Here is a 71,761-nt window from a genome sequence, read left to right on the forward strand (position 1 = left end):
TTAGCCTAACCCTACTAGCAATGAGAATGAAAAAGTGTGCAACTTTCAGGCGAGGGGCATGTAGAAGCATGGGGAGACGGTTGGAAATACGCGGAATTACGCGAAGGCGCGAGCGTGTTTTGGTTTCTACGCAGTTTTTGCACTCACACAATTACACATGTGTGAATGTGTGCGTTCACTTTCAGCCTGCGCGCTCAGTTTGGTTTTCTCGCAGCGGCATGCGGGTATCGGTGTCTCGCTCGCACTAGTGCAGCGAGTGTTCCTCTGTTCGCTCCCTTTCTTGCCACCACACAAAATTGTCAGTTCAGGTCAAGCGTTCGCCGAGAAAGGCCGCGCACGTTTTAGCCTAACCCTACTAGCAATGAGAATGAAAAAGTGTGCGACTTTCAGGCGAGGGGCATGTAGAAGCATGGGGAGACGGTTGGAAATACGCGGAATTACGCGGAGGCGCGAGCGTGTTTTGGTATCTACACAGTTTTTGCACTCACACAATTACACATGTGTGTATATGTGCGTTCACTTTCAGCCTGCGCGCTCAGTTTGGTTTTCTCGCTGCGGCATGCGGGTATCGGTGTCTCGCTCGCACTAGTGCAGCGAGTGTTCCTTTGTTCGCTCCCTTTCTTGCCACCACACGAAATCGTCAGTTCAGCTCAAGCGTTCACCGAGAAAGGCCGCGCGCGTTTTAGCCTAACCCTACTAGCAATGAGAATGAAAAAGTGTGCAACTTTCAGGCGAGGGGCATGTAGAAGCATGGGGAGACGGTTGGAAATACGCGGAATTACGCGGAGGCGCGAGCGTGTTTTGGTATCTACACAGTTTTTGCACTCACACAATTACACATGTGTGAATGTGTGCGTTCACTTTCAGCCTGCGCGCTCAGTTTGGTTTTCTCGCAGCGGCATGCGGGTATCGGTGTCTCGCTCGCACTAGTGCAGCGAGTGTTCCTCTGTTCGCTCCCTTTCTTGCCACCACACAAAATTGTCAGTTCAGGTCAAGCGTTCGCCGAGAAAGGCCGCGCACGTTTTAGCCTAACCCTACTAGCAATGAGAATGAAAAAGTGTGCGACTTTCAGGCGAGGGGCATGTAGAAGCATGGGGAGACGGTTGGAAATACGCGGAATTACGCGGAGGCGCGAGCGTGTTTTGGTATCTACACAGTTTTTGCACTCACACAATTACACATGTGTGTATATGTGCGTTCACTTTCAGCCTGCGCGCTCAGTTTGGTTTTCTCGCTGCGGCATGCGGGTATCGGTGTCTCGCTCGCACTAGTGCAGCGAGTGTTCCTTTGTTCGCTCCCTTTCTTGCCACCACACGAAATCGTCAGTTCAGCTCAAGCGTTCACCGAGAAAGGCCGCGCGCGTTTTAGCCTAACCCTACTAGCAATGAGAATGAAAAAGTGTGCAACTTTCAGGCGAGGAGCATGTAGAAGCATGGGGAGACGGTTGGAAATAAGCGGAATTACGCGGAGGCGCGAGCGTGTTTTGGTTTCTACACAGTTTTTGCACTCACACAATTACACATGTGTGAATGTGTGCGTTCACTTTCAGCCTGCGCGCTCAGTTTGGTTTTCTCGCAGCGGCATGCGGGTATTGGTGTCTCGCTCGCACTAGTGCAGCGAGTGTTCCTCTGTGCGCTCCCTTTCTTGCCACCACACGAAATCGTCAGTTCAGCTCAAGCGTTCGCCGAGAAAGGCCGCGCGCGTGTTAGCCTAAGTCCCGGGCGATCGAAGTTTCGCTAAGTGTTGAAGTGTTGTGCACATTGAAATGAAGCTGCGCTTTTCTTTCACCATTTATCTTAAATGTGTGATTTGCGCTGCTTTATTTCAATGTTTTTTTTGCTGTATTGAACATCAACAACGGGATCCACGCAGTTAGACGGCTATTTCAAATACGACGATTTTTTTTTATATATTGAATGTGTGTGGTTTGAAGCAATATTGTGTGAAGCAATGGATTTAAATGTGCTTTTATTTGCAATAAAAGTGATAAAATGTAAACCAAGTTTGATGTGTTCATGTTTTTGTGTTGATTCGGGTGCACCAAGTCCGAATGAAGGGAAGCGCACAGCGCGCTACGAAAGAAACGAGCGGGAGGGGGTGTCAGTCCAGCGCAGCGCAATTCGCTGGAATCAAGTGGGAGGGGGTACACTGGTGGACATAAAAATAGGAACTTTTTTCTGTGGCCGAAAGACATAGTTCTTGTCAGAAATATTTGGTAGCCCTGAAAAGGACTGTTTAGGTGGTTGTTGGGAGGAGGTGTTGCGGTGTTCCACAGAGCGAAAACACATTCTAACGGTCAATGTGGTGACCGTTATTCGCTATCACTTCCTGACAGCGTTTGGCCATATCGCCGATGAGCTTACGGCATTCGCTACTGGGTATGTTTTCCCACATAACCTCGCAGCGTGTCCATAAATCATCGGCTGAACGTGCTGGCTGGTTCTTAAGCTGACGCTTGAGAGTTGACCACAGATTTTCAATCGGGTTGAGGTCAGGACTCAAGGCAGGCCACGGTAGAACTTGCACATCCTGGTTTGCCAAATAACATTTAACTGTTCGCGATGTGTGCTTAGAGTCGTTATCATGCTGAAAGATGTAATGCTCTTCGTCTCCGAATTTTTGTCGGGCGTATGGCAACATCTTACGACTAAGTATTTTTCTATACCCTTCCGAGTTCAGTGTCCCGTTGATACGGAACAAAGGACCCGGGCCGTGCCAGGAGAAGCAACCCCACACCATTACGTGGCCGCCTCCGTGACTTCGGGTTTTTATCGTATTTTTCGGAAGATACGCCTGATAAGGAAGGCGCCAGACGTATTTAATGCCGTCCGAACCATCCAGATTGATTCTGGACTCATCCGAAAAAATGATTTTGCTCCACCAAAAGATGGATGCAGCTAAATGTTCTTCGGCAAACCGAATGCGCGCTTCTACGTGGTGCGGCAGCAGCTTACGAACCTTCCGCGGTCTCCGGGCACAGAACCCAGCGGCGTGTAAACGGCGAGACACCGTTTTCGCCGAAACTTGCAAACCAAGCTCCTGCTTGATTTGAGCGCAAGTTTTGAAAGGGTCCGCCCTGATTATCTCAACAATCTGCGCGTCAACGTCGGCCGTTGTTTTTCGCGGACGACCTGTCGATTTACCCGTAGCCTCGCTACGAATGGCGTTGTCCATAAACGTCCGCGAACGGCCGAACGCCTTGCAGATTGTCTTGATCGGCACGTTCTCACGATATAGCCCCTGAATGTGTTTTCGCTCCTCTGGTGTGCAGTGTTTTCCGCGAGCCATGATGATTTTGTGGAATTTTTAAATAGCAACCTTTCACCTTGACCACTGATGGAAGACTGAAGCGCAACACGGTTTGGCTCTCCTTTTATACTGCCGCAAAACGCTGCCGGCACTCAAAACTCAGGATAAGTAGCGCACCAAAAATGAGAGTATAAAAGGCAAAATTCGGCTATTGCAAATTCAGTACGCCTCGAACTGTTGGCGATGACACACCTAGTGAACGCAAAAAAAAAAACACACAATTTTTTTTTCCTATTTTTATGTCCACCAGAGTACCAATTCAGCGCAGCGCAAGCCGAAAGAAACGGGGAGGAAGGGGTATGATGAAACAGCGCGAGCGAGCGTTCTTTACAGCGAGAGCGCCTCGTGTATTTTAAAGGCAGGCAAGAGAGCGCATTCTCTCCGTGGTAGCGCTCCATCCGCCATTTTTAATTCTCAGCCCAAAACAACGGACTTTGGATCCGAGCTTGGGCCGGGCCCCCACCGCGTGTTTCCACCTACCCCTCGCCTGAAAATTTCGTTCTCTTTGTCTGTCGACGACCCGACGAAGTGTTGTACCGATAGGTTGACGAGAAAATACTATGGGGTAAGTGCCGCGTTAGGGTCATCGTGCTTAGGTAGGAGAGGAAAGGAACGCGTCACGGCTTGGATCAGGTGTAGACCGAGTGAAGTGATTGTTTCTTGGCGGTCTTCGCTGCTGAATTCCAAAATCCGTAGAAAGGTAGTGATGTGTGTTGTACCCAGCGCTAAATGCGGCTTCGGTTAGTGTAATCTGTAACGACAAAGGATAGCAATTCGCCGCGGAACGTATCAAAAAGCTCATGAAGCTCCCTTGCAGCACTTTCGTGGTGTGCTGATAGCCCGTGTTGCTGGCGTGCACCTTATGTGCTGGCAAATCGTGATTCACATTTTTGGCCATCAACATATCACTATCCAGCTCGTACTGGGTTGATATGGACGCAAACGTCTCACGCTCCAGCATGATCGAATCGGTAGCTCATGAAAACAGGCCGGGTTGCACCGTCCAATAATGCGCTTGTAGGATGCACCCTACTATGTGCATGGCTAATGTCCACTACTGCAGTGTGAGACAATACTTTTTCGGGAGTTTGTCTTTGAGCTGTATTGTCACTTCTTTGTGTGCTTGCCGTGTGATCGTTAGTGTGTTGTGTGTGTGTCACCGGAGCATTTTGCGCAGCTGGCTTGATCGCAGTGGAAAATGCTGTATGTGTAACACGCGGGAATATTTTGCGCAGCTGACGTCGGTGCAGTGGAAAATGTACTGGTGTTTTGTGCTTTCCACGCAGGAGCATTTGGCGCAGCTGGCGTTGGTGCAGTAGCAAATGTTATTAGCGATTATCGCGAGAATCCGTAAAATGAAGAAACCAGATCCGTCGTTATCCTGGTCACGGCACCAATGTTCGATATTACGATTTCGGATAATCTTTTCTTTCGTGTTTCGGTGTAACTTTTCTAGCGTTCGATATTTACCGGCGGTTGTGGCTTGTTCAGTTGCAAAATTAGAAAAGAGTTTATTTCTAGAACTACACTTATACTTATAAACTAATCGCCCGAGCCGAAAGCTCAAAGCTCAACGAAACGATCTTCGTATCTCGTTAAACACGACAAATGACAGAGCTTCGTGTCTGTGTCTCAACACTACCTATTCTAAATCTAACAGCTTACATATAACAATTATGATCTTACTTTCAAATGTATGTAAAAGAGGACTGAAATAAATTGTATTACCCTGATCTAAACTAACTGCCATTAGCTTGCATTCAATATCTTTTAATTCTATCCTGACTATTTCCTGTGATAAATCTTCTACCCTAGCTGTAAAATTATAAAATATCGCCGAGCTACATGGTTGACTAAAAGTTGGTTGTTTCTCCTATAAGAGTCGTCCTTCTATGAAATATGAACCTTTTGGGGGTTAATCTTTCGCGATGGGTTTCGGACGGTCGTTTTATGGTGATGCTCTAACTCTTTATGGTTTAGTGGTTGAGATCTTACTGACTATATTTTATTTCCTACTTCATGCTCCTTCGTCATTCGGCTCTAGCCTTATGCTAGTAAAGTGGTGTGTGTCTTGATGATGTTTATAAATAGGGATCGAGAGGCCACTGTATCACTTCCCCCTTCCTTTAAATTTTCCGTGGACGGAAAATATTTCTACCGTAACGCGTTTGGTGTATCGGTTTTCTGTCGGTTACTGTATCCTTCTGAGGATATGAAACGTTATCTGGTACGCTCGTTTGATTTGTCGCGCTCACATAAACAGGCTTTAAACGATCTATAGAAATTGTCGCTTTTTTCCTTTTACTTCGAGTGTGTAGGTTTTTTTGTCCTTTGCTATTACCACGATTCACGTAAGCCTCTTTCTTTGTATTGTGATCCGAAGTTTGTATGTGTTGTAACTTACGCATGATCGTTCTCAGGTTGTTTACAAATTCGGGCGTTGCGTTGGTAATCTGCCTACTATAATCGAAAAACTCTCCTGGTAGTTGTAAACTAGTACCGTAGGTTAGTTCGGCAACGCCCGCTACAACCTGATGACTTTTCTGCAGTACAATACCTTACTATCTGATCCTCCTGTGTTAAAAACCATCCATTTCTATTGCCCTTTCTTAACATAAATTTTGGTTTGACTAACAAAATTACCTCATCTTTTTTTTACTTTTAGTGATGGATAAACTGTATCATTCTTTTTCTTTGCATCTGCTGCCTCTAATTGTATTAGTTCTTTTAATCTACACACTATGTTCGAGCAGCTACGCGAATCGTGCAGATTTGAACTGCGGATCGGATCACATCCGTGCCCGTTCATGTACACATCTCTATCGATCTTCAATTAATAAATAGAGGGCGAAAAGGCTTTTTCTCTCTCTTCATCACCAGCAATTTCTTACAACGGCTTCGGTAATTATTAGCAGCAAAAACCAAAGAAAGAAAAGGAAACTTTATCCGAAAATTATTCGCGACGAAACATTGGTGCCGTGACCAGGATTGTGCCGATATCCTGAATATTCGCAATTTTTTCGATAAAGTGCTAAACACCTTTGCCTTTCACTGCCCGACCGTTACACTGCACTTTACACTACACTCGCGCACACGATAATCGCAGTTTTAGTAAGATGCCAGCTCAACCGCTTATTTTGTCGTCGAGACGAACGATTTTGATTTCCATTTTGGCCCGTTACGAAGAGTTTCTTCAAAACTACCAGCCCGATAGGGATTCTATCGAGGTGGAAACTCGTATGGCCAAATTTGACCAAATATGCAAGGATTTGGAGAGCCTTCAACAGCAGCTGGAGGACAGTGCAACCTTTGCTGAAGAGATGACACACAATGCCGCCCTTAGGGAGGATTTTGAACGGCGCTTGATTCGCGTTCAATCGGTATTGAAAGCGAAATATAGAGAAATTCCGCGCAGCGAAGTGTCGCAGCAAGGAGCCGGTAGGAACCCGCTACAAGGCATAAAACTGCCCACCATCGCTCTGCCGGAGTTTGACGGCGATTATATGCAATGGCTGACCTTTAGGGATACCTTTGAGTGTTTGATTCACGATAATGTTGATTTGCCGCCAATACAAAAATTCCATTATCTACGCGCAGCCCTAAAAGGTGAAGCAGCGCAAGTGATCGAGGCCATTACAATAAGCGCCTCCAGCTATGAATTAGCTTGGAAAACACTCGCTGAGCGATATTCGAATGAATATCTACTGAAAAAACGCCACTTACAAGCGATGTTCGGCATCACACCAGCGAAGAGGGAAAGTGCGACAACCCTGCACCAGTTAGTGGACGAGTTCGAGCGTCACAAAAAAACTTTAAATCACTTGGGAGAGAAAACTGACGGCTGGAGTAGCATATTAGAGCATTTACTTTGCACAAAATTGCCCTCTAACACATTACGCGATTGGGAAGAATTTGCTTCGACCAATGACAATCCGAGCTACGATTCGTTGATTGCCTTTTTGCACCGCCGTATGCGCGTACTCGAGACGCTATTAGTAAACAAACCCGAACCATCACCTATAGAAGCACCGATACCACCAAGACGCACAATTTTTCCGCGCACTGCTAGTTTTGCTACCACTGACCGCGATGTTAATAAATGCCCCTTGTGCAATATGCCGCACACCATAACAAAATGACAGCGATTTAATGCCATGAATCCGGCCCAGCGGTACCGTAAGGTACTTGATGCCCGCTTGTGTTTGAATTGTCTGCGAGACAATCACCGTGCCCGCGATTGCTCGTCACAGTACAAGTGTCGTCATTGCAACTTGGCGCATCACACAATGATTCACACTGAAAGCACTCCCAGCACATCTTCCACTACGTTTCCAATGCTAGCTGCGCAAGATGAACCTTCACACACAACACACGCCACTGATGTTGTGGCTAGCACGGCTAGCACGGCTAGCATACAACGCAGCTACGCAGCAGCAATAAAACAATCACCTTCACAAATATTATTACAAACTGCACTTCTAAATGTAACCGATGCACACGGCATCCTGCATCCTGTGCGTGCACTCTTAGACAGCGCATCACAGCCCAATTTGATGAGCAATCGCCTTGCTCAGAGGTTGGCTTTGAAAGGTAGCACGGTTAACATAACCCTCAAAGGAGCAGGACTATCCACCAGAACGGTGAGGAGGTCGGTTCGAGCTCAAATTGCTTCACGTGTTGAACACTTTGACTTGGATGTCGATTTTCTGGTCGATGTCGATCGCTGATCTGCCGGCGCATGATGTTTCCACTCGCGGCTGGAACATTCTTTCGGAATTTGTTTTGGCTGACCCGCAGTTCGATAAATCAGCCCCGATTGATCTCATCCTTGGTGCCCGTCATTACGCTTCCTTCTTTACGAACGTAAAATCGCACAAGCTTGCTCCAAACCTTCCAACTATGCTGAACAGCGTGTTTGGGTGGGTCATGATTGGTCCCACCTCTCCTCAGAATCCTGCATCTCCGACCGATTGCACCGCCGCGTCCACAATCGTCTGCATGGCATCCCTGGAGGAGTCTCTCGAACGCTTTTGGAAGCTGGAAGAGTTAAGCGTCAATGATTCGTACTCACCTGATGAGCGGCGATGCGAAACATTGTATAAAGAAACCACTCAGCGTGACGAGTCGGGTCGCTATATTGTACGATTGCCCAAGCAGACCGACTTCACGGAAAAGCTTGGCCTGTCTAAAACTACCGCTTTGAGACGCTTCGAGCTGCTGGAGAGGAGGCTAGAACGCAACCCACAGCTCAAGGAAGACTATCATGCCTTCATGAAGGAGTATTTGGAGCTGGGGCACATGTCGCTCATGAACAAAAATAGTGGGGATGAACAGGCGTACTACCTACCGCACCATCCCGTATTTAAAGCCTCCAGTACCACCACGAAAGTAAGGGTCGTGTTCGACGGATCTGCAGAAACAAGCACCGATTATTCCTTGAATGACATTCTATGTGTTGGTCCAATCGTGCAGGACGAGCTGCTTGATATTGTGTTGCGATTCCGCACCTACCAAATAGCACTTGTGGGAGATATAGCTAAAATGTACCGACAAATATTGCTGCATTCTGATGATCGTCGATTGGTGCGCATATTCTTTCGATTTTCGCCGCAAGCTCCGATCCAAGTATATGAGCTCAACACCGTTACATACGGACTAGCACCTTCCTCGTTTCTGGCTACACGCACACTTATCCAACTAGCAGATGATGAAGGGACTGAGTATGCGCTTGCACCTGCAGCCCTGAAACGAAACTTTTACGTGGACGACTTCATTGGTAGTGCCAATAACGTACGCGTAAGTTGTTTAGCTGCGTAAGGAGTTATCAGCACTACTTGCCAAAGGTGGGTTTGAGCTGCGCAAGAGGACATTAAACAATCTGAGCGTTCTCTCCGGCTTAAGCACCGAGCATATCGGCACACACTCATCGCTGCATTTTGTACCCAACGAGACGGTGAAATCACTCGGCATCTCTTGGAAGCCTGAATCGGATGAGCTGTGTTTCGAATCCAACACTGAGGCTAATGAAACCACGTCGACTAAGCGATCTATTTTGTCGGGCATTGCCAAAATGTACGATCCGCTCGGATTGATAGCACCGGTGATCGTGCGTGCTAAGATGCTGATGCAGGAGCTATGGCTACTCAAATCCGGCTGGGATGAACCTGTTCCTAATCACATCTGTAAAAAATGGAAGGCGATTCAGAGCGACTGGAAAACGTTATCCGAGTACAGGACTAACCGTTACGCTCTCTTACCAGATGCAACAGTAGAATTTCACACATTTACCGATGCTTCGGAGGCCGCCTACGGAGCATGTGTCTACGCTCGTTGTGAAAACGCGGCGGGAGAAGTCCGCATCAGCCTATTAGCTTCGAAGTCTCGAGTGGCACCACTGAAGCGCGTCACGTTGCCGAGGCTTGAACTAAGCGCAGCTGTCCTGGGCGCCCATCTGCATTATCGCGTCAAGGAGGCAATGCAGATCGTGTGCGCCGAATCGTTTTTCTGGTCCGACTCAACAGTGACGCTAAAATGGATTGCGTCACCTCCCAACTCCTGGAAGACGTTCGTGGCATCGGATCACATCCGTGCCCGTTCATGTACACATCTCTATCGATCTTCAATTAATAAATAGAGGGCGAAAAGGCTTTTTCTCTCTCTTCATCACCAGCAATTTCTTACAACGGCTTCGGTAATTATTAGCAGCAAAAACCAAAGAAAGAAAAGGAAACTTTATCCGAAAATTATTCGCGACGAAACACACTATCTGGTTTAAAGTTCTATGTCCTGTTCTAGCTAAGTTTTTCATAAAGCCTAGCTTGTCCTCAATACGATAAGTTGATAAAAATGGAAGAGGCCCGAAATTTTCAACATCTGCTGCTACATGTAGTAAATTATGAACGTAAATTGTTAAATGTGTTCGACTATAAACTGTGCTATATTTTAATACAAATTGTTCGAGCAACTGGCCAGCATATATCCTATCAAATAATCTTGAAGAGAATAAATTTACCGCAATGAAAAAAAGTTCATGGTGCTCATAGGCTACATCTGATATTCTGTTTTTTAACAAAGGTATGCTAACGTGATATAAAAATACTGACAATTCGGACCCCTTCCAAAACCCTAAATATTTTAATGACCCAGGCTTACGATGTATCTCTGACGGGTATTCGATCCTGACTAAAATATTTGAAATTTCTTACTGCTTCTGTTTTGACCACTTCGGAAAAGGGTGTAAAGCACCAGTTGTAAAACCTTTAAGTATTTTTTTTTCTATTCCTAGTGCGAACAAGTGAAAGTCATCGGTTATCGTTGTTTGTGTTACAATGTCTACTTCATCTATATTTAATAATGGCGTGTAATATTTTTGGCGTTTTACGTAGTCTCCGTTTCTAAATTCTTTGTCGGTCCGATCTTCAGCTGTTCCTTCATAAATTGTTTTGGTTCCGTCATGGATGCCAACTATTTTGCACTTTATATATGCTTCCAGCCCAGAAGGATACGTTACTCCCAAAAATATATAATAAATTTGCTGTTACTCTCTGCTTCCGTTTGAAAATTCTCATTTCGTACAATTAAGTTACTTATTGTATAATTCTTACTGTTGCGACAAACGCATCGGTGGCTAGCTGGGTCACCGTAACTAGAACGGCTAGACTACGACAGGTGGCGCTAACAGTACGACGTATACAGTTCTCGGAAGGATCGTGGCGATTTAGCATCCGTGAAGCTGGATAATCCGTGGTGATCGTGGTGCCGTCGTCCGAAAGCCGTTGACCCCATTCGTACGCTAAAGCCGCTAAGAGACCAGTGAATTTTTTAACACTTGTAAATTGCGAAATAAACGGTGTTTAAGAAAACTAGTGAACGCGAGTTTTGTGCGAATCCTTTCGGTAGAATCGACGGTTACTTGACGTAACATTTTAAAAAATTCATTTTCTCGCTAATTGGATTATTCGCTTATTTCGTTACCGAATAAACCCACATGCTACGTGACGAAATGGTGGGTGAAATGAAAAGTACCAGCGCGTGTGGTACATGCGGTGAAAAGGCGATGGTAGATGTGGTAAAATGTAGTGACTGCGGCCAAGCGTTCCACTTTGATTGTGTCGAGGAAGACGAGACGGTTCTAGACCGGGAGTGGTACTGTGAACCTTGCTGCAACAAAGATTTTCCGCCGGCTGAAGAACCGCGAGATATTGAACTAGAGCATCGCGAGGTAGATCCTCCACTCGCCAACCCTTCGACCAGCCGTATTCCGCAACCTACTGTGGAAAGACGGGAGGTATATCCTCCGTTAGTAGACGGAAGAGATGGCTCAGCTGTTTCGACGCCTCATGGCAGCCGAGACTCCCGTGGTAAGAAAACGCGATCGTGAACCGCCAAGCGTGCCGCACACTCTGGAAGAGAAGCTAAACGAGGTGGTTAAGAACATCACAGCGCTTCTCCACCCCGGGGAACGAGCCAATAGTTCCCCTCGTCTCAGCTCTACGGCGTATTCAGATGAGATATACGAACTGAGCCAAAGTCAGGTGTCTGCACGCCACGTGGTAAAAAGTGAGCTGCCTCAATTCTCGGGTGAATACGAAGACTGGTTAACTTTCATTTCAACCTACGAGGATACAACGCAGATGTGCGGGTTCTCTCCCAGAGAAAACATAATCCGGTTGAAGCAAGCCTTGAAAGGAAAAGCGCTGAAGGCGGTGCAATGCCGCTTGAGACGCGCCGAAGATCTTCCAGAAGCCATCGAGACACTCAGGGAAACGTTTGGAAGACCGGAAATGGTCATATATTCCCTTCTCGACCAGATCCGCCATTCACGACCGCCGAAGGAAGATCGCCTCGATAGCATTGTAGATTTTGCCCTGTCCGTAGAAGAAATCTGCGCCACCGTCAGGAACACCGACGTCGAACGACGCTATGACGGACCGGTGCTACAAGAGTTAGTGGGATTGCTTCCCCCCTCAATGAAACTAGATTGGGGAAAGCACTGTTTAACGTTAAAACACAAATCTCTGGAAGAGTTTGGGAAATATATTATTATTATTATTATTTGTTAATCTTCAACGGGCCGTATGGCCTAATTAAGATGTAACAGTTCAATAAAAAAAAAATACATAGCAAAAACAAGATTTGCATCGCAATTCACTGCGGCCACGGCAAAAGCAATCCGAGACAGTGTTGAAGACAGCCGACATGCGGAACATAGGGTCTGACCGACAAGCACTGGAACGGGGTTGAGCGAGCCGTAGAGTTTCTCTAGACCTAAGTGTTCGGGATGGTGCATAGATATCGACTCGATGCAACAATGGCGATGAGTCGATAAAGCCATTTAGCAATCCAGCGATGAAAGAACACTGTGCATTGCGTCTTCTAACCGAAAGAGGTTCAAGGCCTAGAAGACGGCACCGCGCAGCATACGGAGGAAGATTATTGCGATCCTGCCAGGGAAGTAGGCGTAGGGCATATCTCGTGAGCTTACGTTGAATCGCCTCAAGTCGAGCAATTGAAGAAGCGGTAGTTGGGCTCCAGACTACGCACGAATATTCCAGAACCGAACGAACGATACAGTTGTACACAGCTTTGATGCACATGGGGTTGCGGAACTCATTAGTTGTCCGGATAACCACGCCAAGTAATTGATTTCCACTGGCTACAACGTCATCGATATGCTGTTTAAAGTTCAAACTAGAGTCAAGCAGAACGCCCAGGTCTTTGGCATGATTCTGTCGATTAACTGCAGTGCCGTCCATGAAGTAGGTCCCAGTCACTGGGCTCCTGCATCGACTAAAAGACACACAGTAGCATTTCTCGATGCAGATAGTCAGTCCATTACGCTTGCACCACGAACAGAAAATTTCGATGCAGTCTTGCAGGAATGTACAATCACCTGTGTTGTTAATAGGCGCAAAAATTTTTGCGTCGTCGGCAAACAGACTGATACTGTCGGGAGGTAAAGCGAGGGTAACATCGTTGATAAACAATATGAAGAGAAGCGGGCCAATGTTGCTTCCTTGTGGCACACCCGAGCTGCTGACTATTTCTTTGGACATGTGCTTATCAATTTTCACGATGTATGTGCGATTAATTAGGTACGACTTAAGCCACTGTACGAGCGGGCTGGGAACTCCTAGCTTATCGAGTTTAGCGAGAAGAATTGCGTGCGGAAGAGAGTCGAATGCTGCTTTTAGATCGGTATAAATTGCATCGACTTGAGCTCCGGCATCAATTTGACTAGTGCAATAGGTTACAAATTCAACCAGGTTCGTGGTAGTCGACTTTTTTGGCACGAATCCATGTTGATACGGGCTTAGGTAGCTGCGGCATGCATGTAGCAGATTTTTGTATATCACTAGTTCGAACACCTTGGCAATGGCCCCGGTAGTTGATGGCATCTGTCCTGTCGCCCTGTTTGTAAATAGGAACCATCCAAGATTTCCTCCATGCTTTGGGAAAGTAGCCATTGGCTAGCGATGCATTGAACAATTTTGCAAGGATAGGTGCTACTGTCGTTTGACAGCGTTTCAGCACGGTAGAAGGAATTCCGTCGGGTCCAGGAGCGAAGGAAGGCTTTAGTTGCGCTAGGGCAGATAAAACGATCTCACTGTCGATGAAAAGAGTGCTCATGTTAATTGCTCCAGCCGGAGTGTTGACGAGAGCAGCATCAATGGTATCGGTATCATTCATGGCCGGTGAAAAGCAATCTGCGAAGCGATCCGCGAAGAGATTGCACATTTCATTAGTGTTGGCACTTGTTGCTCCTTTGTACGTAATGGATTTCCGTGTATGCGTGGATTTTGTTTTGCTGTTGTAGAAGCGCCAAAAAAGAGTCAGGCCACCTGCAGAGGTTACGTTGAATTTTACTCAAATATCTGCGATATCGAAACCTGTTATAGCTGCAGTATAAAGAGTGCGTGTCAAAGTAGATCGAGCGAGATCTTTGGCAGCGGCGCGTTTGGTAGTGACGATAAGCAGCTCTTTTTACACGTTTGAGTCGTTTGAGTGTGCGGTCCGCCCAGGGGGGGTTAGGTTTAGGACGCTGAACTGGGACGCATACAACAAAGGCTTGCAGCATGAAGGACGAGAATGGACATACTGCTTCGTCAAGTGAAATAAAATTGGAACAATGAAAGCTATTGTTAAACATTGATATCATGTCGTTCAGTTTCACATAGTGAGCTTTAGCAAAGTTATAACGATAAAATGCGGTTGTCGTCGAGTTTTGTCGAGTCGTCGAATTGCGTCGGGTCGACGAGTTAATACGTATATTGAAGTCTAACGCCGGATGGTAGGAGTCAAGAGGTACAAGCGGAACAACACTTGAAAAGACAGGCGAACACAATTTAGCTGCAGCATTGTTAGCGTAGAGCAGGTCAAGCATGCGTCCGTGCGAATTATTGATGTGATTCAGTTGCACTAATCCGTTAAATTTAAATCCATCCACAAAGGTGTTGTTGGCCAGTGAGCACGCAGTTGGTTCATAGTGCGTGATTGATGAGTATGCTGGCGAGGACGAAGGATCAGCTGTGGACCAGCTTATGCTAGGCTGATTGAAATCTCCAATAACAAACAGCAGATCCGAAGGCTTCAGTGTGAGAGTCAAGCCGCTGATACAATCATGTAGAGAGCGAAGGGTCGATATCTCGGAGCTAAGCTGCGGTGGAATGTACACTACCATGACGTACAGATGTGCGTTATTGCAGGCGACGCGCACACAAATATACTCGAGAGAACGATCACGGGATGGTAATTCTATCGACTCGTATGCGTTAGAAACGGCTAGCAAAACACCACCACCGCGAGAGCTAGAGCCGCTGAGAGAGCGATCACAGCGGTAAACAGAGAAGTTGTTGTTGAAGAGAAGAGCAGATGGAATGTTGTCAACAAGCCAAGTTTCCGTGAGTGCGATGAGATCGAAGTCAGCCTCCGATACAGCTAAGTGAAATTCTTTTGTTTTAGTACGCAAACCTCTAACGTTTTAATAATAGCAGCTAAAATACTCAGCGGTAGCGTTGTCATTGTGGCGGTTGGATAAAGCGGGTAAACGGTAAGTCAATTGAGCTGCGTTGTCAGAGCATGAGGCTTGGCGTGTTTGTTGCGTGCAATGAGCGGAACTTCGTCTAGTTGAGAAAAAAGCGATCGATTGTAGACTGGTGTAGGTGCGGAGATGAAGCACGGTGGTTTTGGGGCGGTCCAGAAACAAGTGTTGAGTTGGGTGCTTCCAAGGTATCATTCACCGGGGGGTGACACTGTTGTGATGATGTTGTTTCAGGATCAGGTGGAGTAGACGTGCGTGCGGCTAAACGGTGAGTCGTTGTTGGTGTGCGTGTGGTGTAGCGGTGTTCAGTACTAGTAGCTGGTGTGCGTGTAGTAAAGCGGTTTCGGGTGGCTATAGGAGATGAGGTTTGGTGGTCGTGTTGACGGGATTGAAAAAACTCACGTACACCGATACCGACGGGCCAGGTGGATGGTGTGAGTGCCGCATCTCGAAGGATAGCCGGGACCCTCACTTTGAATGAAAGCCAATTCATGCTGTCCACACTAACCCCTCTTCTCAGCAGGCAATACGCTATAACGTCATCGGTGGCTAAGCGACGCTTTACAGAAGCGACCACTTGTTCCACAGTGACGGCCGTTGATGATTAAGAATGCGGATGATTAAGAATGCCTGCCTACATGTCATCGCTCCAGTGCGTAATTAACGTCAACGCAATCCTCGACACGTCAACGTACACGCTGCAACAGAAAAGATAACGAATTTCGACCAGCCTGAATCATCTACATACATAAGGTGTGCCTGCGATAACCACTGCAACAGCCTGATGAATTGTGACGAATACCGACACATGTCGGTCACGCAGCGGTGGAACCTTATTCGAACCAGACGACTGTGCAGGAGCTGCTTGAAATCTCATCGAAGTGAGTGTCACGAGTCGCGTCCCTGTGGAGTTGACGGTTGCCAGTTTCGACATCATGCATCTCTACATCAAACCGGTTCCACAAGTAACTCAGGCAAGTATCGTAGCAATTTTCACTCGACCGATAACCTAAACGTTTTGCTGAGATACATTCCAGTAACGCTGTACGGACGAGGAAAGGTCGTGGAAACGCTTGCATGCCTGGACGAAGGCTCATCAGTTACCCTGATGGAACAAGGCCTGCTACAGGAACTAGGCCTAAATGGATCCCCACAACCGCTCTGCCTCTCATGGACCGGGGGTCAACAACGTGAAGAAAATGACTCGGTGACTTTAGCCATAGATGTATCCGGTACAGCACAATATGCACCACGTTTCGAGATGGCTTCAGTAAGAACGGTACGAAGCCTAGGTCTCCCGGGTCAACGTGAAATGATGGAGTCATTATCGTCCAAGTATCGCCACTTACGAGGTCTTCCTATAAGCTCATATAGTGATACAGCTCCTAAGCTACTCATAGGGATCGACAATTATCGTCTGACACGACCTTTGAAGGCCATAGAAAGAGAACCCTTTGAACCAGTCGCCACCAAAACACGTTTAGGATGGGTTGTGTCTGGACACTGCGCTCAATTTCAGGGCGATGGATGGAAAGTAACATTAGCGACGCATAACGCGAGACTTTGCGTTTGTTCTAACCTAGAAGCAAGATTAGATACCGTTCTTAAAGGAAGCTTCGACTTGGACAAATCTAACGGTACACCACCACTACCAAAGGCAACGAAAAGAGCGCTAGACTTGCTGAGAGAACAAACCAAGTTTGTAGAAGGAAGATTCGAAGTAGGGCTCTTATGGAAACGAGAAAATATGTCCTTGCCAAATAATCGCTCAATGGCCCTACGCCGCCTCGGTTGCCTTGAGAAACGCCTGATTCGAGAACCAGAGCTAAGAGTAGCCATGAATGCAGTGATCAACGAACACATCAAGAAAGGCTACGTACAAGAACTTCCTAAAACCGAGAAAATTATGATGTCGGCAAGAACTTGGTACCTGCCAGTATTTCCTGTCTCCAGAGCCAACAAGCCCGATAAAATCAGAGTAGTGTGGGATGCTGCAGCAGAATTCCGTGGAGCATCTCTAAACTCTATGCTTCTTACCGGTCCTGACCTCCTGACACCACTCATCGTCGTACTACGCAGATTTCGAGAGTACAAGATAGCTGTCGCTGCCGACATTTCCGAGATGTATCATCAAGTACGCGTCAGTCCCAACGATCATGATAGTCAGAGATTTTTATGGAGGTGGAACAAGGATGAAACCGATCCGAAGGAATACGTAATGAAACGAATGACATTCGGCGCCGCTTGCTCACCTAGCTGTGCTCAATTTGTAAAAAAACTTGAACGCTGAACGGTTTCAAGAAAGGCTTCCGATTGCAGCACGTTGTATCAAGGAAGACCACTACGTAGACGACATGCTGACGAGCCAAGAGGAGATATGTGATGCGATTAAGCTTGCCAAAGACGTCTTATACGTCCACGAACAAGGAGGTTTCCCGCTGCACAACTGGATATCAAACTGTGAAGAATTACGTCGAGCAATTGGTACTACGTCTAGCGAACAACAGAAAAATCTCAACCTTGAACCGACTGTGACCACTCAGAAGGTCCTCGGTATGTGGTGGGATGCAGAACTAGATGTCTTTCGCTTCAAAATCCCTCCGCGTAATGAAGACTTATTGCTGGGAACCACTATTCCAACCAAGCGTCAGATCCTAAGTATGCTAATGTCTATATACGATCCTTTAGGACTAATTGCTGGCCACCTCTTTTTCTTAAAGGTAACATTGCAAGAGACCTGGAGGATGAATGTTGGATGGGACGACGAGGTTCCCCAATCCATCTATGAGATGTGGAGTCAATGGCTTGCACATATTCCAACCCTCCAAAGCATTTCGATACCACGCTGCTATCGCAAATCTGTGACAATAACTGAATGCAAAATACAACTGCACGTATTCGTCGACGCTGGTAAGGACGGCTATACTGCTGTCGCATACTTCCGGTTTGAGACCAACGACCACGTTGAGGTCGCACTAATAGGGGGAAAGACACGCGTCGCTCCATTGAAGTATATTTCAGTACCTTGGTTAGAGCTTCAAGCAGCTGTTCTTGGGCTTCGATTAGCGAAATCGATTTGCGAATCGCATCGAGAAAAGGTTCAACAACAATTCTTCTGGACAGATTCGAGGGACGTTGTATGCTGGCTTAATGCTGATCACAGGCGTTATAGTACCTTTGTAGCACACAGAGTTGGTGAAATCCTCGAGCATAGTTCAGCCGAAGACTGGAACTGGATACCAACCAAAACAAATGTTGCCGACGAAGGCACGAAGTGGTAAAAGATGGACAAACATCTCACAACCAGCGCATGGTTTACAGGACCGTTATTCCTGCAAAACAAAAAAGAAAACTGGCACTTTGAAGACCCAAAAGAAATGACAACAACTGAAGAAATACGCTACAACGTTTGTAGTCACGCTCAGGTAGAACCCCTCATCGAATTCAGTCGTTTCAGTCGCTGGAGGCGACTGCTACGGGCGATAGCATACGTTTGGCGATTCATCAGGAACGCTCGATCACCGACTGATAAACAGATGGGAACCCTCACGACGGCAGAATTGGAACTTGCTGAATGAACTATAATCTTGCAGACACAGCAGTCCGTATTTCCAGAAGAACAACGCCTTCTAAAGAAGATTGAATGCGAGTCCAATACTGTTAAATACCTTCCTAAAAGCAGCCAACTGTATAAGCTAAGCCCTCAACTCGATACGCACGGCATCTTACGAGTTAAAGGAAGAATAGATGCTTGCGAATATGTCGGATACGAAACCAAGCAACCGATAATACTCCCGAAGTCCGGACATGTAACCGAGTTGATTGTTGATTATTACCATCGAAAGTATAGACACGCCAATCACCAAACCGTCATGAACGAAGTGCGACAACGTTTTAATATTCCTTTTCTACGCTCCGTATGTCATAGAGTGAGACAGAACTGCTGTTTTTGCAAAGTCAGAGAGTCTATGCCATCAGTGCCACCTATGGGGAACTTACCTGCAGCCAGATTATCTCCCTTTATCAGTCCATTCACATTCACGGGCATTGACTACTTCGGACCATTCATCGTAACGAACGGACGGCGGACCGAAAAGCATTGGGGCGTGCTATTTACCTGCATGACCGTTAGAGCGATACACCTTGAAGTAGCATTTTCCTTGTCAACAAGCTCGTGTATAATCGCCATAAGAAACTTCATCTCTCGCCGTGGAACGCCAAGAGAAATGTATTGCGATCAAGGAACCAATTTCATAGGTGCAAATCGAGAATTATCAGAAGCCTTGAAAGGAGTAAACATGCAACAGCTGATAGAAGAACTAGACGTTCCGCACACTCAGTGGAAGTTTAATCCACCAGCAGCTCCTCACTTCGGAGGCACATGGGAACGGCTCATACGCTCCATAAAAAACGCTTCAGAATATTCAAATAAGGAAACACCCGACAGATGAGATACTGAACGGCTGGCTCATTGAAGTCGAAGGCATAATAAACTCTAGACCGCTTATCGAGGTTCCGGTTAGACTAGACGAAGACAGCCCACTGATACCCAACCATTTTTTACTAGGTTCATCGGGGGGAGCAAAACCACTTTCAACGTTTGACGACGGTCCGGCAGCGTTAAGGAATACGTGGCAAGCTTGTCAACACTATACGAATGAATTTTGGAAACGATGGGTAGCGAGCTATTTACCATTACTTGTAAAGCGAGTCAAATGGTTTAATCCAAGCAAACCACTACAATACGGTGATTGTTCGTGATCGGCCCTACGTTGTGATATTTTATGTTAAAGTGCAGTGAAAAATGCTTAGGGTTTAAAGGTGACCGTTTGGCGTACGCGTCAGTATATTCCGAATCCTTTTTAGACAATGGTTGACAATTTTGTTCTTAGCCTAACGGACCTAACACTAATACATCGACAATTCAAACGAACGCTAACGCTTCACCCAGTGAAAATACGCACACAATATGCTGGATGAACGTAGCCCTAGCTGTCAAAACGCAACAATAACAAAAAACGTAAACATACTCCTCGCCTTGATGTACCATCAACACTAACACTAATACTAACTCAGACCTGACATAAACCGCGTGGTTTTCTTTATACAACGACGAAGCGCGGTGCACAAACATTAAATCGACAAATACGGACATTTCGGTTACGAAGCTGCTGGCAAAGTGTTATTTCCTCTCTCTTCTACTGGCAAAGGACATATTTTGGCTATCGGACGCTTAATTAAACCTTTTATCGTACGCAAGGTAACTACTCGCACCAGCCCGTCCGGACCGGGGTGCACCTCTATCACACGCGCTAACGGCCAACGGGTACTAGGCAGCAACTCGTCCATCAGGATAACCATTCGACCGGGTTGGATTTGATCTGCCTGCCTGGCAACGCGCGGGTCCTTTTGCAACTCCTGCAAGTACTCCTTTTGCCAGTGTTTCCAAAACTTCTGCACCAATAGCTGCAGCTTCGCCAAGTGCTCATGTGCATTAGTGTGTGCCATCGTCATATCAGGGTCCGGAAGTGCCGTTAATGAGGAGCCTATCAAAAAATGAGAAGGTGTTAGTGCGGCTAAATCATTGGGATCATCCGTAAGCGGTAAGAGAGGACGAGAGTTCATAGCTGCCTCGATCTGGTGCAGTACGGTGTAGTAACCCTCGAAGGAGAGCCGAGTACTTCCGAGGTGACGGAACAGATGACGTTTGGCCGTTTTCACCGCGGCTTCCCAAAGGCCGCCAAAGTGAGAGCTTTCGGTGGAATCATGTGCCAAGAGATTCCCTGGTCCGCGCACGATGAAGCGATGGTACTCTGCGCAGCTTCACTCGTCAAAGTCGCAAAAAGCTCTCGTAGCTCATTCCTCGCTCCCTCGAAGTTTTTCCCATTGTCCGAATGGAGATGATCCGGAACACCTCTCCTCGCCGTAAACCTCCGTAGAGCCGCGAGAAAACCGTCAGTTGACAGGTCTCCCACTAGCTCCAAATGCACCGCCTTTGTTGCAAAGCACACGAAGACACACAGGTACGCTTTCAACGATGCTGCGCGCCTATGCGCAGGTTTTAGGTACAGGGGACCTGCATAATCGACCCCGGTAACAGCAAAGGGCCGGCTTGGTATAATTCGGGCAGCGGGCAGCTGGCCAGTATGCTGCTCTGCAAGAGTAGGCTGGTACCGAATACATTTTATGCAGCTCCGAACTACGCTTTTGACCAACATTCTTCCGTTCAAAGGCCAAAACTTCTCTCGTATGACTGACAGCAGCAACCGTCCTCCTCCGTGAAGAAGCATCTTGTGATCATGCTCAGCAATCAATCGAGTCAATGGATGACCCTTCGGCAGCAGTGCGGGATGTTTCGACTGATACGGCAGCTGTGACAAATTCAGTCGTCCACCAACTCGGATGATACCCTTTTCGTCCACAAACGGGGTGAGTCTTTTCAGCTCTGATTGTTTTTTGACCCTCTTTCCTCCTTGCAGATCGCGTAGCTCCTCAGTAAAAGACTCACGTTGGGCAAGGCGTGTTAAGGCATTAACTGCTGCTGCTCGCTCCCGAGCGCTGAGAACTTTACGAGATGAAACGTCCTTCAGTTGCGCATTCCCCTCGGAGGATCGTAAAACTCTTCTTCCTCTTAATTGCCTTAGATGAGGGAGCATGGCAATGAATCGCATGCAATAGCTGACAACGTTCACCAGGCGAGTATAAGATGACCAATACAGAAACAATTCGTTGTGGCATACGGTAACTGCCGAAATTAACTCCTTCCTCTCTTGCTCTGCCACTTCAGGAATGCTTTGTGGATTGGGCATGGGCCAAGCATCCTGCGAATGCTCAAGCCAAGCTGGTCCATGCTTCCACGCTCGACTGTTGTTGAACTCGGACACCTCCATCCCACGCGATACCAAATCAGCAGGGTTTTCGACTCCAGCTACGTGCCTCCACTTGGCACCACTAGTGAAATGCTGGATTTCCGCTACACGGTTTGCCACAAACGTTTTCCATGTGCTCGGTGGCGCCTTGATCCAATGCATGCAGATAGCTGAGTCGGTCCAAAAATATGATGCATTTACGGCCACATCAATGGCACCTTTTATGCGGTGATGCAAGTGCGCGGCTAGAACGCAGGCGCACAGCTCCAACCGAGCAATAGTCAGATTTTTCAACGGAGCAACTTTACTCTTCGACGCTAAAAGCATGACTCGAACTCGCCCAGCGTCTTCACACCGCACATATGTGCAAGCACCATAGGCTGCAGAAGATGCATCAGCAAAAGTGTGCAGCTCGATGTTTCGCGCCTCAGGAAGCAGTACGAATCTGTCCATTCGATATTGTGATAGAGATCGTATCTCCTTCTGAAATTGCTTCCACTTGCATACGATGTCTTCTGGCAACGATTCATCCCAATCACGTGACGACACCCATATCTCCTGCATAATCATCTTAGCACGGATGATTATCGGCGCTATCATCCCCAAAGGATCGTACATTTTTGCGATGGCAGATAACACAGATCGCTTGGTGATCACATCGTCGTCTAGCTGGCACACACCTTCAAACACCAGGCAATCACCTTGTGGAACCCAACTGATGCCAAGTGTCTTCACGGCTTCGTGAGAATCGAAGCTCATTTTGGTTGTGGTTCCAACCTGTGCCTCATCCAGCCCATGCAGCACATCAACACAGTTCGACGTCCATTTCCGCAGCTCAAATCCGCCCTTTTGTAGTAGCTCAGCCAATTCAGTTCGTAGGCAGGTGGCTTCCTCAACTGATTGGGCTCCACCGATGAAGTCGTCGACGTAAAAATTCTTTCGTAGAGCGGGGCCCGCTCGTGGGTATGCATTACCCTCATCATCAGCCAGCTGAATAAGAGCGCGCGTAGCGAGAAAGGATGAAGGTGCGAGACCATACGTTACAGTATTCAGCTGGTAGGTCTGCACCGGCTGCTGCGGCTCGAAGCGAAACAAGATTCGCACCAACGGTCGATCGTCAGGATGAAGAAGTATTTGGCGGTACATTTTTGCTATATCGCCAACTAATGCCACCTTATACGTGCGGAACCGCAAAAGCTGATCTAGCAAGTCGTCCTGCACCACTGGTCCCACGCACAAAGCATCATTCAACGAGTACCCGCTGGTGGTTTTAGAAGAACCGTCGAACACGACCCTGATTTTCGTTGTGGTGCTAGACTCCTTGAACACAGGATGATGTGGCAAATAATACGACTCAGCAGGTACTGCATCTCCATCCCGAACTAAACTCATGTGCCCGAGTTCAAGATACTCCTTCATAAACGCATGGTACTCTTCCTTCAACTTTGCATTTTTAGTGAATCTCCTCTCCAACAGATCATATCTTCGTACTGCGCTTACCTTGGAAGCACCCAGTCTGATGCCGAAATCGGGATGACGGGGTAAGCGTACGATATAACGCCCAGTCTCATTTCTCGCCGTTGTATCACGGAATATCTGCTCGCATCTTCGTTCCTCAGGCGAGTAGCCATCCTTCATCACTAATGAATCTGTCTTCCAGAATCGTTCGATGCTCTCTTCCAGCGACATCATACAGATAGCGTTTGAACTTGTTACCTGTGGTTCCGGGCATTGTAACGTAGCCGAACCAGCAACAATCCAACCAAACACACTATCAATCAATAGCGGCAACTCATCACCCAAATGAACTCTGGCTGCACTGGGGAAGAATGAATAGTAGTGCTTGACACCTATCACCAAATCAACCGGCTGCGATGTGTTGAATTCGGGATCAGCTAGCTCGAGGCCTTTTGGGATACACCAGTGACCGACACTTACAGTCTCAGAAGGCAAATTGGATGTCAGCTTGTCCATTACCAGGAACTGAACACCACAGCTGAATGGTTGCCTCTTGGAGCGTATCTCAGCAAACACTGATCCCCGAACGTCACGAGATATCTTTCCAGCTCCCGATATTTTAACGTTAGAAGGACACCGTTGTAGCTGCAGCAATTTGACAAGTTTCTCTGTCATGAGGTTGTGTTGAGAAGCACAGTCTAGCAAAGCGCGTACCGAATGCTCTTTACCATCAGCATCAACTATGCTCAAACGAACAGTGAGCAAAAACACTTCCTCCGATCGAATAGGATGCTTAGTAACGTTGAGCGACTGTGCTTGGTAACGATCATTCCTTCCTGTAGATTCTTGTCCTTCCGCATACACGAGTTTCGGTTCCGTACCGACTGCAGACGAACGATGCAAAAGAGAGTGATGTCTCTCACCACAGTGTTTGCACCGGGACGATGAAGCGCAGTTCCTTGCCAAATGACCTTTTCTTAAGCAATTATGGCAAACTTTCTTCTCAATAGCTATCTGAAAACGCTCAGACAGAGGAAGACGGCAAAACTTATAGCAACTGCTTAAGGCATGATCATGCTGGCAATGCGGGCACCCTTTTGAACTGCTCGCCATGGTTGAGCAGGAAGAAAGGTGCTGTGGGGCTCGCCGTACAAAACTAGGATGAGTAGCTTCTCTCGTTGCCGGATGGTTCATAGAAATCGATTCTAATGTTCTCATTTTTCTTTGCAGGAACTCAATTAGCATGCTGTAGTTCGGGCTGCTGAGGGTGGAAGCATAATCTTCCCACGTCCGTAGCGTCTCATCGGGAAGCTTGGTGCACAACACATATTCTAGCACGGTGCTCCATTGCGCTGTTGGTTCGCCAAGCTGATGCAGCATCTTAACGTGACGATCAAAATCGTCAACCAGCCTGTGCAACGATGCGTTCGATTCCTTGGTCACCTTGCCGATGTTGAACATTGCCTGTAGATGACGCTTCTTTTGTAGATACTCGTTGGCGTATCTGTCCACCAACGATTTCCAGGCAATGTTGTAGTTAGATGCACACAACGGAATCGATTCCAGCAACTTTGCAGCTTCACCTTTGAGCGCAGCTCGAAGATAATGGAGCTTTTGGATAGTTAGCACCTCTTCGTTGCAGTGGATTAGTGCTTCAAAAGTGTCCCGAAATGTCGCCCATTGCATCTCATTGCCGTCAAATTCTGGAAGAGAAATGGTTGGCAGCCTCACTCCAGATGTAGCAATGGTCGATGAGGCGGGAATAGCATTATGCGATGGCCGCGACAACGCTTGTAGGCTGGCCCTCGCGGCCATTAAGGCGTCCTCAGTCGTAGCGCGAAAATGGCTCTTCATTTCGCGCGCTTCGGGTGCTGCTCCATCCTCGATCAACTGCTGCACTGTATCGAACTCTGCTGCAACACGTTCGGTGTCGGAGATGAACAAGCCAAGCCTAAATTCATCCCGCTCAGGCACAAAATTATCAGCAAATGCTATAACTCGCTGAATTTTTTCTTCCAGGGTTCGCCGTCTGGACAGCAAATTTACAGCGTTAGCCATATCAGTCTCGTAATGGCAGATGGAACGATGGCGCTAAAAACACAGGACACTGAACACGAAACACAAATTCACAAATGTTCTGTCCGTGCGTATGATCAATTATCACACCAATCAAACAATTACACAATGTTTAACAATCAAGTCACAACACGCAACAAGCACTGGACAACGAATTTCGAAAGAAACTGTTCGTTGTCTATGGTCGGTGACGAAAAAACGTAAAGTCAACAGATTTCTACACGCAGCAAAATCACAAAAAACGAGCAACAATTTCACTTCACAATACACCAATCCTGGTCACGGCACCAAATGTTCGTGATCGGCCCTACGTTGTGATATTTTATGTTAAAGTGCAGTGAAAAATGCTTAGGGTTTAAAGGTGACCGTTTGGCGTACGCGTCAGTATATTCCGAATCCTTTTTAGACAATGGTTGACAATTTTGTTCTTAGCCTAACGGACCTAACACTAATACATCGACAATTCAAACGAACGCTAACGCTTCACCCAGTGAAAATACGCACACAATATGCCGGATGAACGTAGCCCTAGCTGTCAAAACGCAACAATAACAAAAAACGTAAACAGTGATGTTGTATTGATAAGCGATGAGCTAGTTCCTCGTGGTTGCTGGCCGATGGGCCGAGTGGTGGAGACAATACCCTCAAGAAATGGCGATATTAGACGAGCTAGGATAAAAACCACGTCTGGAAAAATTTTGGAACGACCGACCGTCAAGCTAGTAGTTATAGCTTCACCAGAAGATGAAAGGTTAGTGGACCAGCTACCCACCAACAAAGAGTGTATCCAACGTAGTGGACACACCGAGGGGGAGTGTTGCGACAAACGCATCGGTGGCTAGCTGGGTCACCGTAACTAGAACGGCTAGACTACGACAGGTGGCGCTAACAGTACGACGTATACAGTTCTCGGAAGGATCGTGGCGATTTAGCATCCGTGAAGCTGGATAATCCGTGGTGATCGTGGTGCCGTCGTCCGAAAGCCGTTGACCCCATTCGTACGCTAAAGCCGCTAAGAGACCAGTGAATTTTTTAACACTTGTAAATTGCGAAATAAACGGTGTTTAAGAAAACTAGTGAACGCGAGTTTTGTGCGAATCCTTTCGGTAGAATCGACGGTTACTTGACGTAACACTTACCTTTGATGAACGCACGAGCTGATGTGTCTGCTACAATAGCTTTCAGGCGAAAGTCGATGATAATTCCGTTTATATCAATGCCTTGCACCAGTACACGGTTGATACAGTATCGGACATTAAGATAGAACCCTGGTGTTTTCAACGCACCGTGCACTTGTTTTGCCACGTTACTTGTGTGTGTGTGTGTGTGTGTGTGTGTGTGTGTGTGTGTGTGTGTGTGTATGTGTGTGTGTATGTGTGTGTATGTGTGTGTGTGTGTGTGTGTGTGTGTGTGTGTGTGTATGTGTGTGTGTGCGTGTGTGTGTGTGTGTGTGTGTGTGTGTGTGTGTGTGTGTGTGTGTGTGTGTGTGTGTGTGTGTGTGTGTGTGTGTGTGTGTGTGTGTGTGTGTGTGTGTGTGTGTGTGTGTGTGTGTGTGTGTGTGTGTGTGTGTGTGTGTGTGTGTGTGTGTGTGTGTGTGTGTGTGTGTGTGTGTGTGTGTGTGTGTGTGTGTGTGTGTGTGTGTGTGTGTGTGTGTGTGTGTGTGTGTGTGTGTGTGTGTGTGTGTGTGTGTGTGTGTGTGTGTGTGTAATAAGTTCGATGACTGTTACGGTCGCCATGTAATGTGTTCGGACGATAGATACGGTCGCCATGTAATGGGTTTGGATTATGTTACGGTCATGTAATGCGATGATCGTACAACTGTACTTCGAGTACCGTCGCGGTAGGTCAGTGTTTCGCTGACATGAGCCGAGGTGGAATAAAACCTCGTTCGAGCGGACTTTTCGACACTTGATCGTCCAGGCGATCATAGAAACCTTTAGGAGGTTTCCCTTACTGGAAACGTTGGAGTTTAGAAGCCTTACCTTGGGAAGGGGGACATAACTAAACTCTTGAAATAAGTTGGAAGGCGAAGAATTTTGGGCAGCGTAATGTCCTATCTTGACAGTCCGAACGAATCTGACTTGCCACGGTTGGAATTGGTTTTATTTATACTCAAATGAAGTTAAGGGTTTCGCACATTTGGTTCCGGGTTGTATGTTGGAAAGTTATTGTTTTCACTCAGCTAGTTACGTTTGTCTTTTGTTGACAAGAACGATGGTTCTTGTCACTAAGTTCCTGTTTTGGGTTTAATGCATATACTGTTCCTGCTTTGGGTTACATACTGTTCCTGCTTATGTTGTGCGTTTCGGTTGTTTTTGATAAGTGTGTCACATCTGTTATTTGTTTGAATGGACGGCCTGAACTCTTCTGGTTGCGGTGCTATGGTATGATCTGATTTACTGAATGTGTTATAATGAATGTGTTACAATGGTGTGGTTTGGCTTTCCAAAGTGTGTTACAATGTGTCTATAGCTGATAGTGTGTATTATAATAAGTTTTGTATAGTAGATATGCTACATGTGTGTGTGTGTGTGTGTGTGTGTGTGTGTGTGTGTGTGTGTGTGTGTGTGTGTGTGTGTGTGTGTGTGTGTGTGTGTGTGTGTGTGTGTGTGTGTGGTAGTAGAAAGAGAGTGTTCTTTTTAATGTGTATTTGCAAGTGCGCGGGTTTGTGTCTGAAAAACGTAGCTTGCCATGATGTCACATTGCGTTGAAAGTATTCTGATAATGTGTGTTATCATGTGAAACATCGTGCGTTTACACTTGGATAAAAACTAAAGTTTGCATCGACAGCAGCGCTTGTTTCTCGGACGACAACGCAGGTGTGCTGATTGATGAATGTGCAAGCGCAGCGATGCAAAATGGACACGCGCTCAATAGCAATGAACTCGGACAGGTGCACGCCATTGAAAGGCCTTCGTGCATCTCTGCGTTGAACGTTGTGTGCGCATGAAAAACTTGGTGCGTGCATTGATCTGGTGCGCAGTTGTTCTTTTCAATGGGCGTTTTGTTTCATGAGCGAGGCAGTATTCTGTTCTCGATTTTGAAGGGAAGACGCTTACTCGCGTACTCGTTGATAGTTTTTATCCATGCGATGTTTTCGCTGCTCGACAACGATGTAATTCATCGCGTATAGAAGTAGAACGCAGGCAGAGCACGGGATCAGCCGTGTCCAAGTTTTTAACCAGCCCGTTCTTGACGGTCCAAGCAAGCAATGTTAGTAACAATGGGTCGAGGTAAACATTGTACCGATTATCAGCGCCATATGATAAAGCGAATGGCGGCTGCTGACATTAAGCGCAAAACGATCGAGTTCGAAATGGAACGATCGCGCACTTTTGTGGCAAACGCGCTTCGGACAACCGAAACGTGCTTAGACAACCGAAACGCGCAAGTCAACCGGACGTCTTCAGAAGACCACGGCGAAAGAAGACCGTAAAATTGTTATTATATCGAAAAAAACACTGATCGCGAGGGCAGTGGTCCTGCTTATCACATCAAAAACATAACCCAAAACACAAAAAACTACTAACAAAACTATCCGAAACGACCTACTAGTGAAACAAACACACACACCAATACACATTCACACATACATACACACACACACATGCACACACACACATGAACACACAAACACATACACACACATGCACACACACACACAAACACAAACACACAAACCACACATAAACCTGTCCCAACGGGTGCATGCTGCGTTGAAAACACTAGGGTCCTATCATTCTGTCCGATACTGTATCATCCACTAAAGGCCGGAGAAACCCTTCCAAACAGCTCGGTTTCGTCGCACCACAAAATACACCAACACCATGATTGGCAGTGCTGGTAGATTAACTATGTGGGATTGAACCCATGACGGGCATTTTGTTAAATCGTACGAGTTGACGACTGTACTACGAAACCGGCTTTAACAAATCAGCACTAAAAGCCCAAAAATTTATTTTTGAAAAAAATGTAAACATCGCGGACGGCTCCAGCTAACATCCTCTGTGAAAAGACTTCATATAATGGATGAAAATGAATGCGGCGGAATAGAAAATTATTTCGGGCCAAATGAAGTAGCACGTCAGAATAGAAATACGTCTCAAGTGAGATGAAATGTGCAGCTCACATCGCAAAGTGACTTGGTAAACCCTGTATAGGCCATAGCTGCGTTGGTCCACTATTATGCATCGGAAGTCCATCTACCGCAATATTTGCTTCTATCAATCTGATGACTGGTGGTACAGATCTAGAACGAAAAAGTAAACCAAAAAATATCACATGTTCATTCCAAACAGTTATATTATTCTTACCGATAATATTGTTGGAGAGTGCTTATTCCTTGGTACCAAAGCTGCCCTTCTCCAACGGCCGTAAAATGTCTCTCCACCTGTTTCGGAGTCTTCAGTAGCGTCTTTGCACACCTAGGAAGAGAAATATTTGTAGTTTCACGAGTCAATACCAGCAAATCACTACTTTCGGGGCTTCATCAGCATCAAAATACTCATCCTCATTGACTTCGTCCTCCAATTCGCCTTGTATCACAAATCAGCACTAAAAGCTCAAAAATTTAATTAAAAAAAAATGTAAGCATCGCGGATGGCTCCAGCTAACAACCCCAGTGAAAAGACTTCATGTAATGTATGGAAATGAATGCGGCGGAATAGAAAATTATTTCGGGCCAAATGAAGTAGCACGTCAGAATAGAAATACGTCTCAAGTGAGATGAATTGTACAGTTCATATCGCAAAGTGACTTGGTAAACCCTGTAATCCGCTGCTTCTGATTCCATGGGTATATCGGCCACTTCCACGGCATCCGGCTGCACATTCCCGTATGATGAAGCTGTAATGTGTAATAATATTAAATAACAAATTATTGCTCTGCTTGCATTTTCCATATTACACACAATTTCAACACAAAGATAACTTACCTTGTTGATCGACACCGCTGCTTGTTCCTGGAAGATTTTCCTCTTCCCATTCCTTTTCAAAGCGCTCCCAAATTGCTTTGACACGCTTGCTCGCCACTCCACTTTCTATCAAACTATCAAACTATCAAACGTTTGACGGATTTTGACCATTTTCACTTGATTTTACCAACACCAGTTTGTTTTGATTTGAAAATGCATTCGCAGCTCTTGACGTTTACACACACTTCTATACATTTGATGCTCTTCCACACGGATCGAGCAGATTTTTATCCTTCTCCTCCGGTTTTGCCCACATTGCCCCCTGACAATTTCTACTTGGGATAGCAGTATTTGAGCAGCTATCTAAGTTGGTATAATATACAGGTGGGCTTATCCCAAGGTGTATGAATTTATAAGGCTGATTTTTATCGCTTCTGCTTCTGAATGAAGATTTTAAGAGTGTTTTGAGTATTCGTCAAGCCTCAAGAAAGCTTGTTTGAACCAAAGTTTTCACACATCCTGTCAAAAAGTGATACTCAAATTTGGTTTAAAAAAAACATATGAGACCACCTGGACTACATACACTTTGATTCTAGATTCCACCACGTGATCTTTTTAATGCACCTTGGGGTAAATGTTAACAACACCGTGTTTTCGAGCAGTTACTCGAATCTAATTCCAGCTTTGAGGCTAGAATAATCTAGACTGAAAATTGCAGGCTAGTTTTTTGTGTGGTTTTGTTTGAAATGTTTAACTGATTTCAGCCTCCAACTGTCAAACTCCATACAAAAACAGACTAGAATCGTGAAGGGCCCCAATGCTCGGTTTTTCTCGATCTCAAATTTCCGCCGGATGCGGGAATCTTCTGGATGAAATGAACTATGCAGGCATGACACAAGTTAATTTTATAAAAAATATCAAACATAATGTACTAGACCTCATTTTTGCTGACGACAATATTGTGAAGGAAGGGATGCAGATCCAATCTACACAAGATTGGCTAATAAATACCGATTCTGACGCTTTCTGTGTTTCGCTAAATGATTTCGCGATTAATGGTGATACCATCTGTAATGCCATCAATCGACTCAAAACTTCATATAATCCGGGGCCCGATGGGATCGTAGCGAAAAAGTGCGCTGATGCCTTACGCGCTCCTCTCGATACTGCTATGGGACATTTTTTTGGTCGTTTCGTTTCCGTTGCAGTGCTTCAGATTTCGCATGTTGTTTACCTACAGTACCTAAGTTGAACTCAGACGAACAACTTTAGAGAACAATTAGCAGTAACGCAAGTCATTCAAGTTGCATTTTTAAATCCCAATGCTAGGGCATTGAATGTTTACAAGCTTATAAATGAGCTTTTATTCATTTTAAAATAAGAGTTAATTATTTGCTACACAAATGTTCATTTGTTAATTAAGTTTTCGTTGTTGCACATAAAACGCTCAGAAAGAAATGAAACATTCTAACTCACAATACATTCTAAACATTCTGTTAAACGCAGCGTTTGTGAATCATTTTCAAACGAGGTGGCTTGATTCCTTTTTCATTACAATATTAACTAATGGTAGCCATTGTGATGATGGTTGTCAATGCTTTGATAATTTAATAGGCGATGATGGCTATCATTGTTATTGCTCCTTCGACGATGATGACCATTATGCCCGTTATGGTGATGATCGTTATGACCATTTTGTGCTGAATTTTTATTGTGTCCGCTATTGCTGTGCCCATTACCATGCTTGTTTCCATGATACTCATGTGCATTGCTGTCATATCCTCGGTGGCTGTCGTGAATTCCATGATCTGCTCTACTATGTCCATTATCATGTCCATGCGAATCATACTCATTGGATCCATGCGTAATACCATTATGCTCAAAATCGTGATGTGATTCCCTAGGATAACCGAGCTGATTGTGAGGAGCTTCCTTTGAGTACCCACCATGTCCATGTTCCTGCACATGTTCATGGGGATGTTCATGGTGGTGGGGATGCTCGTCTCCTCCTTCGTAAGTAATTTTAGGTCTGTATCCCTTATGATCTGCTTCATACTCTACAATCTGACGACGACCATCTGGAAGCAATACGTTATATTTCCCGGTGGTATAGTCTCCATCTCGCATTTCTTCATGACCAAACGACAGATCTGTATGTTCCTCATCCACTTCGTAGCTAAATTCATATTTTGCTGGATCCTATAATTAGTAACAAAAAATGAATGCTATAGTAAAAGCTAATGACAAACAGGAAAAAGTGTTACATCTTCAAAAGATCCACTTTCATCGTGGTTGTCATGATGATCGTGATGGTCCTCATGTTCGTCATGGTCAGGATGAAAACCAGACTGATGGTGAGGTGGGCCATAACTCGAATCAGGAGTTCCATAACTACTAGATGGTGGCACTAGGTCCGTATGATGATCTTCGTGATGTCCACCATCTCCTCCGTGACCATGGCCATGAGCGGGTGGTAAATATGAGTTGATTGGTGTCTCGGAGTTAACACTTATTATTTCAGATATAAGAAGAAAATAGAAGAAAAACTACACAAAGTGTTTCATTAATGTGTTATCAGTTTTAAATATGGAACAGTTATGTCATTTTATGGAATAGTTACTCTTACCGCGAGGCCACATGAGGTGAAATATACAACGAAATGAGCTATTTCACAGGCAAAATATCTGACAAATAAAGCATCACAGCAACCAGCTGATGTGCAATGTCAATGACAAAATCGTAACTAAATCCATTGAATAACTTCAATATCCAGTACTTCGTCAATTTTTAGTCAACAGTTCATAATTTCTTCCAATTAGTGAATGTTCTGATTAAGAAGATATTATTTTTAAGTGAATTTCGAAAGCCGATGTTGTGTCTCCCCCAACCTATTAGCTTTACCTGGCAGATATTTCACCTGTCAAATAGTTCATTTCGATGTATATTTCACCTCATGTAGCCTGGCGGTTATGTATTCATCTAAAGCTAGATCAAAGTTAACAGTATGAGGTAAGTTCCCATGATAATATAACTATCAAATTCAGCAATACGGCCGAAGCCGTTCTTTCTGAAAAAAAATACTGCCAATCTTGTCTTTTTTTTTTCTTTGGCTCAATAACCGATGTCGGTCAAGGCCTGCCTGTACCCACTTGTGGGCTTGGCTTTCAGTGACTAATTGATTCACCCCCATAGCAGGATAGTCAGTCCTACGTATGGAGGCGCGGTCTATTTGGGGATTGAACCCATGACGGGCATGTTGTTAAGTCGTACGAGTTGACGACTGTACTACGAGACCGGCTCGTCAATCTTGTTACCACATATAATTGTCATCTTGATTTAACTTAAGAGATCTGTTAACTTCAAATCATTTATGATAATGGAGTAGGAGCAGCTATTATGGTGCTTTAAACTGGACTACGATGTTCAAGCTCAAGACATTTTTTATGAGTGAACTATTTTTCAAAATATCAGTTTACTGTAGTTTTTCTTATAACCATTGTACGCGTTGCTTTAATTAACAAATTTAGTTAGCGAATTGTAGGGTACAATGCAAAATATATTATATTTTTTAAAGATTTAAATGTTGATAGTTTTACGATATCATTGAACTAAATTTGGTGGCTAGAAAGACAATAACATTGTTTGCGTAAACAGTTTTCTGCTGCGGTGCAGAATAATACAGGTAACCTTTTGTAATGCAGCAAAAATGGTTTTTATACACCGAGTGGTTTTGTTTGAAACTTTTCTGTTTGACCCAGATACGAATTTTTATCGCTTGAAAATTTGGCAGAATCATCAGAATGATCGGATTTGTAAATTTGGGGACAGTTTGAGAAGACCTGCCGGGTGTTAAGCGGTTATCACACCTGGCCAAAAATACCTTTTCTGAATAAAATTTATCTGTCAGATGACGTTGTTTTATATCTGTCAATTAGAATATGTTGACGAAGGTTCAACACAATGTTAACATAACATAGTTGTTTAACATAGTATAAAACAAACTTAAAATAATCATAAACCGTATTCTTGCAATAAAATACGTTATTACACGTACTACAGGATAATTTATGCCAAAGCCCACGTTTGAAGGATAAACTCCAACCGATTAAGCCATTTTTTTAATACACTTTAGAAGTAGTTCTGTACCCTTGTAAAAAAGGTTTGACGATACTATGTAAATCAATACTATTGAAATCCTTCTGAAAACATAAAAAAGTTAATTTTATTAGGCCGAATTGGCGTACAATTTTTAAATACATAAACATACATACATATAGATAAACATTATCTAACAGAAATGTAAAAACAATACTATAATATATTTATTTTTACCTTTAACACACTCGCACGTTCTATAGATTTTAACATTTCTTATATTTCAAGCGTAAGTAAAAAGTGCTACTCCTAGTAAATAGTATGTTAACACTTTTTTATCTGTATTTACAATAAGACTTTTTGTTCCAACAATTCCTCAAATATTTTCAATTCGTTTACACTTATGTTGCAGTTATTACAGACATTAAAAATCTTTTACATTTATATAGCGGATACTTTGAACTTTACAGCTGCTCTCGCCAGCTTCTTATTCACTGAGAAGAAAATTCAATACTGATGAAGTGAAAACAAACGTTAAACTATATATACCAAGATTTGGTTTGCATTTCATTATTCCTTTCACCTCAGAACCAGACCAGGATTGACAATTGGTCTTGTTCGATTGATACGTGTTACTGTTCCTTTCTAGCTAACTTCCCAACTCCTATGTGAATTGAACAGTAGAGCTGTCTAAACTGTTTGGTGTTGGTGATGGAGACAAATGGATGACAACATTTTTCAACCCAACGATATCACACTATCGAAAGCACAAGTACCTTTGAAAATAGCATCGGTAATGATTGCGAAAACCACAACGATGAATCGATGCAGTGATTGTTTCGTGATTCTTGAACGTTTATCGCTACGTTGCCAACAGTTGCAAGCAATCATTGGTCGTTTAGACGCATTGATGTATCTTCTAAAGCGGTGTGATTGATTTTGATGGTAACGATGGTTTGGCGTCTAGCGATAATTATGTCGCAATAGCGTTCAATTCAATATTCATTTCCCCATTGAATAAAAAATAGATGCCATTTAATAATAAATAAATTAAATTCAATTTAAAGTTGCAGCAGAATGCGTGCAACTTGAACGAAGGATTAATTAAATCGTTTATTGTGTTATAGGGTAGATATACCAGTAATGGGCAGGTTTGTGAAATAGTTTCACTAAAACTGCTCGTACACTTACAATTTTTATTACTTTTCATGAAAGTGACGTCATTTTGAACGATAAACTATCGTATTATGTTGTGCTATTTTTTTTATTTGTCGATTTAAATGTAGTTTTTAGAGATATTCGTGAAAATGCAAACATTATTTTTGTTCCTATTTTCGGCAGTTTGATCCTATTTTCGGCAGGCTGTGCTCCTAATTTCGGCAACGCGAAAACGGGTCGATAAATATTTTAATTATTGCCAATAGGTAGACAAAAATGTTTAAAACAGTTTTATACTCTCGCTTTCCTAAGATTGGTGTTGGAAAGTACTTAAATTATAAATTTTATATTGTCCATTTTGGTCATTTTGCCGTCAATTTTTACAGTCACTTTAGTGCAAGTTACAAACAAAGTAGTTATTGGAGAAATGAGACTGCCTAACGGCTATAAAGTACGGCTACGATTGGTTCACAAATTATTATTTTCCTTTCAAGTTATTGGATTATTTATAGTGAAATAGGTGATATTTGAAACAAAAAATGTCGTTTTATGAGACATACGCATTTCAGTGTTCTGATAAAGTTTTATTGTTTTAAGTTTTCGCAGGAACCCAGAGCAATGATCTGTCAAAAATCAACATTCGCCGTGTACCTATTTTCGGCAGCATTCAAAGTGAATAATTATTAGTTTTTCGTAATTTTAAAACTCCTAGCGGGTTATAATAAATTCTGAATCATTAATCTATAATAAAAACATAGAATCATTAATAAAACCCACAATTTCATTGTTTTAGTATTGCTCTGGTTCTCTTACTAATTTGTCGAAACATTTAGAACATACATAACAGGTTGGCTGATATGTCCCCGGTCTAACAAAGAAAAACACATTTTTTTTTGTCAAAATTCGTTTTTATTATTCAACATAGTTCCCTTCAAGAGCGATACAACGATTATAACGACCTTCCATTTTTTTGATACCATTTTGGTAGTACTCCTTCGGTTTTGCCTCAAAATAGGCCTCAGTTTCGGCAACCGCCTCTTCATTGCAGCCAAATTTTTTCCCTGCGAGCATCCTTTTGAGGTCTGAGAACAAGAAAAAGTCGCTGGGGGCCAATTCTGGAGAATACGGTGGGTGGGGAAGCAATTCGAAGCCCAATTCATGATTTTTTTCCATCGTTTTCAATGACTTGTGGCACGGTGCGTTGTGTTGGTGGAACAACAAAATAACAAAAGTTGCTTGACAAAAGACGCTCTGTCTCACAAACTAATTGACATACAGACGTCAAATTTTGACACGAATCATTTGAAGGTTGGTACTATATAAAAATAATATGCATTTAATACAAACGGCGCCATCTATGTGTCAGACCGGGGAATTTTCAGCCAACCTGCTACAACATACATTTATACATTTACATTTGTACATGAACATATATATATATGTATATATATATATATATATATATATATATATATGTATATATATATATATATATATATACACCTATATATACACCTGTTTCCAGCTACGTTCGAATCGCAAACCGCCTGTTTCGAATCGCATGCCACTACGATCGAATGCGTGCTTCCACAGTTGAATCGCGTGCCAGTACGGTTGAATCGCGTAGTGGTGGGAGCTCGGAATCGGACCTACCCGATTCCGATTCCGCCTCCGGAATCGATTCCGATTCCGACTCCGTCTCCGAATCGGAATCGGCTCCGGAATTGGCTCCGAAATCGGCTCCGGAATCGGAATCGGCTCCAGAATTGGCTCCGGAATCGGTTCCGGAATCAGAATCGGCTCCGAAATCGGAATTGGCTCCGGAATCGGAATCGGCTCCGGAATCGGAGTCAGCTCCGGAATCGGAATCGGCTTCCGGAATCGGAATCGGCTCCGGAATCGAAATCGGCTCCGGAATCGGAATCGGCTCCGGAATCGACTCCGGAATCGGCTCCGGAATTGGCTCCGGAATTGGCTCCGGAATCGGCTCTGAAATAGAAATCTGTTCCGGAATCAGAGTCGGCTCCGAAATAGACCGGTTCCAGAATAGAAATCGGTTCCGGAATCGGAATTGGCTCCGAAATCAACTCCGGAAGCAAAATCGTTTTCGGAAGCGGAATCGGCTGCGGAATCGGAATCGGCTCCGGAATCTCCATGAGAATGGATCGTTTTATAGTATATTTGGATATTTTGTGGTTTATTAAAAAGAGGACGAATAATCAATCAATTCGGGCAAAAACCGTGGGATCATTTTGACAGTTAGATGAAAAAGCATTCATCGTTTAATTGCAGCATGCTTTGTTTAGTTGATGTGCAATATTCTAGATGCATTTTCGTTCTTTTTTACAACGTTGGTAAAATTAAATTGATCTCCATAGCAATCAGAGCTCCAAGGAATTAGAGTACAGGTGCGTTATGCTACAATCCCTCATATGTCGATTTTTGATGTATTGATGTAAATTTGATGATGAAATTCGTAATGTAAATTCATTTCTTTATTAAATAAATTTTACCCAAATTAATCTACTTTTTCTGTTTTTTAATTACTATCTTCTTAATCTAACGTATTAAAACTATACAAACAGTTTGGGTTTGTTTTGTTATGTGTTACATTTATAGTCGTTTCGACATTCTTTCTTCAACTAAACCTTATCGATTCGAAATACCTCATTCTGGTCTGTAATTATGTTGAATAAACATCATTTCTTTTAATTTTTGTGATGTTATGCGGCTGCGCTTTTCCGTTAAAATTTGGCCCGCTTTTGAAAAAATACGTTCACATGGAACCGAAGAGGCTGGAATTGATAAATATTGTTTCACAAACTTATGCAAGGTAGGATATACTTCACCACGAGTGTGCCACCAATGTAGAGGATCGCCTTTGATTTTAATTTTTTTATCCGATAAATATCTATCAAGTTCAGAAACGGCAGATATTCTTGGATTAAAATTGTTAACGGGTGTTTGCTCTTGGAATTTGAACACTTCCCAAACATCATCATTTTCAAATGTTTCTTGTTGTGAACCTTCATCTGAGTCATTTGCTTCTGATTGCAAAGGAATTAATTTGCTAACTAAATTATCGTAGCAAGATTCATATCGAGCGACGTCTCCTAAAAAACCTTCTTTTTTGAATCGTGGATCTAGGATTATAGCGCTATTGATAATTTCTGAATCAAACATACATTCAAACTTTTCCTTAATACCTCGTACTATTTCTTTGCATAGTTTAGAAACTTCCTTACACATGCTTTCGTTTTCCATTTTTTCTGAAATTTTTTTTAACAACGATCTTATAAGAACACCCATTGTTGAAAGCGTGACTATTTTTTCACCTATAATTTCAATAGTGACTGCATTAACAAGTTCGAGAACACTTGTCGCTTGTTCGATTACGGTCCAATCACGTTCTTCTAATTTTGATTTAATGTTAATTGACGCCACACAGGAAACTAACGGAATTCTGTTATTTTTTAGTCTATTCAACATTTCGTAAGTTGAATTCCAGCGAATTGGACAATCTTGTTTTAATTTCTGTTGGGCATAGTTTAATTTGGTTTGCATTTCAAAAAATTTATAAGTTGCTTTAGCACTCCTTTTAAAAAAACATCCAACACGCTTCGCTTCTTCAACTGTGTTTGTAATAGACGCTTTTATTGCGTTTTTTTACCACCAAATTTAACGTATGAGCACTGCATGGCAAATGTGGTAAGTTCAAACTATCGGCAGTAGCTACCATGTTGGCCGCGTTGTCAGTCACCAAAATGAATTTTTTTTTTCTATATCAAATCTTTGGATAATCGATCGGATCCAACTGGATAAATTTGGTGCTGTGTGACTTTCCGATACCTCTCCGCATTCTAATAAATATGAACAAGACAAGCTATCTTTAGTAATATAGTGTGTTCAGGCACAGCCCTGTCACTTCATATCGTGCTTAACGAAACACGAACATTCTTCGTTCAATATCGAGTGTTCGGCTCGATCGAGTAGTTTATAAATAACAGTGTATGTCGCGAATAAACTCTCTCTTCCAATTTTGCTGCACAACGAATAACTGCTGGTAAATATTAAAGGTTTGAAGGTTACACCGAAACGCGGAAAATAAATTATCCGAAATAGTGAGATTAAACATTGGTGCCGTGACCAGGATTAAGATGATTCTGGTTTTCTGAATCTTAATTATTCTCGCGATAATCACTGTTTGCGCGCGTGTAACTGTGCTTTAGTCGCCTCACAATCGACCGAGTTCACTGTGTCCGCGAAATTTAGCGTTTTTTGTCAAACCGCACTATGACTGCTCCGATAAACGTTTTGTCGTCCAGAAGGACAGTTTTACTAGCAGTATTGGCTAAGCACGAACAATTTTTGGCAGAATTTGACCCGGAACGGGATGCAATCGAAATCAACATTCGCATTGCAAAGGTCCAGAAGCTTTCCGTTGATTAGGAAGCAATTCAGGCCAAATTGGTAGATGCGGCGGCCACCGAGGAAGTGATAAGTCACAATGCCGCGTTACGAGACGATTTTGGCTCGCGTTTAATACGCCTTGAAGCCCATTTGAAGGCTAAACGGGTGCACGCTCCGCGATCCGCAAGCACAACACCAAACACTAACCCGTTGGCAGGGATAAAGCTTCCCACCATCTCACTTCTTGAGTTCGATGGTGATTACATGCAATGGCTCACGTATAGGGACACTTTTGAGGGATTAATTCACGAAAACATGGAACTACCACCGATACAAAAGTTTCATTATTTACGAGCTTCCGTGAAAGGCGAGGCCGCAAAGGTGATCGAAGCAATCACGATCAGCGCAGCCAATTACGAGCTAGCATGGCAAATGCTCACCGAACGATACTCGAATGAGTATTTGTTAAAGAAACGGCATCTTCAAGCACTTTTTGGTATGGCCACCGTTAAGAAGGAGAGTGCATCAACCCTTCACCATCTTGTGGACGAGTTCGAACGTCACAAGAAAACGCTCAATCATCTAGGCGAAAAAACGGAGGCATGGAGCTGCTTGTTAGAACACTTAATGTGCACAAAATTGCCTACCTCCACATTAAGAGACTGGGAGGAAAATGCCTCAACTAGCCAAAATCCTAGTTACGAAGGATTAATCGCATTTTTACAGCGCCGTATGCGAGTGTTGGAAACCCTACAGGTAAACATTACCGAAGCTCCCCCTACCGTGAACCAAACGCACTACGCACATAAACATGCTCCGCCTATGCGCTTAGCAAGCTTTCCGTAAACATCACACGACACACGCACATGCCCTTTATGCCACTCCGATCACAATTTAACGAAATGCCCCCGTTTCATGCAAATGTCACCGGAGGAACGGTACCGAAACACAATGACACTTAAATTGTGCTTGAATTGCTTGCGCGACAATCACCGTGTGCGTGATTGCTCATCGCAATACAAGTGCAGACACTGCAATTCAACACACCACTCGCTTTTACACTCTTCACAAAATTACGGCGCATTTTCCACTGCAAACACGTCAGCTGCGCAAAATGCTTCCGTACGCAACACACACAACACAGACGATCACACGGCAAACACGCAACGCACTTATGCAGCAGCATTGAGGCAAACTACGGAACAAGTTCTGCTTCAAACTGCACTAGTAAACATTGTTGATGCACATGGCATAATGCATCCTGCACGCGCACTTTTAGATAGTGCCTCCCAGCCAGATTTGATGAGTAGCCGTTTTGCTAACCGGCTAGGTATCAAATCGGGCACGGTCGATATCACGCTGATTGGTGCTGGTCAATCGTCCACCCCGGTGCGGAAATCGATGCGCACCACGGTATCATCCAGAGCGAGCCCTTATGCGATTAACGTTGAGTTTTTGATAGTCGAGAAGCTTATTGCTGACCTGCCCGCACATGATGTGCCCACCAGCGGCTGGAAATTACCGCCACATATCATATTCGCCGACCCCCATTTCGAGAAGTCGGCACCGATCGACATTATTCTCGGTGCCCGGCACTATCACACGTTCTTTGTAAGCGGGGCGCAATACAAAATGCCATCGAATCTACCAGTCCTGATGGAGAGCGTATTTGGCTGGGTCGTGAGTGGATCAGCATCTACCTCTCAGCCAGCAACATCCAATACTTTTCACACTTCATCCGTGGTGTGTATGGTTTCACTAGAAGAATCAATAGAGCGTTTCTGGAAAGTAGAAGAACTACAGGTTAACGATGGCTATTCTCCTGAGGATCGCAAATGTGAGCAATTTTACAAGGATACAACACAGCGAGATGAAGCTGGTCGTTATATGGTATGCTTACCTAAACAAGCAGACTTCGATGTTAAGCTTGGCCTTTCGAAGGCAGCAGCATTAAGGCGGTTTAGTTTGTTAGAAAGGAGGTTAGAACGAGATCCAAACGTAAAAGCGGCGTACCATGATTTCATGCGTGAGTATCTGGAGCTTGGGCACATGTCACGCATAAAAAATCCCTCCGACGACGAACGCGCGTATTATCTGCCTCACCATCCCGTGTTCAAAGCCGCTAGCTCCACAACAAAGGTTCGCGTGGTATTTGATGGTTCAGCTAAGACGTCCACCGGCTTTTCGCTAAACGAGGCGTTATGCGTCGGCCCTGTCGTGCAGGACGATCTGCTCGACATAATTTTGCGCTTCCGCACATATAAGGTAGCAGTTGTTGGAGATATTGCGAAAATGTATCGACAAGTATTGCTCCATCCTAACGACCGGAAATTTGTACGCATTTGCTTTCGATTTTCGCCTCACTCGCCAATCGAATATTTTGAGCTGAATACGGTTACTTATGGCTTAGCCCCCTCATCATTCTTGGCAACCAGAACATTGCTGCAGCTTGCAAACGATGAGGGCGCCTCTTGTCCCAATGCTGCAGCTGCTTTGAAAGCTAACTTCTACGTTGACGATTTCATCGGTGGTGCTGATTCCATCGGAAATGCTCGCCAGTTGCGAATCGAGCTTTCTCAATTGCTCGCCAAAGGCGGCTTCGAGCTGCGAAAGTGGACATCCAATCAGCTCGAGGTGCTTGCCGGTTTAAATGCGGATCAAATCGGCACACAGTCAGCGCGGCAATTCTTACCACACGAGACGGTAAAGGCTCTTGGTGTTTCATGGGAGCCAGAGCATGACGTTTTATCCTTCGAATCCGCAATATCCAGTGATGTGTCCATTCCGACAAAGCGATCCGTTCTATCCAACGTAGCTCGCATGTTCGATCCGCTGGGCCTGATCTCCCCGATTGTCATTCGAGCCAAGATGATGATGCAGGAATTATGGTTGCAGAAAGCTGGTTGGGACGAGTATGTTCCAGATACTATCTGTAAGAAATGGAAAACAATACAAGAGGATTGGCAACTCATCTCTAAATTCAAGGTTAGTCGTTATGCGCTTCTACCTGGTGCGCGTATTCAGCTACATACCTTCTGTGATGCATCGGAGGCTGCATATGGAGCCTGCATTTATGCGCGTTGTGAAGGCGAAGGTGGGCAGATTCGCATAACGTTGCTTTCTTCCAAATCGCGTGTGGCACCGCTCAAGCGCGTCACACTACCCCGCCTTGAACTATGCGCTGCTGTATTAGGAGCACACCTGCATCACCGAGTAAAGAAGGCGATGGGGACCAACGTTGCAGAATCTTTCTTTTGGTCGGATTCCACCATCACCTTAACCTGGATCAGCGCCACACCCAACACATGGGCAACGTTTGTGGCTAACCGGGTATCTGAAGTGCAGCATTACTCACACCCGCGGCAGTGGAGACATGTACCCGGCGCGTCTAATCCTGCTGACCTGGTTTCACGAGGCATGTCAGCCGCTGATTTCCTGAAAAGCAAACTGTGGAGCTTCGGTCCGGATTGGCTATCTTTGCCCGCTTCCATCTGGCCCAACTCTAACCCGGAACCAGCCAACGAAACGAATCTAGAGATTCGCCAGGTGAGTGCTGCCGTTGTAAACACAACCACTAATCACCCTTGGTTTGCGTTGTGTTCTAGCTACAAGCGATTGCTGCGTATCGTATCATACTGCATTCGCTTCACACGTAACGCTAAGGAAAAGGCACGCACTCAGCGAACAGCAGCACAGCACCCCGCACCTTTAATCGTCACACCCGAGTACATGGAAACAGCAAACACTGTGTTAAGCCGCCTAGCACAGCAGGATGCATTTTCAGCTGAACTCGGGCAGCTCAAAAAGGGAAACGAAGTCATGAGGCAATCACCTTTACGTGCACTAAGTCCATTCCTTGACGAACAAGGGATCATCCGTGTAGGTGGACGTTTACGACTATCTCAACTTCCCTACCAAGCGAAGCATCCTGTTTTGCTTCCCAAGAAACATCCGTTCGCGCAATTGATCGCAAAGTATCAACACGAGGAGCTTCGTCATGGAGGAGGAAGGCTGCTCTTATCTCGAATTCGCGAAGAGTTTTGGCCGTTAGATGGAAGGCATCTTGTTAAGCACATTGTGCAGAATTGTTTTCGGTGCATTCGACAGCGACCGACACTTGAACAGCAACAACTTGGACAGCTTCCAGCGCAGCGCATCACTCCCAGCCGGCCTTTTAGTGTTACCGGAGTGGATTACGCCGGTCCATTATACCTGAAGCCAGCCCATAAACGAGCCGCCCCGGGAAAATGCTACCTCTGCGTGTTTGTGTGTTTTTCCACTAAGGCCGTACACTTGGAGCTGGTAAGTGATCTAACTACTGCTGGTTTTTTAGCTGCATTACACAGATTCACAGCACGACGCGGTTTACCGGCACACATACATTCGGACAACGGGAAAAACTTCGAAGGCGCGGCGAGGGAGCTTCACGAGCTGTTCGAAATGTTTCGCGATGAACAGCAGCTACATCTAATTGTGACAGATTGCGCTAACCGCGGCATCAATTGGCACTTCACCCCTCCCAAGGCACCACATTTCGGCGGATTGTAGCAGCTGTGAAGACCGCCAAGCGACACCTTTTTCGGCAGTTAGGCAGCACGCGACTATCCTACGAAGGCTACACAACTGTCCTACATCAGATTGAGGCGGCGATGAACTCGCGTCCTCTCCTACCTATGTCAGACGACCCTAACGAGCTATCGGCACTTACCCCAGCGCATTTCCTCGTGGGCACATCGATGCATGCTGTCCCCGAGCCGGACTACACCCATCTTCGTTCCTGCACCCTCAGCGACTTGCAGAAGTGGCAGTAATGGTGCAGCGCTTCTGGAAGCACTGGACGACGGAATACCTGCAAGAGATGCAACGTGATAACACCATGGCGAAGAGGAACGACAGCATCTTACCTGGCAGACTGGTTATCCTGAAGGATGATTTCTCCCCCCAACCCGTTGGCCACTCGCACGTATCGTACAGGTGCACACCGGAGACGACAAGCTGACACGGGTAGTAACACTGAAAACATCAAAAGGTATCGTAACTCGTCCGATAACAAAAATTTGTATCTTACCTGTGGCAGAGGCCGACGAGAGCACATGCACCTAATTTCTGTTTATTTTGATTGTTTTTGTTTTGTTTGTTGACTTGCGTCAAGGGGGGGAGGATGTTCAGGCACAGCCCTGTCACTTCATATCGTGCTTAACGAAACACGAACATTCTTCGTTCAATATCGAGTGTTCGGCTCGATCGAGTAGTTTATAAATAACAGTGTATGTCGCGAATAAACTCTCTCTTCCAATTTTGCTGCACAACGAATAACTGCTGGTAAATATTAAAGGTTTGAAGGTTACACCGAAACGCGGAAAATAAATTATCCGAAATAGTGAGATTGAACATAGTGTGCTGTCAATGCACAATAACTTGTGTTGCTTATGCTTGTCCAGGCATCAGCCGTTAACGCAATTGTTTCGGCATCTATTAGATTTTTTTTAACATTGTTAACTGTCTCAGCATAAAGTCTAGGTAAAGCAGCGTTCGAAATAGTCTTTCTACACGGCATCTGATAATTAGGGTTCAGAGCTTCAACAAATTGTTTGAAATGATAATCTTCAACTATCGAAAACGGATAGTACTCTTTACAAATCATTAGGAGTAAAAGAGAATCTAGCTTTTCTTTGCTTTTGGAGCATAGAGGCTTAATTGACCGAAAGTAGTTGCTTACAGTATTAGAAGTGCTAATCGGTTGTGGTGTTTCTTCTGTGATCGGTTCTTCTGCAGATGATGTGCACGGTTGTTGTGTTCTATGTTGTGGAACAGTTGGGTGTTTGCGATCTATGTGTCGTTTAAGATTTGAAGTTGATCCATTGTTCCAGTTTATGACGCATTGACAATAGCGGCACTTTGCTCCTCCGTCGCATTTTGAGAAGTGTTGCCATATATCACTCGTTGGCGCCATTATATGAGGTAACGATGAATTCCTGGAATTAGGATGTATTGTTCAACACTCTTTAATATTGGTAACCTTTCCTAAACACGAACAAACATGCAAACACGAGGCAATGAAAACTTACCTAACAATCGATGAGGAAATAAAATGCTTTTCTTTGTAGCTTTGCTTGATCACTTTATTGGTTTTATATGGTTAAAATGTAGTCCTTTCTTTTCACAAACTGCTAGCTGCTATTCACACCACGATGTCTTGCCAATTCTGGTAATACGAAACAATGCGCCAGTGAGACGACACAGGTTCTGTCAAGATGAAAATTTACAGTGAACTTTCTACATACTTGTGTGTGGTCAAAAACTGTTTAATGAAATGCACTATCGGTTGAGGGTTATAAATTGGTTGTTTTTTCTTTAGAGAAATCTTGACAAACTGATTTTTTTACTAACTGTCCTGAGCAAACATTTTAGGTTTTATAATAAAAACTATATTGATGTCAAATTTGGGAATGCAATGTGTTCCTCGCCAAATTTGACCACAGATGACATAGCAAAAGTTCACTATGGCCTTTTACGTACCACATTGCAACTGCCAGGCTACCAGGCTGGCGGTGCTGCCAGTTTGTCGCATAGCTGGCAAAGTCATTGTTTGGCTTGAATCGGCGCAATTGAAGCGCAACCGTGTGGTGAAATATAAAATCAACATTTACTACACATAAATTTATAGTAGGTACATCAAAACGCTTTCATACTTTCTTAAATCCACGCATTATTTTTTATTTTACAAAACGACTTTTTATTTTGTACCAAATGTATTTCATTTAACGGTTGCAAGAATTAACGTTATTGTCCATTCTGTCGAGCTAAATAAAATCCTACAATTCCTAATCCTACAATAACGATCCCAGGCTGCAAATGATAGCGCGTAAGACCAATTTAGCAGATTTATAACACCACATTGAAGAGTTTAATCGTTTTTTGGGCTTTTATACATATAAATCAAGCCATTTCTTCAATATAACATGGTAAAATTATTTAAAGTTATTTTACAAACAACTATTTTAACAATTCAGACTAAATTAAAAGATTTTTTAGTTTTATACAGCCAATATTGATATTGTTGATGTTGTTCCCTTGTCCATACTGTCTGTGTTTATGTCGCTGCTGTCACACCACAATCGCGCGCAAATGAACAAAATCTAAACATACAGAACATCTAACGAGTTAAATTGCGTGCGTTATTGCGATAATCTAGTGGTTTCTAGCCGTGATTTTATGAAAAATAGGATGGACCAATCATTCTCGAAGCGTATTCGGCTCAACTCATATTTGTATCGTACCCGTAACCGTATAGTGGAGCAAGACCAGCTAGAAGAAAATAATACCAGTGAAAGAGAAAATGGTATGATGAAAATCATGAAGTTTGCTTGTACTTTTTATTAAACATGGTTTATTTTGCTTTACAGATAATGCACATACGCCAGATGTTGGTGCTACATCCTCACACGACAGTTTTCTTGTGGAACATGATTATGTTGAAGATGATCATGAAACTACTGCATACGCTGAGGAAGAAGAGGCTGTAATCGATTATCTCGAAAGCTCTGACGAGGAACAAGAAACATCAAACGAACCATTCTCCGTAAAAGAAGCTTTGCAAACGTGGGCGGTGTCTACAAATCAAACTTATGATTCCATCGAACAAGTCATGGGTATAATCGGTAAAGTAAGTTCTTGCAAATTGCCAAAAGATGCTAGAACTTTGCTAAAAATCAACCGCAATCGCTCTTCGGAAATTATTACCGTGCAAGGTGGACAGTATTGGTATCGTGGGATTCAAAATTGCTTCACTAACGAGTTAAGGTAATATTTCTGGATGTAAACAAATTCATTCTCATGTCTAAGTATTACATATCGTTATGTTTTCTAATTTCTAGCGATGTAAACTTTGAAGCTGATAAAACAATTTTACTGAACGTGTCAATAGACGGATTGCCGATTGCCAAAAGCAACAATCTACAATTTTGGCCTATTCTATTTAACATTCATGGAATGCCGGAAATACCAGTCATGCCAATTTCAATCTATTGTGGAGCAACAAAACCAGCCAGCATAGAACAATTTCTCCGACCTTTTGTAGATGAGGTTAATTTTCTCACAAAAAATGGTGTGGTTGTAAAAAACAAGAAGTTTAACATCAAATTACGTGCTATTATCGCCGATTCTCCTGCAAGAGCTTTTATAAAAGGTAACTATTCAAATAAAATAATAGTCAAAAGCATTAGGGTAACAAATTTTGTATAATAATTTTTCTTTTTCAAAAGGTGTTGCTTATTTCAACTCGTTAGACGGCTGCTTTAAGTGCACTTCGAAAGGAAAACACATCAATGGAAGAAACGCATACTCGGACACCGCTGGCCCAGATAGAACACATGAAGGTTTCAAAAACCGAGCTTACGGTGATCATCACAAACTAGATTCACCTCTTTTGGATTTAGATGAGTTTGACATCATCATACAAATTATTGTGGCAGATTCTCTGCATTTGATAGATTTAGGTATAACAAAAAGAATGCTGATGGCCTGGATGTTTGGTATGTTTGGTGTAAGAAAAAAATTAACACCTACACAAATCAACTTTATTACAGCTAAGTTACTTAACATTAAACTTCCTGCTGAGATCCATAGAAAATTTCGTCCACTTTTTGACATCAAACATTGGAAAGGATCAGAATTTGCTTCATTTTTGTTTTATGGTTCATTTGTCGTTCTTAAGGACTCAATTCCTGAAGAACAATATAATCACTTCATGCTGTTTTTTTGCAGCATTACATTGCTGTCTAAAGAAGTTTACAAAGAGCATTGGCCATTAGCAAATAAGTTACTTCAGCTTTTTGTAAAACTGTACAGTACACTATATGGTCCAGAATATATATCAAGTAACGTACATAATCTCTTACATATTTTCAAAGAAGCCGAAAACTTTGGCCCCATTAACACAATCTCCTCATATGATTTTGAAAATGAGCTTCAACATTTAAAAAAATCATTACGAAGCGGGGGCAAATGCTTGGAACAAGCTATAAATAGAATAACAGAAAGCGAAGCATATCATACGCACGATACAAATCAACAAATTACTTTTCCTTCTATTCATCTTCGTGGAGAAACAGTTACTCTTCATATTCGTAAAGCTTTCTGTTTAAAAAAATGATCAACGCAACGAATGGTTTTTGACAAAATCAGGATATATTTGTCAATTCGGTACAGCAATCATGCAAGACGGAGTAATAGAAATATCAGCAAAAAAGATCATTTACTCGTCTAGTAGTTTCAGTTATCCTTACGATTCTAAAATGATAAATATTCACCGAGCTAGTACTAATGATTTAGAAGAAAGTTTTTTTAGACTAGGAATCAGCGATATAAAATGTAAATTAGTTGCGGCACCTCTTGCTCAAGAAGATGCATTCGATTTCGTTCCTTTAATTCACACATTAGTAATATGAAATAAGTAATAAATATTTGTTGAACGTACATTTTAATTCGTTTTTTATATCATAAAAAATAATAACATTTCTTTGAATTCTTTAACATTTCTATAATAGGAACATGATACGCAACTGGGTAAAAGCTTTAATTTTACAAAAAGCCATTAATTCTGCTATCTGCTTGAAGCTAAACTGAGGATTACAGTAGTAATTAAACATAAATTAAACTAAACTTTGCGTCTATGAGGTACAGTTTTAACTTTTCCCACCATGCTAAGTCTTTGTTTTGAATGTTTAAACTTATTTTGGAAAAATGTTTTGATTCTTTGGTCCGTGGGTGAAACTCCATGACATGTTGCTATAAATTTAAAAATCTGAATAACCCTTTCATAATTTGAAAAACAAACTTTATCTGGCCCTAATCCTGTCCAGTTGGCTTGTGTTACAAAACCCTTTTTGAATATAATGTCCATGCTATCATGCAGTCTAGCTTCTGAACTGTCGGTCGGCAGCTTTGTATCTAAAAATTCCATAATTTTTTTTTTGAACTCTGGTTCCCCCAATTTTTCCTCCAGTCGATCTAGTTCTTCCCTGGTCCCCACCGTTTCCCATTCAAACGACGATTCCGCAACAAATCCTGGCCGTGGAATCAATTTGTCGGATAAAATATCTAACTGTGCTCGTATTAATTTCTGCTGCTTCTCCATATCCAGCATTTTCTTATGATACATGTCTGCCTGTCTTTGTTGCTCCCTCTGCATGGTGTCTAATTTTTCTAGTATGGCATCTAATCCCACGTTCTGTCCACTAGAAAAATCCGTTTGCGTTGCCATTGAAGCAGTAGATGAAAGGGCTGGAAATAAACGTTCATATAGTATTTTACAGCAAATAATATACTATAAAACAAATTTAAGACATACGTTTAGGTTTTCGTTGACAAGCACCCGAAGTTGATGCAGTTGTTTCCATAAACGAGAAGTGATCCAAAGAAGAACGAACTACCATCGATGTGGACGGTACATTGTCTACCATTGCATTATTCGTACGAGAAACCGGCTTGCGTTTATCGCTTGATACAGTTTCTAGAAATATTTGTTAACTATAGTTCTTGTTATAACACTCTTAAACACTTTCTCACGTTTTGACGATGAAGCATTCTCGCGAGCCATGTTTTGACTTCCAGTATGGATAGACACTGACGATAACGATGAAAGCTCATTCAATAATTTCGGATGAAGCATTTTGGTAGGTGTGGTGTTGTTTATTGAATCTGAAAATGTATGCAATTTCATGTTAATGATTATGATTTTTAACAAAACATATTTAATTAAAACTTACTATTATTGTTTAACGGGAGCAATTTGTATTCTCCATTTTTAATCGATACAAGTAGCTTAGGTCGTTTGGCGCTAAGGATAAACAAAAAAAAAAAGATGAAGGTGTGAAAAAAGTCACATCTTTCATTGCACGGTAAAACACACCTGTCCATGTTGGAAGTATCACGTTTATAAAGCGTTGTGAGCTGAACCAGATAATCGGGACACCGTGGCTCCGGCTGTACACGCAGGAACAGGTTCCCTCACGCTTGTTCCATGCAGGAGTTCTAAACAATTGGAATTGCCTCAGCACACAAGCACAAACACAGAAAAAGTTCTAAATAAACCAACACCGGCCTTACAAACAAAAGGAGCGTGTGTGCAGCGGAGATGAGATGAAGAGGAGTAGAAGAAGAAAACACAACCGAACCGAACCAAAGAATAGCCGAACTGTGCGAAGGCGAAAAGCGAAGTAAACAAAATGAGCTCGAGAGGAACAACCAGGACAACCTAGGAGAAAGAAGAAGGAAGAGGGTGAGGGAAAAAAGATCGGTGGAAAGAGGGGGGAGAAAAAAGAGTCCGGCAATTTTTTTGCACTGTGGTAGGCCACTCAGTAATTTTTGGACATTTCATTACACCGTCAATAAAAAATATACACCACTTGAATGACATCTGGCCATATCTGTCAAAATCGGTCAAACCATATCGTTAAAAAGTCGGACTATCGGCAGTCCGACGGGAAGACGAAAAGTTTTACCGAAAGACGTCTTTTGGCTGTCATATGCAGCCTGGGATTTTCTCAGCTTTGCGACAAACTGGCAGCACTGCCAGCCTGGTAGCCTGGCAGTTGCAATGTGGTACGTAAAAGGCCATAGTGAACTTTTGCTATGTCATCTGTGGTCAAATTTGGCGAGGAACACATTGCATTCCCAAATTTGACATCAATATAGTTTTTATTTTAAAACCTAAAATGTTTGCTCAGGACAGTTCGTAAAAAAATCAGTTTGTCAAGATTTCTCTAAAGAAAAAACAACCAATTTATAACCCTCAACCGATAGTGCATTTCATTAAACAGTTTTTGACCACACACAAGTATGTAGAAAGTTCACTGTAAATTTTCATCTTGACAGAACCTGTGTCGTCTCACTGGCGCATTGTTTCGTATTACCAGAATTGGCAAGACATCGTGGTGTGAATAGCAGCTAGCAGTTTGTCAAAAGAAAGGACTACATTTTAACCATATAAAACCAATAAAGTGATCAAGCAAAGCTACAAAGAAAAGCATTTTATTTCCTCATCGATTGTTAGGTAAGTTTTCATTGCCTCGTGTTTGCATGTTTGTTCGTGTTTAGGAAAGGTTACCAATATTAAAGAGTGTTGAACAATACATCCTAATTCCAGGAATTCATCGTTACCTCATATAATGGCGCCAACGAGTGATATATGGCAACACTTCTCAAAATGCGACGGAGGAGCAAAGTGCCGCTATTGTCAATGCGTCATAAACTGGAACAATGGATCAACTTCAAATCTTAAACGACACATAGATCGCAAACACCCAACTGTTCCACAACATAGAACACAACAACCGTGCACATCATCTGCAGAAGAACCGATCACAGAAGAAACACCACAACCGATTAGCACTTCTAATACTGTAAGCAACTACTTTCGGTCAATTAAGCCTCTATGCTCCAAAAGCAAAGAAAAGCTAGATTCTCTTTTACTCCTAATGATTTGTAAAGAGTACTATCCGTTTTCGATAGTTGAAGATTATCATTTCAAACAATTTGTTGAAGCTCTGAACCCTAATTATCAGATGCCGTGTAGAAAGACTATTTCGAACGCTGCTTTACCTAGACTTTATGCTGAGACAGTTAACAATGTTAAAAAAAATCTAATAGATGCCGAAACAATTGCGTTAACGGCTGATGCCTGGACAAGCATAAGCAACACAAGTTATTGTGCATTGACAGCACACTATATTACTAAAGATAGCTTGTCTTGTTCATATTTATTAGAATGCGGAGAGGTATCGGAAAGTCACACAGCACCAAATTTATCCAGTTGGATCCGATCGATTATCCAAAGATTTGATATAGAAAAAAAAATTCATTTTGGTGACTGACAACGCGGCCAACATGGTAGCTACTGCCGATAGTTTGAACTTACCACATTTGCCATGCAGTGCTCATACGTTAAATTTGGTGGTAAAAAAACGCAATAAAAGCGTCTATTACAAACACAGTTGAAGAAGCGAAGCGTGTTGTGATGTTTTTTTAAAAGGAGTGCTAAAGCAACTTATAAGTTGTTTGAAATGCAAACCAAATTAAACTATGCCCAACAGAAATTAAAACAAGATTGTCCAATTCGCTGGAATTCAACTTACGAAATGTTGAATAGACTAAAAAATAACAGAATTCCGTTAGTTTCCTGTGTGGCGTCAATTAACATTAAATCAAAATTAGAAGAACGTGATTGGACCGTAATCGAACAAGCGACAAGTGTTCTCGAACTTGTTAATGCAGTCACTATTGAAATTATAGGTGAAAAAATAGTCACGCTTTCAACAATGGGTGTTCTTATAAGATCGTTGTTAAAAAAAATTTCAGAAAAAATAGAAAACGAAAGCATGTGTAAGGAAGTTTCTAAACTATGCAAAGAAATAGTACGAGGTATTAAGGAAAAGTTTGAATGTATGTTTGATTCAGAAATTATCAATAGCGCTATAATCCTAGATCCACGATTCAAAAAAGAAGGTTTTTTAGGAGACGTCGCTCGATATGAATCTTGCTACGATAATTTAGTTAGCAAATTAATTCCTTTGCAATCAGAAGCAAATGACTCAGATGAAGGTTCACAACAAGTAACATTTGAAAATGATGATGTTTGGGAAGTGTTCAAATTCCAAGAGCAGACACCCGTTAACAATTTTAATCCAAGAATATCTGCCGTTTCTGAACTTGATAGATATTTATCGGATAAAAAAATTAAAATCAAAGGCGATCCTCTACATTGGTGGCACACTCGTGGTGAAGTATATCCTACCTTGCATAAGTTTGTTAAACAATATTTATCAATTCCAGCCTCTTCAGTTCCATGTGAACGTATTTTTTCAAAAGCGGGCCAAATTTTAACGGAAAAGCGCAGCCGCATAACATCACAAAAATTAAAAGAAATGATGTTTATTCAACATAATTACAGACCAGAATGAGGTATTTCGAATCGATAAGGTTTAGTTGAAGAAAGAATGTCGAAACGACTATAAATGTAACACATAACAAAACAAACCCAAACTGTTTGTATAGTTTTAACCGTCTTGTGTACGACCAAAAACATCACTTAATCGTACAACCGCCTACCCGGGTAGGCCATACATTTTGTATGGAACAGTGATGTTTTTCGTGGTTAAAAGAGTATATCTTTTGAATTTCTTGTAAGCTTTGAATGAAAACTGTCTTAAAGGTCCATAATAATGTTTTATAACACATCGTAGTAAGATTAGTAGTAAAATCCTATCAATATTTTTTTCATTCCAAAATATGTTTTAACTTTGCCACCATAACTGGCCAGGGCACATGTTTTAAGTGGATGATTAGTTTTTTCTAAGTTTTAATTACATTTCTCTCAAAAGTTATATACATTTTTCAATTGTTTTGCTTGTTGTATAAAAACATATGTTGACGATCTATGCTCATCATGTTTTATTAAAAACCGGCTACGAGCGGCTCCAGACAATTTCGGAACCTCCTCCACTCCAACCCAACGGAGCCGGCTCTGAAGCTGACTCCGCTCCAGCTGCTCCGGAGCCGGTTCCACACCAACGACTCCACGCTCACGGCTGCTCCGGAGCTGGTTTTTACATATTGCACCAAAAAATCATTTTAGATAATGTTTTAATCAGGAAGATCCATAATTAACTGAGTAAATAATGTTGAAAAGAATCTATAAAAAATCGATAAGTTTTGAACATTGTTCAACAATCACACTATCACATCGGGTGTTAGTTTCTACACTTGTGAGATGATAGATTCTTTTTTAAGCTATCATACAATGCCGTCTCTATTGAAACGTTAGTCCAGAGCCGTTGGTCCGGAGCCATTAATTCGTTGCCGGCTCCGGGGCTGTTGGTACGGAGGTACGGTTCCGGAGCTGTTGGTGCGGATCCGGCTCCGGAGCCATTGGTGCGCTCCAAAACACCCATCCCTATTCGGCAGTAACACTATGACACTATAAGTAACACAAAAGTATGAATGTGTGTGTTAACTTTCTGCCAATTTTATTTCATTTGCTTGTAGTGGTTGGTATCATTTTAAAAGAGGTGATTTCAGTGTTAAATTCAATATATTGCTACACAACAAGCAATAAAATTTAACTGTACACAACTGTAACCACGCGGCTACATGAGGTGAAATATACAGCGAAATGAACTATTTGACAGGTGAAATATCTGACGGATAAAGTATCACAGCAACCAGCTGATGTGCAATGTAAATAAATAACGTGTACACAATCGCAATTAAATCCTTAAAATAACTTTAATATCAAGTATTTCGTCAATTTTCAGTCAACAATTCATCTTTCTTGCAACTAGGGAATGTTCCGCTTAAAAAATATTCTTTTTAAGGGAATTTCGAAAGCGGATATTGTATCTCCCCCAACTCTTTAGCTGTATCTGTCAGATATTTCACCTGTCAAATAGTTCATTTCGCTGTATATTTCACCTCGTGTAGCCTTACGGTAATACACCATTTGAAAGAAAAGAAAATTACATAAGCATCCTCTCAAAACATGCGGCAAGGTCGGTTAAGGTGTTGGAGTTACAGCACATTTTTGATTGCTAAAAATATTAATAGGATTTTTAAAAATTCTAATTTTACTACGATATTTTATAAAGCATTATTGTGATCCTATACGACAATTTTCATTCCATTCTAACAAGTAATTCAAAAGATTTACGCTGTTAACCTCGAAAAACATCATTGTTCCATACAAAATGTATGGCCTACCTGGGTATGCGGTTGTACATGTGAAGGGTATATAAAATTAAATAATTTTAAAAAATATCTAAACATTTTTGATATTTTTTATTTTTTGCACATGGGTAAAAAAAATCTTTTCTGAAGCATTTTAAAAATTTGAAGTCGATACGATTCTTTAATCCAAAGTTATTTTGGAATAAAGATAAGAAACTTACCCGGGTAGGCGGTTGTACACAAGACGGTTAATACGTTAGATTAAGAAGATAGTAATTAAAAAACAGAAAAAGTAGATTAATTTGGGTAAAATTTATTTAATAAAGAAATGAATTTACATTACGAATTTCATCATCAAATTTACATCAATACATCAAAAATCGACATATGAGGGATTGTAGCATAACGCACCTGTACTCTAATTCCTTGGAGCTCTGATTGCTATGGAGATCAATTTAATTTTACCAACGTTGTAAAAAAGAACGAAAATGCATCTAGAATATTGCACATCAACTAAACAAAGCATGCTGCAATTAAACGATGCTTTTTCATCTAACTGTCAAAATGATCCCACGGTTTTTGCCCGAATTGATTGATTATTCGTCCTCTTTTTAATAAACCACAAAAGATCCAAATATACTTTAAAACGATCCATTCTCATGGAGATTCCGGAGCCGATTCCGATTCCGCAGCCGATTCCGCTTCCGAAGACGATTTTGCTTCCGGAGTTGATTTCGGATCCAATTCTGAATCCGATTCCGGAGCCGACTCCGATTCCGGAACCGATTTCTATTCTAGAACCGACTCCGATTCCGGAACCGATTCTATTTCGGAGCCGACTCTGATTCCGGAACAGATTTCTATTTCGGAGCCGATTCCGGAGCCGTTTCCGGAGCCGTTTCCGGAGCCGATTTCGATTCCGGAGCCGATTCCGATTCCGGAGCCGATGCCGGAGCCGATTCCGGAGCCGATTCCGGAGCCAATTCCGGAGCCGATTCCGGAGCCGATTCCGGAGTCGATTCCGGAGCTGACTCCGATTCCGGAGCCGATTCCGATTCCGGAGCCGATTCCGATTCCGGAACCGATTCCGATTCCGGAGCCGATTCCGATTCCGGAGCTGACTATGATTCCGGAGCCGATTCCGATTCCGGAGCCGTTTCCGATTCAGGAGCCAATTCCGATTCCGGAGCCGCTTCCGATTCCGGAGCCGATTCCGGAGCCGATTCCGAAAACTGATTTCGGACCTACTAAGTGGAATCGATTCCACAAAATTTCGGAGCTAGTTGGAATCGATTCCGACCAAAACTTTATTTTTCCCATCACTAGAATCGCGTTCCACTATGGTCGAATCATATGCCACTACGATCGAATTGTGATGGAATGGTAGCGGTACCATTGGATTTCTGAAAGGTAGGGCATAGAAAACTGTTTGTTTGCGTTTGAAAGTTGCTTCTTTCTTTGCCAATGGCAATTCGTTTGTAAAATTTTTAATAAAAGGTAATTTTCACTGATTACACGTAAACTCCTTGTAATCAACGAATATCGTGGTCCCTTGTTGATGGTAAAATCCTTGTTTTCAACTAATATTCGGTGTTCGTTGTTGATGGTAAAATCCATGGTTTCAACCAATATTCGTGGGGTTAGCCTATAATCAGAGAATAATTCCCTTTTATTAGTAGTTTACAAACGAAATGCCGTCGGCGAAGAAAGAAACAGCTTTCAAATGTAAACCAACAGTTTACTATGCTCTTGCTTTCAGAAATCCAATGGTAGCGGCACACGATTCGATCGTAGTGGCATATGATTCGACCATAGTGGAACGCGATTCAACCGTACTGGCACGTGATTCAACCGAAGATGCACGCATTCGATCGTAGTGGCATGCGATTCGAAGCAGGCGGTTTGCGATTCGAACGTAGCTGGAAACAGGTGTATATATATATATATATATATATATATATATATATATATATATATATATATATATATATATATATATATATATATATATATATATATATATATATATATATATATATATATATATATATATATATATACAGTGAACCCTCTCTTATTTGAGAGACGATGGGACTGTCGAATAAGAGGGGTTTTCAAATTACGGAGGTTGAAAGTGAATGAAAGGTCCATCGAAACAAGAAAGAGACAGAACATTTAGTATGCAGCCTTAAATGTTGCTATAGGAAACTGCGAACAGGATTGCCAATTTGAGCATACATCATTCAATAACCATGGCAACACCATACACAAGTAAGAGGGATACAGATTTCAGAGGTTTTCCAAATTAGAGTAGGGGGACTGTGCAAAATGTTCAAATAAGAGAGGTTTTATAAATTGGAGAGGTGTCAAATAAGAGAGGGTTCACTGTATATATATATATATATATATATATATATATATATATATATATATATATATATATATATATATAGTAACATGTCTCTCAATTATACAAGCTTGGGTATACGGAGAAAACCCATCCCCTTGGGCGGATGAGTTGCATCGCTAAATTGAGAGGGGGGTAGATGATTGACCTTCATGACTCTAGCTGGGATCGTCTGTTCTCCATGTTAGAAGCGGCTTCCCCCCAGCGTATGTCTCTTCCCGAAGGGCTGCACTGGCTTTTTCCGTAATGGCTCGCTGCAGGACTCTTAAAAACCAACGAGCATAGGCCCTATGACGAGACTGGTGGTTAGAGAAGAGGCCTTGCAAGCCACCCTCGTAAAAAAACACCAAAGCAACGAACAGTCAATAAGAAGAAGAACCGTATCGGATCAATCGATTCAGACCCACGCATGGAAAAAGGACTTACGATTGGAAGCTCGGAACATGGAACTGCAAAACCCTCTCATCGGATGTGAAGACCCGAATTGCGTTCGATGAGGTCTGGGCCCGGTTTCGAAATAGTAGCACTTCAGGAGGTATGCTGCCAAGGTGTGACGGTGCGTCAGTACCGTTGCAACTGCACGATCTACCAGAGCGGCGAAGAGACGCGCGAGCTCGGTACTGCGTTCATGGTGCTGGGTGCGATGCAGCAGAGAGTGATCGGATGGTGGCCGATCAATGAGCGAATATGCAGGTTGAGAATTCGTGGCAGATTCTTCAACCTGAGCATTATTAATATGCATAATCCGCACCTTCGGAGCACCGATGACGAGAAGGAGGCCTTCTATACGCAGCTGGAGAGGGAGTACGACCGCTGCCCTAAACATGACGTGAAGGTCGTCTTCGTAGACCTTAATGCTCAGGTCGGCCAGGAGGAGGCATATAAACCAACGATTGGAAGCTGACAAACGACAGCGGCCCCAGGCTTATAAACTTTGCCTCCTCCAAGCACATGAGCATCCGTAGCACCTTCTTCCAGCATGCACACCGTCTTAATTATACCTGGAGACACCCGAAGGGTGATTCAAAGTCCCAAATCGACCACGTTCTGATTGACGGAAGGCACTTCTCGGATATTATCGACGTTAAAACGTATAGAGGCGCATACGTCGACTCGGACCATTTCCTGGTCATGGTAAAGCTGCGCCAGAAACTCTCCGTGGTTAACAACCAACGGAGTCAGGCCACCCCAAGGTTTGTAGTAAGTAAGTTTGCTGCAGTTACATTTTTTACTGAAAGCTCAGTTTTTTACTGAAGTATCAGTGAAACAAATTACTGAAAATGCATCGATTTATTCTGTCAAAACGACATGTAAGCCCTGAGCCTCAAAAGAAAACATAATGCGATGCCCGCTTGCTCGTGATGAACAAAAATTTAATTTGAGTAAGCGGTTACTTTGGGCCGGTCTGGTGATACAGTCGTCAACTTGTACGACTTAACAACATGCTCGTCATAGGTTCAAGCCCCGAATAGACCGTGCCCCGATACGTAGGACTGACTATCCTGCTATGATAACAATAAGTCACTGAAAGCCAAGCTCACTTTACTAGTGGGTACAGGCAGGCCTTGACCGACAACGGTTGTTGAGCCAATGAAGAAGAAGAAGAAGCGGTTACTTAAAAACACTCCGATAAAATTTTAGGTGTGCATTCGGCTTGCGGGATGCGGGTTGAGAAAAATCTTCACACCACTTTGCTGTTCTTGCTGAAATTTCGTGGTAACCGTGAGTGCATGCCAAATCAAAAAACTTGTTTTGACAAAATACAGTTGATATCTCAAAAAAACTAAATCTAAAACTAAAACTAAATCTCTAAAACTTTATGAAACAGAGATTAACATGAGCAGAATGGACTGCCACCCTGCGCATCAATAAAAACCCCAATTTCAATACTTTTTTTTCGCCAATTTTTTATCGATATCTATGACTAAACAATCAGTAATATCAGAAAGGCTTTGTGGTATGTTCAAATTTTGCGTACTGTGGATACTGTTTCGAAGTGGACTTTCGACCCTCGTCATCGTAAGCATAACATGAAAAACAATATTTTGCTTTTACGTTGGTATTTACCTATACAATGAATACTGAAGTACCGTCTTACTTCGAATTACGGTCACTTCATTTTCAATCGGTCAGAACGATAACTTCTTGCACGCGGGAAAAACAATATTTTCATTCGAAAGTAACTGGAAATACCCTGTATTGCAGTATGTTTGTCTCAAGTGGTCCGCGGACCACAGGTTTAGACCACTGCTTTAGATCAGCTGCTTTCTAAATGATCGAGCGTTGAGGGCCAGGAGAATGCATTTTTTTACACATACATTATTATATTATTACAGTTAATACACAAAAATGGGATTGATTATATTGTTGTTTTTCTTGAATTATTTTATCATCCAAGCAAGTTTCAAATTCATTTTATTAAATTACAATTACTAAAATCGATTGTAAAGATTCTTCAGTTAAGAGTCAGCAGCATAGTGTGCAAAAGTCATAAAAAGTTCCAAACAATTAAGAAAAATCGCAATATCGCTTCTTAATGCACCCTTTTTTCAATGTTGCAAATTGTTTTCAGGATATATCTGAAGATGGCACAAAAACCTTACCAGTTGAAAAATTATCGAGACAAACGCACAATCATTCAGTACTATTATGAAGCCACGGACAAGTAAGGCCAGGTCAGACAAATTGATAGCGCATTTTTAAAAAAAGCTCCTAGAAAATCGTTCCATCCTTAAAAAGCAATAGTAACCATTGTTGTCGTAAAATCAACAGTCAGGTTTTTATGGAATTATTCGTTTCTATTTTCTAATTTCTCCTCAAATTTGGCCGTATTGATTGGTCAGACAATCCATGTTATGGTGATCAAATTTGGAAGAGTTCAACGATATGAATTATCATAATAAAATATGTTCAGTTAATTTTTGATGAATAGGGTCTTCCTATCTTTCAAAATCGCGCAAATATTTTCTCGGGCCTGACTGCATATTGTGGCGGGCCGGACTTTTCCGACAGCTTAATAAGTTCAAATTTTACGCGATCATTCATATCGATATTTCCTTTCCGTCGACCCTTCCAAATTTGACCCAAACCCTTCAACAGCTTGCCTTTCCACCATCACTTCGTCCAGTCCACAATTTTGACTGGGGCCCCAAAGGTTAGCCGGGAGTTCTTAGTTTTTGCTAGATAGGTTCCTTGAGTATTTTTATACCCTTCCCCCCTTCCTTCTAACTGAAACCTTTCCCATTTCCCCTTCTCTTCGGTCCACAAACTTGATGTGTTCGATTAGGGCCAAGAATCAAAATTTTAGTTTTTGCATTAAAAGACACACACAATCCACTATTCCTGGCCAGGAATGTGAATACCATTTTTCGTGTGAAACAGCTGTCTGCTTTCGGCACACACGCAAAACGGTAGAAGGGGCGCCGTAAACAAGTACAGGACGGTTAATCCCAGCCAAGAGTGCACACAATGACATCGATTTAACCATTTCTCGAATGAAACCTCAACCCACTGAAGCACCGTTGACCAAACGACCTTCCTAGACTTTTTAAAGCGACGCGAGCTTGGTGTCAATTTTCCTGCTAATTTCTGCGGCTACGAGCCGGTGTATTGAAATTTTGTGTAGGGGCCTTTATATTTTTGTCTGTGTATGATGTGTGCTTGTGGCTGTTGTAACGGGTTTTCTTTGTGGTTAAACGCAGCGTTCTGTTCTGTGTTCCGTGCATTGGATTTTTGCAGCAAGTGTCTCCGCGTTTTTTTTGTGAGCTTGTGCACCGACCATCCACACCAAGACACTAAATGAACGGAGCCTATTATTGACGGGGCCTCCTTACCGACGGGGGCCCTTTACGACGAGGCCCCTTCATCGAAGAGTCCACATAATCGTTGGGGCCCCGTGAATCACCTTTGAGTTTTGGCTTCCGTATAGCTTTTTGAAATGGATGGTAAAAGTCCCATCCAGAGGAGGGGGGGGGTAGAATCTATACGAAGTAGAACATCCACAATGACGGGGCCCCCTAGATCGCCGGGGCCCCTGGCGGCCGCCCAGTCCGCCCACCGTTTAACCACTGGCTCTTCCAGGCCAAGCAGCGCCGTTTTGAAGAGTCAGACGAACAGCTGCTGGAGCAGCTTTCTCAGTTGGGGGACACCCGCTTGTTCTAAAGCAATCAGAGATTGAAGGAGGCACGAAGCGGGGTTGCTCCTAAAACCGCAATGTGCTGGGATGCGGTAGGAATCTCCTGATGGACGAGCGGGATGTGATCGAAAGGTGGAAGTGCTACTACGAATGACATCTGAATGGAGCAGAGGCAGAAGAGGCTGATGCAAGTGGCAGAACAAGGCAACCACCACAGCAGCAGCACAGCAGTAACAAAAATGACAACAACGGAACAGACTACGGTGCCCCCGCCATCTCTGGATGAGATTGCCAGCGTCATCAAGCAGCTTAAGAGCAATAAGTCTGCCGTCAGCGATGGACTGGCGGCCGAGCTCTTCAAGATGTAGCCGGAGAGGCTTACCGTCGAAATGCAGCTGATCGTGAAAGTCAGGGAGCAGGAGAGGTGTGGAAGCTGGGTGTTATTCACCCAGTCTACAAAAAAGCGCGACAGGATGGATTACTCGATTTTCCGAGCCATCACAGTTCTGAATGCCGCCTACAAGATCCTGTCACAGATCCTGTTCTGAAGACTTGCGCCCCTTGCTACAAATTTTGTCGGCAGCTACCAAACCGGCAGTTTGGCACCGACCAAATTTTCACTCTACGGCAGATCCTCCAGAAGTGCTGAGAGCGCCAGATTCCAACGCACCACCTGTTCATCGATTTCAAGGCGGCCTACGACACCATAGACCGGAAGGAGCTATGGAGCATCATGCAGTGGTACCACTTCCCTGGGAAGTTGATCCGGCTGTTAGAGGCCACCATGAACGGGGTGCAGTGCAAGGTGATAATGTCGAACTTGACGTCGGAAGCGTTCGATTCTCACAAGGGTCTGAGGCAAGGGGACGGACTCTCCTGTCTACTCTTCAACATCGCCCTGGAAGGTGTCATTCGAGACGCGGGGTTAAACAACGACATCCGTGGCACGATCCTCTGCCGGTCTCTCCAATTTCGACATCATCGGCAGGACAACAGCGAAAGTGTGTGAGGCGTACACCCGACTCAAACGCGAAGCAGCAAAAATTGAACTGAGAATCAATGCGACGAAGTACCTGCTTGCCGGTGACTCAGACCGGGACGGTCGTTACTTCGGACAACGACATCAGCATCGAAATCCGGAGACGCATTGAGCAGGGGAATCGGGCATACTATGGGCTGCACCGACTACTGAGATGCAGAAGACTTCGAGCCCGCACGAAATGTCCGATATTTCGCATATTGATTCACCCGGTCTATGGTCTATAGACACGAGTCCTGGACCATCCGAGCGAAGGTCGCAAACTTTCTGGGCGTGTTTGAGCGACGCATCCTCCGGACCATCTTTAGTGGTGTGTTCGAGCATGAAGCGTGGAGGAGACGGATGAACCAAGAGCTTGCTGAGCTAAGAGGCGAATGAGCTAGACCTCAAAGCCTCTATAAAAATAAGAAAAAGGAAAGAAAAGCTTGCTGAGCTGTACGGCGAAACGAGCATCTTGACGGTGGTGAAGGCTGACAGGATACGATGGCTGGGACATGTGACGATGATGCCGGACACTTGCCCCACCAAGAAGGTGTTTGACAGCGATCCCCAGTTCGGTATGAGGCGCCTCAGCCGCAAAATCGGGTTTCGCCGCGATTTTCGACCAAGCGAAAATAAAAAAATTATGCCATTTGTATGGGGCGAACACACACACACACGAATTATGGTTGTTGATTATGGGTGGGAAGATTATGGTTATGACTTTTGTTTCACTCTCGCTCACAGGCGATGATGTCCCGTCGCTTTCTCACCAAGTTATTGGCGCAAATCTGAGGTTGTTGCTGCTCTTTCTCGCACGTGAGGGAGTTTTCTTTGTCCTTGTTTTTCCCGTGTGTGACATTGGCTGCGAATCCTCTTGATGCGTTAAAGGAAGTTAAGTAAAGGGTAAATTGTTAGATGCAATGGCTCTGGCACACCAAATGATGTACCAATTCGTGCACGTTTATGTGCCACACTGCACCTAAAGCGTTTTGTGACTAACACAACCACAAACACAGTATTATGATGTTTGTAGATTTGGGACATATTTTGGTAAACTTTTTATGCGGTCGAGCAACAATTAAATGCCGCATGTTGTATATCCTTTAAACCAAACGGCAATCTGCTGCAATCTTTTCATCGTCACTCTGGTGCTCTCTTCGACCAGCGCCCCGACTCATTGAACGCATGCTGTAATGAGACCGGTTCCTACGAGACCGGACGAGATCGATTCTTATACAGACCATTCCCGAGATAGCAAGAACCGACTATCCGATAGCGTGATTTGAGTAAGGTTAAGAAGCCGTTTCAGCCCTGTCTACAGCATTGTTCGTTACGTCAAAGAAGAAGAAGAAAATGTGTACGGGAGGCTATGAGCTTGCAATGCTGAACGCGGCCTCGGTACGCGGGGGATGGCGAAATAACCTGTACAACAAAGAGAGCAGGGAGATGGCAGGGAGCTGTGGGGTCTTATCGGCCACGGGCTGCAATCGCCCAAGTGGTTCCATGAAGCGCTGGTATGTGGTCAGCGAGTGCGCTAGGTAGTTCGGCAGGCGCCAATCCGACCCGTGGGTGCAACAAGTTCGAGCCGACACAAATGAACTGCATCGTTTACGGATGGTTCCGACAGAAAAGGATTACGCTGGATCCTTTCCTCGGGACCTCACGCGGCCGCTTAGTTTGTGTACTGGTTAATCCGCCCGCACTTCACTATTGTTTGCCTTCAGGCTTACGGCAAATACAGTTTACATTTGCTATTCTAAACTATACTAGCATTATTGAACAGCAATACGAAAGAAAAGGAATGGGAAGGAAAGAAGGAGAAAGGGAGTAAATAAATGGGGAACTAACCAGAGCGGAAGGGAGCGGAGGAGCAGGAAGGGTGATAGTCGAAGAGGTGAGATGAGAAGATGAAAGCGGGGATTGCCTGTAGTAGCGTTTACTGTTCCGGAGCGACGATGGGTTCTAAACAATGGGGGACGAGAGCGAAGCGAACTGGAGGGAGCATACAGGAATGGGGAGGACATACAGGAAGGGTTCAACATGCATTTTTTTGAAAATCGATGTTCTTATTTCTGTATTGTCCACATTGTCCACATCAATCTTATGAGCTGCGGATCGTACAAAGCTTCTTCATCTTTTTCTTATTTGACACAGTAACCATTGCTTTTCTGCCTGCCTCAGCCACTTCTTCTTCTTCTTGGCGCAACGACCTACGCAGTTATGCCGGATAGTTAACCGTTGCTACGATAGACGGTCCATACGAGGCTTGAACTCATGGCGAGCATGTTGCTAAGTCGTACGAGTTGACGTGACCTGTTACTAATTAGTTTACCCATAGCGAGATAGGTAGTCCTGGGCCACTAGGATCAAACGGGGCTTGAACGCAGGACGGTCATGTTGTTGTGTTGTGTTCGGGTAGTACGACAACGAGGGGCAGCCAAATCCAGCCAAGCCTTTCATAAAATGCGGGGACGCGTGGAGCAGGTTTGCGCGTGAAAGGTCCAGCTGCATCACCGGCATTTGAGGCTCCCGGGGGCCGGTCGCCACAGCCAATCCCCGAGCGCAGCCGCAGCGCTATCGACTATGCATGCAGTATAAACGCCACTTACGCATGCTGCGTCAATCGCCAGGACATCGACGGGCTAGAACACAACTTTATATGCCATCCTCCAGACAGCGACATGGCCGCGCAGCACCATCCGCAACGATAATGCGTCTCCAAAAAAGGCGAGAGAAGGAGCAAGCCAGGCAAAGCGAGCGATGCATGCGTCAGCCAAGCCGGGGCGGGTCGCTCCCCGCTTACAGCAACGAGCGAGAGGCAGGGGAGGCGTGCCTTTCCCTCTTCCGAACAGTAGACCCCGGTAATTAGGATTAAAAGGGTACACCATGGTGGGTAAATCCTAACCTTCAATCCGGTGGTAGGGAGGGAGTGCGAGGTGGGAGAAGATTGGAGGGTTTGTACATTATTAAAAAAATATATATAATGGAAAGACAATATGTGTTCAATGCTATCCCTCATTTTAATTTTTGACCTTCCGTTGGCTTTAACTAAGCTTTGGTTGGCTTAACATGAGCGGACTAGTGCATTGAATGATATTTTGTTTGAATTGTTTTTTTTTTGCAAAAGCGCAACTAACTGCACTAACAAATAACATAAAACTAGTACGAAGCATGCATTCAATCGATCCGGCAAATAGCTCGAACGGTAAATCGATTCCATCCACACGACAACTTGCGCGTTGATCAAATCCAGATTCGAACGACGGCGCTCTAGTCAATGCATCAGCAGCCAAAAAAAACGGGAAGGAAAAAAACAATAACCCCAAGTCAAGCGCGCTCACACAAGGTCAAGCATTCGCCAATAACTGCTGGGAAAACGAAGGAGGTGGGGAAGGACGTCACTGAAAACGCGTATGATCTGGTAGAACGGATAAAGAAGACAGCAGATAAAAGAGATATCACTCCCACCACCATCATATGAACAGCTGGTGTGATCGCAACTACCGACCAGGAAGGAGTAAGGGGGAGGGCAAGATTCATTTTTTTCTAGCCATCCATAAAATATATTTTTTGTGGCTGCTATTCGATACAACAACCCTGGGAAATCCACCACAATTTGTGCCATAAAACTCGTCTAAAAAAGTTCGCTTGGTCGAGTAACCTCTTAAACCGGACGTCGTGTGGACGTCGGGTGAACGTCCACACGACGTCCACACGACGTCCGAAATCTTCAATTTTGCGGCTAGGGCGTAGGGGAAGGCGAAGACCAGGTGAAGTGAGAGAGAGAGTGAGTGAGAGAGAGAGAGAGAGAGAGAGAGAGAGAGAGAGATCCATAACAGTGTCACGTACTCAATTGTGATTATCACAGGTGATACTCAGAATGGTTTGTGTGACCAAAACATGCTCATTACATGTTTGCGACCATCGCTTGGTCAGTCAATATCTCACGACTTTTTTTTGCTGTGATCAGTTTTGCAAAATGTCACTGACATAGTCATAACAAATTCCGGCTGAAATAAAATCTTGTCAGCGTCACGAGCTCTACTGTGATGATCTAAGGTGAGCCTCAAACAGTTTGTGCGACCGGTGCGAAATCAGATCACGTACACTTCTGAGATGATCAGTGACGATACTCAAACAGTTGGAGAATCAATCACATACTTGGTGACATTTTGATTACCAACCAACTCTTGGTCACTCACTTGGTCACGACATTTTTGTCGGCGACAAAAGAGAAGACAGGAGAGTCCGTCCCCTTGCCTCAGACCCCTGTGAGAATCGAACGCTTCCGACGTCAAGTTCGACACTCTCACCTTGCACTGCACCCCGTTCATGGTGGCCTCTAACAGCCGGATCAACTTCCCAGGGAAGTGGTACCACTGCATGATGCTCCATAGCTCCTTCCGGTCTATGGTGTCGTAGGCCGCCTTGAAATCGATGAACAGGTGATGCGTTGGAATCTGACGCTCTCAGCACTTTTGGAGGATCTGCCGTAGAGTGAAAATTTGGTCGGTGCCAAACTGCCGGTTTGGTAGCTGCCGACAAAATTTGTAGCAAGGGGCGCAAGTCTTCAGAACAGGATCTGTGACAGGATCTTGTAGGCGGCATTCAGAACTGTGATGGCTCGGAAAATCGAGCAATCCATCCTGTCGCGCTTTTTGTAGACTGGGTGAATAACACCCAGCTTCCACACCTCTCCTGCTCCCTGACTTTCACGATCAGCTGCATTTCGACGGTAAGCCTCTCCGGCTACATCTTGAAGAGCTCGGCCGCCAGTCCATCGCTGACGGCAGACTTATTGCTCTTAAGCTGCTTGATGACGCTGGCAATCTCATCCAGAGATGGCGGGGGCACCGTAGTCTGTTCCGTTGTTGTCATTTTTGTTACTGCTGTGCTGCTGCTGTGGTGGTTGCCTTGTTCTGCCACTTGCACCAGCCTCTTCTGCCTCTGCTCCATTCAGATGTCATTCGTAGTAGCACTTCCACCTTTCGATCACATCCCGCTCGTCCATCAGGAGATTCCTACCGCATCCCAGCACATTGCGGTTTTAGGAGCAACCCCGCTTCGTGCCTCCTTCAATCTCTGATTGCTTTAGAACAAGCGGGTGTCCCCCAACTGAGAAAGCTGCTCCAGCAGCTGTTCGTCTGACTCTTCAAAACGGCGCTGCTTGGCCTCGAAGAGCAGGGTTTGCTGTTTCCTCAGTCGTCTATAGATCTCCATGTTCTGACGGGTTTCACGCCGTAGAATGGGGGCGCGCGCTACATTCTTCTCGGATAGTGCTCGTCTGCACTCTTTCTTTTTCAAGAACCATTCCTTTTTCTCTCTACGTGGTAAGCGGCCGATCTTGTGTTCGGCTGCAGTGTTTTTTTTTAAATATTTTATTAAAAACGTGCTTAGGTTCTTTTTAACATTAATATTTACAAAGAACAACGCAGAACTCCTATGTCAATCACAGCATCATTGTTTCCAATGATGTGGATGACATAGTTCGCAAACAAACTTAGGATATGGCTGCGTTTATCTGCACTAATGCCATTTAGTACAGGCACCGCTTGTACTAAACAAACCACAGCTTGGGGAGTAGGAAGGTGTTCAGCAGAACAACCTTCTGCACCACGTTCAAGTCCTTCACGCGATGAAGCCACACCAGCTGCCGGAAATGGTGGATCAACAGGTCCCAGTTGAGGCTCATAGCTTCTCGTACATTGTTGGTAAACAATAAACCGAAGCCAAGGGACCTGAATGGCATTTGATGTGGTGTATCCCACGTCGAGCGCGATGGTTTTGTCGACGTTGAGGCGGGCTCTGGAGACTCTGCCAAACACTTCAAAAGCCTCACGCACCAACTCGATTTTTTGGGATGAGGTACTCATCACCGAGATGTCGTCAGCGTACGCATTGACCAGGTCATCCTGGTCGCAGCATATGCCTTCTAGTCTGGTGATGAGGGGATGAAGGTATATGATGAAAAGGTGCATGGAAAGTGGATCCCCCTGACGAACGGATCGTCGGATGGAAATAGGAGGAGATAGGGATCCGTTGATTAGGATACGGGAGGAGGACTGATCACCAAACCTTCTCAAAAGCCCCACCAGCCCAGGATTGAAACCCATAGAGATCATGTTATTAAAGAGGAAGCCTCTATCGACGCGATAGCGATGAGTTTACCACACTTGCGTTTCATCTTCAAATCAACCACCCTCTCCTTAACAGAGAGTACAGCTTGAAAAATGTTACAAGGTTTGTTGCAACACTTCTGCGCTGTCGAGATTATTCCCCATTTCTCGATTATACAATCGAGACGGGGTTTAATAACCTTCGACAAAAGCTTGTAGTCTGTGTTAAGGAGCGATATACGTCGAAATGAAGACATGGCATCCCCACCCCCCTTTTTCCTCACCAGCACTATGACCCCGTCGACGAAGCCTCGAGGAATTTCTCGGCGAAGTGCCTCATTGAGCACGAGCCCAAGCTCGCGCTCGATGACGTCGAACGCGCGGTGATAAAACTCTTTAGGTATTCCATCCGGGCCAGGGAACTTTCGAGACTGGGAGTTTTTGATCGCATAGAGGATCTCACCAGAAGTGATTTCCTCCATGCAACCATTATTGATCTCACAATCCTCAGGAATGACGCGTGTGCATGTAAATGTGTCGTCTGTTTGTGTGTTGTCTGTGGTGTATAGCTCTGAAAAGAAGCTCCTAATGTGAACATTTATTGCGTTTTTATCAGTTAAGGATGTCCCGTCTTAATGTTTAGTTTTTCGATCACAGTTCGCCTCCTCCTCCTTTCCTCAAGCTGGAAGGTCGAAATGTTTTCGACACATACGCGGGTTTCATTGATACGTTTGAAGTCCTCGGAAAAACCTCTCTGATGGAGAAGCCTTTTACCTTTTATACGATTGATATTCGTCAACTCGTTAGGGTCAGACAGATATCGCTCGTATGAGGACTTCAACCCTCTTTAGAGGAGTTCGTGGTGCAAGTAGGAACTTCGGAATCTTTCATTTGTTTTCCAGCGGAAAAATGATTTTATTTTACGCTTCGCGAACTCCATCCACCACGAGATCCACGTGCCGTAGTTTTGACGCTGTTTAGTTATTCCACTTGAATCTGAACTCCTCCAGGTTTCCTTCAGTTAAAACGTGTGGCCTCAGCTGCCAATAACCGTTGTAGGTCAAACGATTAGGCGGGGTTGGGAGACAAAGTCTTCGACTTCAACACAGAGTTGAAATCGCCCGCAAAAATGACATGAGGACATGCATTCCGCAGGTAGAACGACACGGTACGGTTGAAAAATCCTCCCGCTCCGCCCTACGCTGGCTTCCTGAAAGAGCATAAACATTACACAGAGTGGCTATATTCTTCAATCGAACGCAGATCAGACGTGAGTCTAAGCTGCGCTCGACGTGAGAAAATTTTAAATGGTCCCGTAAAGCGATCGCCTTACCCCTCCTCAACATTAGACAAAACATTGTATCCTGGAAGCGCTAGGTCTGTATGATATACTTCCTGCAGAAATATAACATCCAGATCCATCGTCCTGATAAATGTCTTAAGAGCTTCTAATTTCGTTACGCTGGATATGGTGTTGATGTTAATATTAGCTATACTATAGCCACTACTAACAACTGATCCTATATTATTGGTCACCGTATCCATCGGAACGTAATTCAGAGTTTGTTAGTGGTAGTGACCAGGCTTACGCTTGGCGACCATCGTAAAGCTGTTCATGGATGAACTTGAGGCGTCACTCTCGACATCTGACTCAGCGGTTCGCTTACGTGTTATCGTTCGCGGTTCATCCGTGGAAGGGCCAGGAAAGGGGGCAGGAAGGACATCGAGCGGTACCTTAAAGGCCAGTGGAGCACTTGTTGCCGCTGGGTTAGCGACGACAGCACCAGGGACTTCGACAGTAGCAGGAGCGGCGGTAGCAGCAGGATCATCCGTGTCCCTAGGAGTGGAGACAGCCGCAGGAGCGCCGGCAGCGGGTGCGGCGTTAGCTGCATGAGCGTCGGCAGCCACAGGAACGGCGGTAACCACAGGAGCGGCGGTAGCCGCATGAGCGACGGCAGCAGCAGGAGCAGCAGCAGCGGATGCGGCGGTAGCCGCAGGAGCGGTGATAGCTGCAGGAGCGGCGTTAGCCACA

General features: G+C 43.9%; 4 protein-coding genes and 1 long non-coding RNA gene across 7 annotated transcripts; 2 read left to right on the plus strand and 3 right to left on the minus strand.

The window, feature by feature from the left end:
* Positions 1-17,269: 17,269 nt before the first annotated feature.
* LOC120902776 lies at positions 17,270-18,383 on the plus strand. The gene is made up of 2 exons (XM_040311776.1): positions 17,270-18,007; positions 18,070-18,383. Exons 1-2 carry the CDS (start codon positions 17,704-17,706, stop codon positions 18,135-18,137), a joined length of 372 nt encoding a protein of 123 aa, XP_040167710.1. The 5' UTR covers positions 17,270-17,703; the 3' UTR covers positions 18,138-18,383.
* An 11,056-nt stretch (positions 18,384-29,439) lies between these two features.
* On the minus strand, positions 29,440-31,043 carry LOC120902740. The gene is made up of 3 exons (XR_005739470.1): positions 30,686-31,043; positions 30,066-30,597; positions 29,440-30,001 (listed from the first exon to the last, which is right to left on the minus strand). It is a non-coding gene; the product is annotated as an uncharacterized LOC120902740 (long non-coding RNA).
* Positions 31,044-31,962: 919 nt separating this feature from the next.
* Positions 31,963-35,278, minus strand: LOC120903903 (pro-resilin-like). Its single transcript, XM_040313571.1, has 3 exons — positions 34,997-35,278; positions 32,929-33,210; positions 31,963-32,863 (listed from the first exon to the last, which is right to left on the minus strand). Exons 1-3 carry the CDS (start codon positions 35,030-35,032, stop codon positions 32,228-32,230), a joined length of 954 nt encoding a protein of 317 aa, XP_040169505.1. The 5' UTR covers positions 35,033-35,278; the 3' UTR covers positions 31,963-32,227.
* A 12,256-nt stretch (positions 35,279-47,534) lies between these two features.
* On the plus strand, positions 47,535-49,558 carry LOC120901061. Its single transcript, XM_040308766.1, has 5 exons — positions 47,535-47,669; positions 47,734-48,130; positions 48,205-48,515; positions 48,592-49,115; positions 49,538-49,558. Exons 1-5 carry the CDS (start codon positions 47,543-47,545, stop codon positions 49,556-49,558), a joined length of 1,380 nt encoding a protein of 459 aa, XP_040164700.1. The 5' UTR covers positions 47,535-47,542.
* Positions 49,495-51,644, minus strand: LOC120903982. Of its 3 annotated transcripts, XM_040313672.1 has the most exons (6): positions 51,437-51,644; positions 51,240-51,361; positions 51,097-51,167; positions 50,897-51,028; positions 50,679-50,840; positions 49,495-50,611 (listed from the first exon to the last, which is right to left on the minus strand). In XM_040313672.1, the coding sequence occupies exons 2-6, from the start codon at positions 51,245-51,247 to the stop codon at positions 49,986-49,988; spliced, it is 999 nt and encodes a 332-aa protein (XP_040169606.1). In that variant the 5' UTR covers positions 51,248-51,361; positions 51,437-51,644; the 3' UTR covers positions 49,495-49,985. The 3 variants fall into 3 exon arrangements, with proteins under 3 accessions (XP_040169606.1, XP_040169607.1, XP_040169605.1); XM_040313673.1 differs by having other exon boundaries at positions 50,897-50,953; positions 51,240-51,644; XM_040313671.1 differs by having other exon boundaries at positions 51,240-51,644.
* Between the last annotated feature and the right edge of the window lie 20,117 nt (positions 51,645-71,761).

This window comes from Anopheles arabiensis, chromosome 3, assembly GCF_016920715.1.
Source record: "Anopheles arabiensis isolate DONGOLA chromosome 3, AaraD3, whole genome shotgun sequence".
In the NCBI taxonomy this organism is placed as follows: Eukaryota; Metazoa; Arthropoda; class Insecta; order Diptera; family Culicidae; genus Anopheles; species Anopheles arabiensis.

Excerpts from the sequence above, each read along its gene's own strand:
- LOC120902776 (XM_040311776.1), top strand. The coding sequence starts at position 17,704 with ATGCTGACGAGCCAAGAGGAGATATGTGATGCGATTAAGCTTGCCAAA. Across the intron at positions 18,008-18,069 it reads AACCAAGCGTCAGATCCTAA|GTAACATTGCAAGAGACCTG; the intron begins GTATGCTAATGT and ends TTTTTCTTAAAG.
- LOC120903903 (XM_040313571.1), bottom strand. The coding sequence starts at position 35,032 with ATGTTAAAATCTATAGAACGTGCGAGTGTGTTAAAG. Across the intron at positions 33,211-34,996 it reads AACGTGCGAGTGTGTTAAAG|TTTTTCTTCTATTTTCTTCT; the intron begins GTAAAAATAAAT and ends CACTTTGTGTAG. Across the intron at positions 32,864-32,928 it reads AAAGTGGATCTTTTGAAGAT|GATCCAGCAAAATATGAATT; the intron begins GTAACACTTTTT and ends TACTAATTATAG.
- LOC120901061 (XM_040308766.1), top strand. The coding sequence starts at position 47,543 with ATGAAAAATAGGATGGACCAATCATTCTCGAAGCGTATTCGGCTCAAC. Across the intron at positions 48,516-48,591 it reads TGCAAGAGCTTTTATAAAAG|GTGTTGCTTATTTCAACTCG; the intron begins GTAACTATTCAA and ends CTTTTTCAAAAG. Across the intron at positions 49,116-49,537 it reads TTACATTGCTGTCTAAAGAA|CAATCATGCAAGACGGAGTA; the intron begins GTTTACAAAGAG and ends AATTCGGTACAG.
- LOC120903982 (XM_040313672.1), bottom strand. Across the intron at positions 51,029-51,096 it reads GCTCCCGTTAAACAATAATA|ATTCAATAAACAACACCACA; the intron begins GTAAGTTTTAAT and ends ATACATTTTCAG. Across the intron at positions 50,612-50,678 it reads TTGTCAACGAAAACCTAAAC|CCCTTTCATCTACTGCTTCA; the intron begins GTATGTCTTAAA and ends GTTTATTTCCAG.